The sequence below is a fragment of a genome, unplaced genomic scaffold (assembly GCF_019419815.1).
Source record: "Pyrus x bretschneideri cultivar Hongxiangsu unplaced genomic scaffold, Pyrus_bretschneideri_v1 Contig5, whole genome shotgun sequence".
Classification (NCBI taxonomy): Eukaryota; Viridiplantae; Streptophyta; class Magnoliopsida; order Rosales; family Rosaceae; genus Pyrus; species Pyrus x bretschneideri.
The window spans coordinates 11,040,499-11,101,446 of NW_025999787.1; the positions used below are offsets into that span (position 1 = coordinate 11,040,499).

The following is a 60,948-nucleotide window of genomic DNA, read 5'->3' on the forward strand; positions in this document are numbered from 1 at the left end:
CAAGATTTGTATATTGCTTGCTCACAAGGTCTAAACAAACTAATTCATGCCTACTATCATCATTCACAAAACTTTCAGTCAGTACCAACACTACATCACCACTCTTCCTAAACCATAATGGTTGGTACAAAGATTGTCCTTCTGGACCTGGTGGACATAGTGTTATCAATTTGGTCCATGACTCTTCCACGCCATACTCTTTCATCACCCATATATCAAGACGAGGCTCTATAATTTCAGTATAATAAGAGAGGGACAGAGCAATAGATTTCCCGTAACCTGAAATACACAAATGCTCGCTGTATAACTTTCTGAAATCCTTTGGTGTCACTATACTGCGAAATGAGTCGCTGCCCACATCAAATGCCAAAATGAAACATTCAGAACCACCATTTGTCAAACGGCGCCATCCATCCCGGTGAATAGCACCATTAACAAAAGCAGTGGGTTTGCGAATATTGTCAAGTCCTAATACGTGATCCAAAGAACAAGGATCACTCCATGAGCCTCCAGCCAGTGAATAAACCTCATAAAAAGTACTCGGATCCTGATCCTCCCTATGATCAATGGTAATTCTCACAACCTTGTAGTCATTGGTTACAGCGTCAAAACCAAAACCCATACAATAATAATAACCGGGATCTCCTTTGAAGGTATAATGAGGCTTAGGAAGGGTCACTGACTTTCTCATAGACGGGTTGCATAAAATGAAGGTGTTACCTGAACAAACTTTATTATCAGCAAGAAGCACCAGCCCATTACAAACCCCGACCACGTCTAAAACTTTATTGTGCAGTTCTTCCCTGGGAGCAATTGGAAATTCTAGTTTGCAGTACTCATCAAAAGCAAGGTTGTCAGAATACAAATTGCATTGCTCCTCCAATAACTCAAGGTCACCATGGCGGAATCTAGACCGTTTAACTATACGAGCACAGTACACAAGGCGGAGGTGGGTGCCAAACTGGTTATTAAGATCGATTGTACGGTTGAGGTGGGTGCGTATAAAGCTGGGATTTTTTATCATGGAGTTCCATGACTTGCACACTGAGGTGCACCTGATCAATGTTTTAGGAGGTAATCTAAACAGGATATCAAGTATGATTTCCTCAGGAAAATTGTGAACCATTGGTTCAAACTTTGAATTCCCAGGCTGCAATTTCCATCTGAACATTCGTATCAAGAACTAAAAAAATTTAAAACTTGCATATAAAATCAAAAACCCATCTGAAAAAAAAAACGAACACTAAACCCAAATCCTCATTTTTTTTATATAGGATAAATAATAAACCCCAGAAAAAAAGAAATTAAAAAAGCAAGGTTCAGGAACTCACAGCATTCGATGAGCCGACCGAAAACGCAGCTGAGGAAGCGAGTCTCGGTCGAGCGAGGGCTTTTGCTTGATTAGAAACAAAATCTGAAAGAGAGGGGAAGGGAGGGAGAGAGAAAAAGAGCAACGACACGACGTCGTTTTCGGCTATTTATTTAATTGCTAATTTAAAACTTGAATTATGGGCTCTGCTACATGACCCACTTTATGTTTTCAAAACTGGTCCGGCGCAGGACGAACCCACGCATAGTTCACATCGCACTATTCACATTTGCTTTGAATTCGCAATAGGTGTCAGCTTGTTCCTCTAAAGATAGCGGTAGAAATCTCTTACGATGTTGGCATGTGAGATCCCACATCGTCAAAGGAGAGAAGGTGATGTGCTTTATATGTATATATCCACCTTCCTATAAGACATGTTTTGGGTGGAAATCCAAGAACAAATCCGTGAGTGCATACTCCAAAGTAGACAATATCTTACTGTACGGATTGGATGTGATATGAATGCAATTAGCATACTTTTACGTGGCAAGTATTAGAAAGTGAACCTCAACACCTAGCATGTTAATGTAGCTACTTTATTACATCACTTGTGTGCCTTCGTTAGGTAATGAGCGTGGATTTTTCTTTGGCAGTGATTTGAGACTAAGGTTGAGATATTTCGTAGTAGAATCCTATATCGTTTGACTCATTTGTATTGCAGGGTACCTTATTATTGATTATTATCTTATTTTTTTGGGTCATCTTGAAGGTTTATATTTTACGCGCAAGGTACTCCAATCTTAAATTCATATGAGTTCTTTACGTATCGTTGAAGTACTAAATATGTGGACATCTAACAACTATAGACAAATAGCAAATAATCTCTGCTCGAGATCATTTTAAATTGGTTAACCATAGACTAGTTGGTCATGATATTGTCCCCTTTGCATGTTGCATTGTTGAAAAATGGTTACAAACCCGACAAATCATTAGAAGAATATTCAGACAAGAGATGTCATTGTTACAGTATCCTAAATTGATCACGCACTCCCAATCATCTCCTACCAAACAGAAAAGTGCAAATTCATCAAAGATTACAAGTCTTCGTAAACTTCTGAAGAAAAGGTACCAAAATCCCAAACGATCTCCTAGCAAACAGAAAGGTACGGTTTCATGAAAGATTGAAAATCTTGATACACTTTGGAACAATTTAACATCAGGAGCAGCAAGGCTAGCACTACGCAGCTACAGAGAAGGCATCGTAATGAAGGTTATCTGCCCCATTTTCTACCCGCATGGAGGACGAATGAATGATGTTAACAATTACATGGTACCTCCAAGCAAGTGTATTACATGGTCTGCACCTTGAAAGGCAACAACGTAGAATGATGAGTTGCTCGTGATTTCACGGGCAAATAACATTTACTAGAGTTATCACTACTCGTATGTCCTGCTTTCATTAATTCTCCCACATTGGTGGTTTTTGAAGAATCATCAATCACCACTTCGGTTCAATGTCCATTTCATGAATGTGAAATAAACAACCAATTACAGGGCCATAATTAATAATTCAGGCAACAAATCCATAACAAACTTTGTTCCGACGCCAGAATCTTACGGTCATATCAAGTCAGTCAGTTGGGACCTTAGAGGTATATGCATAAGAATAAGAAAATGAAAACCAAAGAAAAATCAATGCTATCACCTTACCTGTTCTTCTCAGTAAGAAACTGCATCGGTCTTGTCAAGTAAGATGAGGCTCTCAACATAAGATTCGGCATAGTAATATCTATATCCATGAATTCCAAGATTTTTAGATTGCATGCTCACAAGGTCTAGACAAATTAATTCATGCCTACCAGTATAACCATCAGTCGGTACCAACACTAGATCACCACTCTTCCTAATACATAATGGCCTGTAGCAAAGTCCTGTTTGCGGACCTTTTGGACGTAGAGTTGTCAATTTGGTCCATGACTCTTCCATGCCACACTCTTTCATCAACCATATATCAACACAATGCTCTCCAATATTAGTATAATAAAGCTTGGACAGAGCAATAGATTTCCCGTAACCTGAAATATAAAAGTCCTCGCCGCTTGAGCTTCTAAAATTCTCTGGAGTCATTATCCTGCGAAATGTGTCACTGCCCACGTCAAATGCCAAAATGAAATATTTAGAATCACTATTTGTCGAACGGTGGTATGCCTTCCAGTGAATAGCACCATTAACAAAAACGGGCATGCAAGTTCTTTTAAGTCCGTTTACGTGATCCAAAGAACAAGGATCACTCCATGAGCCTCCAGCCAGTGAATAAACCTCATAAAAAGCACTCGGATTGGGCCATTGTTCAAAGGTAATTCTCACAACCTTATAGTCAGTAGTCACAGGGTCAAAACCAAAACCAATACAATCATAATAACCGCGAACTCCTTTGAAGGTATAATGAGGCTTGGGAAGGGTCACTGACTTTCTCGTAGACGGGTTGCATAACATGACGGTGTTACCTGAAAAATATATACAATCCGTAAGAAGCACCAGCCCATTACAAACGCCGACCACCTTTAAAACTTTATTGCCCGCTTCTTCCTTGGGAACAATTGGAAATTCTAGTTTGCAGTACTCATCAAAAGCAAGGTTATCATAATGCAAATTGCAATGCTCCAATAACTCAAGGTCACCATGGCAGAATCCAGACTGTTTATCTATACGAGTACAGCACACAAGGAGGAGGTGGGTGCCAAACTGGTTGTTAAGATCGATTGTACGGTTGAGGTGGGTGCGTATAAAGCTCGGATTTTTTATCATGGAGTTCCATGGCTTGCACACCGAGGTGCATAGGATCAAAAGATTTCAGCGGTAGTCTATATAGTATATCTTGCATGATTTGCTCAGGCAAATTGTCAGCCATTGTTTCAAAATTTGAATTCCCAGGCTGCAGATTCGATAGAGATCGAGTGAGTGAGGAAATATATATAATTACAAACAATAACCTAGCTATATAATTGAGAAGAAGAAACTAAAATTCAGGGGAACTGTTGCTATAACAAAAACTAAAACAGAAGAGAACAAACAAAATCCTGCTCTCGAAAAAGAAGACGACGATAAAAGATATTAAGAACTCACAAGATTTGATCGATGAGCCAAAAATTGGAGTTGAGAAAACGGAGTCTCGCTCTTGTGTTGCGTTAGAGAAGAAAGCGTGTTGGATGCTAGGGTTTGATTGCGTTGGATGAGCTTCATGCATCATCTATTTATAGGTTCGCTTTTGAAATTATTACCTCTCCTCAAGTAAAAGTACCAGAGTCGCATTCTAACGAGGACATCCCTTCTTTTGTTACTCTTTCTTGCTTAAATGTTACGTTAAATATTAAGTAATATTGTTTTTTAAAACATTATTATTGTTGTGGCCTATATTTAATTGACAAGGAGAGGGGGCCGGCCGGCCAGGAGGGAAAATAGATGTGTTTGTAGGGTTGTGTAGAGGAATGTGTGTGTTATCTCCTGCGCAGTGCCTTTATTTGTAGTAATAAGATGGAAGAAATCCTTCATCCCAAAGGAATACAAGTCCATATAGGAAAGGATAATTAGAATCAAATATAATATAGGATTTATACAATTACACTTAAACAAGAAGTTTACAACAATTATACTGATTAGGGACTAATTTAATCTCATGTTGCGAATTCAATACCAAATTAGGTTGCCCATTATGTGGCTTGGCCAAACTCTCCCCTCCCCTTAGTGATATTGTTGTACTAAAAAAAACATTTGTTTAGCTTTATGGATAAGCACAAGAAAGGTAATTCTTGGAGAAGATAATTAATCAAAACTTTAGGGCTAATTACACCCTTCATATTTATGGTGATTTTTAAAACAGGTCACAAACTTTTAATTTTTTGCACACCAAGGTTTTGAAATCCTATCAATTTAATTTTATCGTCTATTAAACCTTCTAGGCCTCCAGTAGATTGATGGTCAAGCAGATGTAAACGTCTATCATCTCTATGCGAATTTTGACCTTAGCTTTGTGTTTTGATTGGTATTAGCAAAAGCTCGCTCTACTTAATAATAACTGTATTACTCAACATGCTTACTAGCTGTAGTTCTTACTAATATATAAATTTAGTTCATTTAGAGTTTTAAACTGAGTACACTAGGAGAACAGTAGTTTCCTCTTTTCTCCTTTTTACGAACACATAATGATCAGCATTGCTTCTCAAGAAACCCTCGATTTTGACAGAATGCTTTGCATAGCCACACTTGGACCATTGTGACCAAAGTGTGCAACCGTTTGCCGTTCCGAGAGAACTTGAAGATTCGTAATGACTATTTTTGGTCCATGTGGTGCAAATTACTTCCACATCGATCCATAAACAGGTCTCGTGGTTGTCAAGTCATCAATTTAACGAAGAAACCGAAGGTCAAACATCAATAAGGCATAAACAAGTACAGAAGGAGGAGATGGGTGTCAAACTGGTTATTAGGATCGATTGTACGGCTGAGGTGGGTGCGTATAAAACTGGGATTTTTGATCATGGAGTTCCATGGCTTGCACACTGAGGTGCATCTGATCAATGATTTAGGAGGTAATCTAAACAGGATATCATGTATGATTTCGTCAGGAAAATTGTGAGCCATTGCTTCAAACTTTGAATTCCCAGGCTGCAATTTCCATCTGATCAAAGCAACTGTTTTAACAGCAGAGCAACATTCATATCAAAAAAATAAAAAACCCATCTGAAAAAACGAACACTAAATCCAAATCCTCAATTGTTATAGGACAAATTATTAAGATAATTTAATATCAGAGCAATTTCCATCTCATCGAAGCAACTGTTTTAACAGCAGAGCAACATTCATATCAAAAACTAAAAAAATTGCAGATGAAACCAAACATCTCCACTCTATATACGAGAAAAATCAAAACCCATCTGAAAAAACTAAAACTAAATCCAAATCCTCCATTTTTACAGGATAAATTATCTTAAAAACCCCCCAAAAAGGAAAATTTTAAATGAAAAAAAAATTCAGGAACTCACAAAATTCGATGAGCAGAAAAATGGAGCCGAGGAGCGAGTCACGTTGTTGTGCTCCGTTGGCGGACGCTTTCAAGGTTCTATGGCATCGATTTCTGTCGGTAATTGTTATTGTGGTGAGAGAAAGGCATCGGCAAAAACCCTAATGGTTCAGGACTCCATTTATATGGCCGTTGCATATTAAATTTAAAAAGCTTCATCTCGGGTTTAAACAGGGTTTATTGATTTCATTTTGGGGGCTATAACTAATTTATAATTGACACCTCATTTTGGAGAGCAACTTAGATGGATCGGCAAACTATCAATATGGCGTCTCAGTATAGCAACAGAACGAGCTGTACATAAATTAATTTTACTTTATATAACATTGTGTTAATAAATCAGAACGTCATCGTAGCGGTGTATCCAATTCATCTAAGTTATGCTCTTCTCTTTGTCTCGTAAGACTTTCATAAAAGTTTTCGACCCAAAAGACTAATACATTGTGATAATTGGAGGTGAACGACAATCCACCAAATTGTCCAAACCAATTGATTCGTTTGAACTGGCTTAAAAAGAATTACGTTGACAACTTTTTCTTCTTATACAATCGATATTATTATTTTAATTTAGACTAGAAAAATAGGAGAATCTTTGAGGTTGAGAGGCAGTGGCTGAAAGAAGAAGCCCTAAAATAACTGAAGATGTTAGATTTGAAGTTTGAGAGAATTTTTAAGTTACTAAATTATATTGTCTTAGAAAGGGAAAATTGAGTGGAAGCTTATGGATTTATTATTATTTTTTTTTTTTTAAGAAATGAACAGAAAAAAATCAAATTTACCCATTTCAATTGCTAAAACAATCCATGTTCAATTAGCAATCGATATTTCATCGTTATGTTGTCAATATAAAAGTGATACGTCATTATATTTTGAATATATGATCGAATCAATACATCACAGTCAATTTTGAGTCAATTATTTTCAACTTACTTTGGACGCTCTTGAAAGTGGTTTGTTGAAACATAAATTGCTAAAAGGACCAAGTCGATATTATTGTAATTGGTTTGATTGCGGTTTTGGTGTATAACTAATCTAATCGGGGCATGCCAACCTCTATTCGAAACTCAAAAGTAGAAGCAATACATTTAGGATGAACAAAGCAGCAGATCCCTGGTACAATAGATGTCTGAAACTCAAAAGTACAAGCAATACATTTGGGATATTCATCACAGGGTAGAAAATCCCGAGTACGAGCGATGTCGAAACTCGAAACTACAGAATCCTCGTCCGATATAAAAGAAATGTTAAAAAGAGAGGAGAGAGAAAGATGAAAAGAGTAAGGACATGCAAGTTTATATTTTAAACTACTTTACCTGCAAGTTTTTAAATTTTTTTTCCCTTCATTATAATCTATTAACCTCTCGCCACCTGCTAAGACGAGTGATAATTAATTTTTTTATATTTTTTTATACCAAAAAAAAAAAATCAGTAATTAATATTTCAAAACACTCAAAAAGAAGAAGCGACAACTTCTACGTCATTCTTTTCCACAATTCTTTTTCATTTCTAATTACTTTACGAATTTGCTCTTATTTAATTAAATTGTTATTTTTAAAAGTTGTAAGAGATTTTTTATGAGCTAGTTGGGCCTTTGTTAAAATATGACAAAATTATTTTTCAAATAGCAATTTTCCCACTCCCCAATTATTCTTTTTGCTCTTCTAATTGTTTTTTCTTCATTGGTTATGATCTGATAAGAAATGTTACAAGACTCCCTTAAAGTGAAACTTTTCATGAACTATTTGGCACTTTATGTTTTTTCTACAATATTTATATGTTGACACAAAAATTAATGTTAAAATGTATGGTGACAGAGAGTATAAAAAAACCCACTTTAGAAAAAATCTCTCATCATCTCTTTTATGATTTGATTTGTTCAATTCCAAGTCTAGAAAGAGAGGGGGTGTGGAAGAGTAGAGGAGAGAACGAGTTATTTTCTTAATGAAAAATACTTCTTCCATTTTCTTCATGAAAAATACAAGTTCTTATGAAAAAGTATTTAGAAGTACTCTCCCAAAAGTACTAAAAAGCGATTTTATAATCCATAATCACTTTCTAGTTTTCTGTCAAACGTTACCTAAAACATTGTGTTATCCTTCTTCTCTCAACCCTCCTTTACTCTCTATTTCAAATCAAATATCAATGGAAAATCAAGCATTTTAAGTAGATAACTTGAATTTCCTACAAAAATCAACGAAAATTACGGATAATATTGGCAAAAAGGCTTAAAACAGAGTGGATGGTGTAGCGAGTGAGACCAGTTAGGCCATGATATCGTCCCATTTGCATATTGCATTGTTGAAAAATGGTTACAAACCCGACTAATCATTAGAACGACTTTGAGGCAAGAGATGACATTGTTGCAGTATCCTAAACCAATCACGCATGCATTGCCAATAGCAAACGTCAAAAGCAGATTGGCTTGGGATAATGCCACCGTCAAGTAAATTTCTCCCGCAAACGACGGGCTAGAGGGCATGTTCATTTGCACAAATAAAACTGAGCGCAAAATTGGAATCACCTTCTCGCCTTCAAATAAATTAAAATCCAAAAGAAACCATCTGGAATTACATATACATATTCCTAGGCTTATTACCAAACATTCAGGTCAAAGAAAGTGAAGAAAACTGACTAATCTAAATAGAGATCTAATATAAACACCAAAAAGAACAGATTTTCCATCCACATCCATCTGTACCGACTCCCAATTATCCGACACGTTAAGAATCCGCAAAAGAATTTCTACAATTTCAATCCATTGTCACCGAGGAGCTTACCGGCCTCCGGTAAGATAATGGTTTCGGAATTCTTTACAAAATCCATCATTCGATTTCTCCAAAAGTTGCTGTAATTCTGGAAGCTAAAATTCAGAACCGGTTCTTTCATCTGCGCGAAGAATGGGGGAGAATTAGAGTGAAAATCACAAATTAAATTGAGTTGATTTTGGAAAAGATTAGCAAAGGGATTCGAAACAAGGAAAGAAAAAGGATGTCGAACTGACATGTACATGCTAACTATACCACCGATGACTGGAACGCTGAGGAAACAATATCTGCTGAGATTCTTTTCTGTCAACCAAAGCCAAATCCTTCACTAGCTTCATGAATAGCAAGTAACAATCGTTCATGAAGCTGTTCTTTGGTGGTGTACTCGGGAAGGTCTAGCTGGTTAAAGCTGGAAAAGACATAGGAACACATTAGACACATCGAGCTTGACGAGAATGTGACGGGGACAAAGAAATGAACATTTTTTGTAAGGTAAGACGGAACCAAAGCAAATTATGTTTACACTAACCATGTATGAGCGGAGGGCAGCCTGTCAGGAGCTCCATAAGCCTTGTGAATCTGAAATTTCTGAGCACCAGATATACCTTGCAACGCCCTGAAACCTTCCAATGGAACCTGAAAATCGCAAACATTTAAATCATCAGCTACACAAGCCATTTCCAATCATTATACAATGGCAAATTTCAATGAGACAATATGCGCATTGTCAAAAACCATGTTCACAGGAAATGAAAATGATCTATGGAGTCTATAGACAACTGATATCAAGGTTAAATGCACAGGGTAAAAACAATGCAAGTCACCCTTTCAACGGAACTTGTGAAAAATGTTATGAACATTATAAAGGGCAGGGTTGGTTTGTTGGAAAAAGGGGATCGGCCAAGGGAAAAGGGGGGTCGTACATTATCAGAAAGTACAAAAGCCCATATAATATCCCTTTTAGTAGTGAACCAGCAGATATGGAGAAGTATATACACTATTTCATATTTCTTTTGTAGTACAAACAGTTACCTTTGATGTTCCAGTCACAAATTGCAGCAGTCTCGCCATGTCCTCCTTGTCGAAACTTTCAACCACGTCCCAGAACCATTTAACAACATCAGATGCTGATGTGTAGCCAGTGTACTCGGTGTTGGCCTTCAAATCAGCCACTGCAACGACAATGTTACCATTCAGATACCACAACAGAAGCAAAATATCATATCTATTAAATTATAAGCTCATTTAAAATGCAACTCACAATCAATCTCTGGAAGACCACTGATGAGTAGCTCAAGCTCCTTGTCATTGAAAATAGAGATAAGCTCTCTCGGGACCAATTCCTTAAACCCATCCATGAAGGAAGTAATTTGAGGACGGATAGCATTTGTCAAGATATGTTCAGCTACAAGGTCAACGTACTCGTGCTTCGTTTCTTCTGTAACCCGAATATTTCTTCCTCCAGGTTTCAGCTCATAATCAGTAACCTTTTCAAGAAGGAAGAAAGAAGGGACAACACAACAAACAAGTACAACATTAGTCAAACCCATGAGCTCAATTTAATGTTATAGCACTGAATGAAACTCTGATAGCATCTAAGGAAGACTATAATAACACTACGTGAAAAACCATAAGCTTTCAAAAAGAAAAAACAGAAATAAAAAGTTACATATAAATCAGAAGTTGACATTCAAACACCTGGTTTTTCTCATAAAGGATATGCTTTTCTTCATCCGCATCCATGCTAAACGTCAGGTCAGGAATGTCACTCACGTCATTCTGGACACGAGAGAAAAAAAATTAGAATTAAAAGAAACGTACACAATAAAGGAACTGAGAGTCTTAATCCATGCAGAAACAGAAGTTTAGAATACCACTACATCTTAGATCAGTTAACAAGATATGAACCTACAACGAAACCCATTCCAATCCAACCTTGGAACTCTTAAAAATCAGTGTGTGATCAAAAGCACACTAACCTCTAACATCCACTTTAAATTCTTGTAGTAATCAGGATCCACAGCCTCTATATCATGGTAAGTCACCTTTACACCAAGTATATGCTTGTAGAAGGATCGAGTGAAATAAACATCCAAAAGTTGCCCATCAAAAAGTGCCTTTGCAACCTGAATGAATTATCAGAGCAGCAAATGTTAAAGAGAAATTTAATACAGAATTATAAAGCCGGTTTCAAAAAGTCAATAGTCCAGAAGAATTACCACACGGCCCACAAATTTAAAATATGACAGATGTTCTGTCTGGTAGACAGAATTAGGGTTTGGCTGGAAAGTTGCATTGTTTCCTACAGTGGTGAAAAGCAATGCCCCCTTGTCAAATATGACCCTCGACAGTAATTGATACCACTCTCGTGTCAGACCTCCAGCATCAATACCCTCTTCCCCCTGGAATTGGACATTTAATCGTCCCTTCATGTCATGAGTAGGCCGCATGCGCAACTGATTATAAGAATCCTCCAAAACATAAGCCCGCCGAACACTTATTCTCAGAGGACCAGAGAGATGTTGCTCATGCTGTTGCCTAATTCTTGACCGGAAATGCGCTCTCTTGTTGTCAAAATCAATTAGCCTTGGTGCCTTCAGCATCATAGTAAGGGATTTCTCCAACAAACCTGGATTCTGTCTGATAAAAGCATTTAAAAGCCGGCGGTGCTTCTCAGCGAACTTTGTAAATGTAATAGCACCATCAAGCTTTCTCTGAGAATCCCCATAACTGTGGCACTTAGTAGTTGAAGGATCTGAGTTTCCAGAGGACTCTTTGACTTCTCTTGCAGTTATATTCGCCTGATCTTGCAGCATTGTAGAGTGGTTCTCTTGTAGCTTTTCACATAAAACAAAAAATGCCTCCATAAAAGGCAGGAGCCTCTGAGTTCCAGGGGGGAGAGGAGATGAAGAACCCTGTGCATGGTCTCCAACATTTACTATAGACATGGTTCGACAGAAAGAACTCTGACCCAGAGCTGTTTCAGTCGCACTTATACAGTTGCTTAATTCTTGCCACAGTGGCTCAAGTGCAACATTTAGCTTCCACATGATGGTATGCTCCTGCTCCGCATCATTCTCCAGTCCTGAATTCTCACTAGCCCTAGGTGAAGTGAGGGAGCAAAGTGCTTGTAATACACGTAAGATTGCTGACCCAGCCATTGATCCAGCACTTAAACCCAACATATGTGTGTTCCGGAGAGTGACAAGCTCCCCAACAGCTGAGGCACTCAAACCATGAGCTAGTTCTGACAGCGCTGAGACAAAAAGTTTTCGATGGGGCGCTGCAACTGAGGCCAACTTCTTCAAGACCTCACCAGCAAGCACATAAAGTTTATCTGAAAGCCTAATCAAGTAAATGGACTCAGATTAGACACTCATAAAAACATAGTTCATATACTGTAGCACAAACAAATGATGTGGCGGGTCTAATACGTTGGCAGAGGACATGCAAATAAAAAGGGAGCAACTACTCGTATAAAGTCACAACGTTTAATCTACAAAAATACTGCACATACGTTCAAAGAATAAAATTGTAAGAATTAGAGAGCTAATAATACCCCTCACGACCAATAAGGCTGCAAAGATTGTGCAGATCAGATTCTGGCAGCTTCAAGAAAACATTATATATATCCGTACTCCTCTTTCGATCTGAAGTTGATGATTCACCACTAACAGGCTTATCTCCCTGACCAGATTCTGATTCCAAAGGAGGACCCTTTTGACCATCTCCTGATGCTTCACCCACAGGCTTATCTGCCCCCTCAGATTGAGACTGGCCCTCTAATGTTGAAGCTGAAGTATACACAACAACCTGAAGCAGGCCCATGACCTGTAGCACCCAAAAAAAGAAACATGAGATGGTGTTGAACTATAAATTTTTTTAGAAGGAATCGGATCATGATGTAGGACATGATTTAGCAAGTAAAATAATCAGGATTATGACTCCACATGTACAACAAGAGATATGGCACGCAGTACGCAGTTCTCTACCATATACCTAGTTATTTTCTAAATTTTTAAGAAGAGAAAAAGTTATGAGCAGGTACTAGGTTTTGTCCAGAATGGTTGACAAGTCGGACATTACAAACAATTGAATTACTCCAATCTTAAATTCAGATAAGGTCTCACGTATCGTTGAAGATATGTGGATATCTAACAACTAACAAGGGACTTTACACTTTTAATTAAATATACAAATAGAAAATAATCTCTGCTCGAGGTCATTTTAAACTGGTTAACCATAGAGTAGGTTGTACCTGCTCAAGATGAGCAGTGCTGTGTACAAAATGAGGTCGGTTCAGGAGCTTCAGGAACAATATCAGGGGAATGTCAGCATCCTGGGTGTTTCCAGAAGTTTTTGAAGATCCTGCTTCTCCAATTTTCTCCTTGCCTTTGTCCTTCTTGGTTTCCACATGCATAGGGCTTAATGACTCAGGAACACCAGAGAAATCAAAGAAGAATAACATATTTGCCACAGCAGAATGATTTGTGGCCAAATAAGTCAAGATCTCAAGAATTCGACGCAGCACCAAGGGAGGAAGACCTATTGAAAATGAAGAAAAAGCAAACAAATTGTTAGTTCATAAATCGAAGAAACAAATATACTGCAGATAACTGTTGGCATGTCAGATGACTTACCATCTAACAACTGTGATCGACCATAAACAACATTTGAATTGCAACCGTAAAGCCTTTGGGAATTAATAGCTGCTAATCCACCGATTAAGCCCTCAGCCTTGGGTTTGATCATATCGAGCAAAAGACGAACTAAGATTGCTCGTGTAACACTGTGGGTACATAAGTTCAACAAGAGCCTCTGCAAGAGTCCTTTACCAAGGGGCTAACCACACCCAAAAAAAAAAAAAAAAAAGCTTCATGTTAGCAGAAGATAGTCATTTAATGAATGATTGTATGAGACTCTATGTAGTACATGCATGTATACATGTGATTTTCAAATAATGTGTTATATTTGAGGTCTTTCAAAGCAAAAATTGAGAAAATATATCCCACTCACTTTTCTACTCTTCAACAAACCGAAATTTTTTCATGTGAGGTCCTTTACAGAATATTATTCCCATCAACAAAAGCTTCACACTTGAATAGTAAACATAAATTCTTTTAAAGAAAATCTAAAATTCATATTTCAACTAATATATAAACATAAAACTTTCATAACCAGTTATAAGCATTCCAATTACCCATAATTGGAATATGGATTTACCTGCGCCAATCGTAATAGCCTAATTAAGGCTTTCAATGCATCAGCATCCAGGAGCGGCTCTCCTTCAATTTCCTTAACCCTTAAGCTGTCTGCAAGAGCAGAAACTGCCCTCCGGCCAATAGTGACTCCAACACCTCTGTCCATCACTGTCTGCCGGTCAAAACCCAATCCATTTCTCCGGTTATTTAGCCTGTGGCTCGTCCCAAAAAGGCTGCGAGCCTGATAATGACTCATTGCTTGGTCTCTTAGCATTTGGGCTTCAGCGAGCAATGGAGAAGGCAATCCAGACAGAACTGCTTCTGAAGAAGTTAAAAGCACCTGGACCGAGAAAAATTACATATGTAAGACAAATAATCATTACAACCAAGGTCATGAAAGATGCAGTTCCAGATGAAAACCTCTTCACGTAAATCAGCTGGAAAAGTAGCAATTATTGAAGCGTTGTCCATGTCAACCGGTTGTCCCTCAGCCTGCTGTGCAACCCGTTGTGCTCTTTGTTGATCCAAAACTTCTGCTTGGATATCTGGAGGAAGGGCTGCTAAAAACTCAGGATCAATGTCATCTGCAGAAGGTGACACATAAGATGGAGGTTGAACGGGCTGAACTTGCTGTGAAGCAAGAACTTCGGCCCTCAAATCTTCAGGTAGAGCTTCCAAGAAGGTTGGATCAATTGCGTTAGCACCATTAGCCTCATTATGCAAATCTTGTTCAGCCAGATTAGCTTCTTGAGCAACAGTTGTGTTTTCCCTTGATGGTTCATCTGTACGATTTTCAAAAGCAGGCACTGGGATGGCCAATTTCATTTATTTCACCAATGTAATTCATATCAACATCAATATTTGTTGGCACCAAAAAAGTATGAGAATCACCTGGAGTCGGCACATTACCAACCTGCCCCTCTGTTCTTGAGGATCTATCACAACCCACAGCCTCCACTGTAACATCATGGGCATTAGAAGGCACAGCAGAAAACCCTTCACATTGTAAACCAGCACTTATTTCTGCAGACGAGTTGACAGAACCTGGCATTGACCCTACTTGCTCACCAGCAGCACCATTCCCATCACCAATGTCCATGCTATCGCTTGGTGTACTGCTGGTTGAAGGTGGCATAATTGACATTGGTTCAGGTACCTGTAAGAACTCCCCTGCACCTTCAACTACAGATTCTGGATTGACTTGTTCTTGACAGGGAGCAGCATCAGAAATTGAGTTAACTTGATGTGTTGTTTCATCAACCCCAACTTGATGCTGATCTTCATTTCTTTCATGGCTGTCATCACGCTCCACTGCTACTTGACTATCACTTAAAGGAGGGAGATCTGGCTGTTTCTCCTGCACTCCTGAGTTCTGGGACTGCCGTTCAGCAGGGATATCAGCTGGAGCAAGACTGCGTAACTGTGATATAAACTGTTCCTCCACTGCTTGTGCAATAGCAGCGGCTTGAGGACCTGCTTGAGGCTGGCCATCATCGGTCCATCGACCATCACCTGGCCCTCTTCGCCCCGATAACTGCAATGAATCCATACCTACAGAATAATCAGTCAACGGTGGGGGTGCTGCAGCACCCAAGCGGTCACCAAAAATATTGCCTGGTACATGATCAAAAGGTAGAACAGGAGCATCAAACATGTAGAAATGAGCTACATCAAAGCTCCCTGATGACAGGGCTTCTAAATCCCTGGATGAATTTCCACCTGCTGACCACATTGAGACCAAATCCCCAGACTGCGATGGTCTTAAGAGGAGAGGATGTTGAAATCCATTTGTTTCTGTAACAGATCGCTCAAAGGAAGACCTACTTGTCTGACGCCGGCGGTCAAAACCCAACGGCCTTCTTAGACCAAACAAGTCATCCACATTAACACCTTCAAAAGGTTCAGCAGCAACATCAATGAGACCACTTGCAGCTCCCGGTTGTCCAAGTACCTGCAAATGGTCAAGCCCATCAAGGGCTTCCCTCCATCTCACTTCTATGACACGATTCTCATGAAAATCGTCATCATCTTCATCAATCATTTCATCATTGTAATCATCACCCAAGCCGGTACCATCATGGTCTTCCACATCAGTATCAGCGAGAGACATCATGCCACCACCGTCCTCTGCTATATCCTCATCCTCATCCTCTCCCTCGTCATCATCCTCATCATCCTCGCCATCATCACCCATGTCATTTTCTAAATCAGCCATGTCATCATCTGCCCTATTCTCAACACGAAAAGTCATCTCAATTTGATCAGTGTTGTGCAGTACATTACCTTCATCCATCCCCTCACGCATGAAATCCATCCCAAGCTCCATAGGTGGATTAGAAGCTAGCGGTCCTTCAACTTCTATCCTCATATCTTGTTCCACCAACTGGTTTGGATTTCCATCAGGATTAGCTTCACTTTGAGAAGTTCCTTGATCCCCTTGAACAACCTGTACAATATCTCCCACACCCTGCTCACTGCTTACATTCTGATTATCCCCCACAGTTGTATCAGCTGATGGGGCAGTTACCTGATCATCAGATCTTCCATTCAACCCTGTGGATTTTTTCTTGCTGGTCTCATCAGATTTAAAGTATTGCTCACTAGCATTAGCAGCTCTTGTTAGGCTTTCTAACACCTTGAGTATCAAATTCACAGTTTTGGGAGCATCAGGATGGTCTAAGTCAATCACCCGAAGGATACCAGTCAGACACTGAATCATTCCCCCATCTATCATGCTTTTTGCTATGTCTGGTGAAAATCCAGAACCAGGTAAGTTGCTGGATGATGAATTTTTTGACAGAATTGAATACACCAAATCAACAAACGCATAAACCCTTTTATCAGGTAATAAGGTGGAAGTAATATCCAAGTTCGAAACCAAGGATAAAGCCTTTACAAGTTCAATAATTACTCGTCTGCGCCCTTCACTGGAACGACCACACAGAACTACCAGGAACCAAGAAGCTTTTTCGGACAACTTGTCTCTCCATTCATCGGGTCCAGCAGATTTATCAATGGTGAGTGGAAGCAATCGATGAATTACATGGTGCAGTATACCACCATGTCCAAGACCATCTGGTTGATTAGATCCCCGCAATTGAGTCATTTCTAAATCCCGTTTAAGTATAACCCCAACTGCATGTACATACATAAGAAGAATATCACTCAGTAATTTGAGAACAAAGGTAACTTTAGCCAACCCTGCAGATCTTTCAGATTCAGACTCCACTTTCCGTATCTCTTCAACCTTTGATTTACCCTTCACCTTCATAGTGGGCTCATCTACCTCCATTGCGGATGGGTTATTCGCAGAGTCTTCCTGGCTATTTGGGAAATGGTATTTGAAGACTATTTCAAGAAGCTGATCTACCACTTGAGTGAGATTGGGAGGGATCTTCTTGTGACTTTTTGAGCATTTACCAGATCCATCGTGTATCTTATTTTCAGAAATGCGCACACACTCATTGGAAGATAATCCAGCCTCATCACCTGCTGCTTTAGACTTTTCCTTTTCCTTCTCTTTTTCCTTCAATAACAGAACAAAGGTCCTACCTCCTGATGTCTCCAACTGGCAAACTGCAGAAGCAGCTTTCATAAAAACCACTGGATCTCTGGAGATTACAGGTGCCATTGATGTCAAGAATGTTCGTGCAGAAGTGCGCCCACCGTGCCTGTTTCCACTCAGGGCTTGGCGAATCTCCAATTCCATTGCTGTTTGCAGTGTTTGTGGATCTTCAAGGAGATGGCGAACGATAGCAGATGCAATAGTATCATATCCAGGGAAAAAACAACTTCTTGGAAGGCCAAATAGAGCTGCCAGGCCTCCATTTTCAAGGAATTGTAATGCTAGAGCATGAGTTTTTGTCAAGCGAGCACATAATTGTAAAACAGCCTGCATGATCATTGCTGGGACATGCTGCTTTATCAAATCACAAGCAACTGCTAGCACCTTATGACTCTCTTCCATAGTCAAATAACCAGTAGATTTCCCCAATATTTTCTCAAATGCCGCGGCAGAATCTCTTTCATGGGCATCCATAGGCTGTTTTTTCTCATGTATCTGATGCAGGGATTGACGCAAGCTCTCCAGATAATTCAGGTAAAGGCCCCGTTTGAGTATCTTCAACCTTTTCAGAAATTCTGGACCTTGATTGCAACATGTTATCCAAAATAAGCAGAAGAGCACTGATACATTTTGGGACAAGAAACTCATTGCCTGACTCATCTTTGCCCTTAAAGTTCATCAAGATATCTGTTGCAGTAGACACAATACCATACCTTGCAGCGATTTCCCTTGTGCTTCCATCCTCGGAAAGAAGTAATGCAATAACATGTGAAACCATACTCAATGCACTGGTATCATTAGAAAAATCCAATGGACAATTCTTTAGCTGTTGAGTAAGATAAGATACAACTCTTGGACGGTCTTCACCTTTGTTCCGGTTGCTAAGCGTCACAAGCAAATCTGTCAATGGGAATGCCATGGTATCATTACTTTGAAGCAATTTGACCGTCGCTGCAAGGACATCATCAACAGGAGGAGCTTTCACACAACCCTCTTCTGCCAGCACATCAACAGACTTTTCAACACTATCAGCTTTGGATGCATCTGATGAATTTCCTAGTGAAAGAGCAAGTGCCCGAGCCAGTTCATCATCATCCTGCACAGGATCCTCAGGATGACTAAAGAGCCACTCCATGGCCATTTCAACGCTATTTGTTTCCACCCGCCTAAGAGCTTCCTCTGCTCTAGCTCTTGGAAAACCCATCTCAACAATGGTGGTAATAGTATTTTCATCAAGTGGTGGGGGTATCAATCGCTGGTTTGTATTTCCAGCAATGCCACTGCGATTCTGCTTCACATCTCCAACACCAGAATATACATGCATGACAAGCGAGACAATAGAAGCAATGAAACTTGGACTACAATTTGGAAACAAAGGGTGGTTCCAGACTGGAAGTATCACATCAAGAACTTGAGATTGCAACATACGAACAAAAACTTCTGGGTCCCTTGGCACAGGGAAAAGCCCGATTGACAAACCAACTGCAACTGGCTGAACAAGCAACTGCGCCTGAGATGCAGAGGTTGTGGATAAGAGTAAAGAAGAATTAACAAAATACTCGAGCAGACGGCAATAGCTCTGTAAAGTATCAAGCAGCCATGAACCGTGGGACAGCTTACTTCCTTCACCTGTCTTTTCAGGATCAATACCTGATGTTGACACAGAGTATGGTAGTGTCCACAACAACTGACTAGTAGCTTCAAATGTTGTAAGCAGCTCCTTAAAAGTACCATGCACATAGAAATTATTTACTGTTGCAGTATAACAAGTTCGCCGCCTGCTGTCGAATGTAAGTGATACCATATCATCGACAACTTTGCCAAGATATCGACACTTGACTGACAGGTGAAGTATCAAGCCCAGCTGATGTAGAATGCCCAGAGAAACTAAGAGACTCGAGAAATATTTTAGCTAGGGCAGTTCCAAGAGTCTTGGAAACCAAACTCAATGACCCAGAGTCACCTCTACGCCGATTTGGTGATGTGAATCCCTTGACAAGAGCTGTGAAGAAGGAACGCAGTGTTGAAGCCAGCTTGTTGAGGATTTCTATCACAAGAACATCAGGACTTTTCTTTTTCAAATCCTGGGAAGTAGATGTCTCCGATATTGTTGATGAAGATTCAGAATCAACATTTAAAGCCTCCAAATGCCGGCTTGTCCTTCCACCCCTTATGCGTGTAAACCCATGACGACTACGACGGTGCAAACCTTCACCAGAGCGAACAACTGAAAGAAACTCGCGTTCTCCACCCCACAAGGGCTGATTCCTGATAGAAACTGGGTTCATATATCTCACCATTGGTATATTAGCATCATCATCACTCTCCCTTCCAGACGCATTAGTCAGACCTTGCCTCAGCACTCTCTGGTTCTTGTTCAGCATTGATCTTCTCATCTAACTTGACATCATTGCACAGAGAGATTTGCCAAATTATTTCCCTATATGTGCTCCCGAGATCTTTCAATACATCTGCATCTGCTGCACCCAGTTCAGACACAACAGTAGTGGTCCCTTTCATCAGAACATTAGACAGAGATAGAATAGCTTCAAGACTGGAAAGATGTCTCAAAACTTGAGTTTGCTTCGCAGATTCCACCAAAGCAAGTTGAGTCCCTCCAACTGAAACTAAGAGTTCATTTGTTGATTTCATATGCTCTCTCAAGAATGAACAAACTGCCTGAGCCAAAGAAGCAGAATGTTGTGGTGAGAAGTTCTTAAATGCAACAGAAATACTCTGGCCAACTGAAACAGAAAGAGGCATCAAAGGCAAGGTAAATAACTGCAGGACAGCTTCAACCCCCTTCTTCTCCACAAATATACGACATGTGTCACCATTCTGAAGTATTGTTTCAAGAAGACGTGCAGCATTGCTCACACAATCAGGAAGAAATAATTCAACATTCCCCACTGACGAATCAGAAGGTGGTTCCACAATCTGCTCTGAACTCTCCATTTTGGATGATTCCCCGTTATCAGACAGGACCAAATTCCTCTCTTCTCCATCTGTTTCCATGGGAACAGGAGTAGAAGAGCCCAAAGGATCAATTGACATGTAAGGAGCATCAACCCCATGTCCAATTTTTGAAATGGTATTTAAGATCTCAATCAGCATATCCACTCCAGGCCCACGCAATGAGGAAGCATGGCGCATTAATTCATCCAATCCACTAGATAACGAGCCTGGTGTGTCACTGGTCAGGGCACGCAGATAAGTTCTTGAAGTAAATATCTTCACAAAACACCTCAAAGCATTGCGATCTTTCATGGCCTGAAGACCAGCAGTATTTAAACATAGGGCATCCAGACATTGTGGTATGCATGTAATGGCTTCCGCAGAGCAAATAACACCATCCATTATAGCATCCAAGAAGGCAGAAGGAAGGCCTGCTGCATCTAAGACTGGAAAACAGGTAGGATCTTTGTGTATTAAATCACTCATGACAGTTGCAGCCAGTGAGAATACCCCGCCACCAAAATCCTTTGCCCTTTTAAATATAATGCATAAGCATTGCGGCAATAGACTCTCCTCTGAGCCATAAACACGGGCAGTATTTCCAGGGGCATAAGTCCCCAGGGATATAGCACGCAATAAAGCTTTCATAAGCAGTCGTCTGTGATATGAAACCAGTGGTTCTGAATACAAAGGCTGCATGTTGTCTAACTCTGTGGAAGTTCCTGCAACTACTTGTGCACTACTCCCAATGATATCAGAATCCTCATCTTGATGCTTTGAGCCATTTTCTACATGAGACACTTCCACCTGTAGGCGAGAGATTGTATCATCTAAACCACCCAAATCCCGAAACAATGCAGCAGCAGGATTACTGTAATCCATAAAAGCTTCTAAAATGTGCACAGATGTGCTGACCAAATGAAGGTGTTGTGGGTTTGTATCTTTAAGCAAAGGCAGAAGGGTGGGGATAAAACCAGCTTCACGCATGGCTGAACAACCTGATGATGATGACACCAAAACTGTGACAAGAGATAATAGAGCCTCAGCAAAAACAACAGACCACTTTGATGTATCTTTGGTGACAAAATCAATGGCCTTCTGCATGAGACTGGATAGGATTCCACGATGACCACCAGATGTGACAGCAGTCAAAACAGTAGGCTGCCGGGATCGATCTTGACAAAGAGCAACCAGTGAAAGAAGACATAGAATTCGAATTTTCTCAGGAACCACATCCTCAAAGCTCAACAATGACACTAATTCATTGATAAACTCAGGTTCAGTGTTGAAGAAAGAAACAAGATCATCTGCATCACTATTTGCTTGAACAAGAACGATGAAGGCATATAAGCGGATGCATGCATACTGCTGCCGAGTAGCTACAGAACCAAAAGCCCTTGCAAACCGCAATCTTGTCAATAAAGAAAATCTTAAGCTTGAGGGTACTTTGTACTCAGCAATTAACTTACGCAAAAGCTCAAGATCTGTTTCTGGATGAGTATTGATGTTAGGTAAGTGAATGATTTGTAATCCTTGGTTAGCAGGGATGTCACCTGTTGAATCATTGGATGCATAGAACTCAAAATGAAGGGTGGAACCTAACTCATAGGCAACAGGGTCACAACCACTCTGTACTGCACAAGCAATTAATCCAAGACCCTCTTCTTTTCCCCCCCAACCTTGTGCAAGAGCGAATAACTTTGAATTTAGTGCAGCATCTCTAATGGAATACTTTCCGACTGTTTTCTTTACAAAAGCAGCCAAAGTCTGCAGGCAACCCTCAACCACATCCGCATCAGTGCAAGCAAGCAGAGATGAAAGATGCTGCTGCAATAACATATGAAACAAAGAAATAAAATTAATGAATGGGAGAAGGAGGAATTGATAACAAATGAAATTGACTCATGCATATAATAAAGAATAACACAATGAAATGCACAATAATCAGAGTTGTTAATCATCACAAATTCACAACCCAGCTAAAATAAGGCCTTCATCTCATATACAATACCCCAAAAAGCAATAATGGTATAATTATATATCTAGGTGGAATAATTACGCACCAATGACGGAGAGGTGAATGATGGAAATTTTACCTCATAAGAACTGTAGAAATGCTTATTTGTGCAGTTCTCCAAAATTATCCTTATTACACGGAGAACTTGAAGAACAGCTTCTCTCGGAAAAGGAGGATCACTTTCTAGAAAATTATCATCAAGCTGCAAATCCTTCCTGGATTTTACGTGCTTCTCAAAAAATGAATCAAAATGGTTGAAAAGATCAACCCAATGATGGAAATCTCCCTGCACCAGAAATAAAAGCATATAAATCATATTGCATGTAAATAACTGTATCAATGCAACAGTTAAAGTTTATAAAATCACCTTATCAAACTCCCAGATGAAACCTTTCAGAGGTTCCTCTATAATCTCAAAGGGAACAGCAGTAACACTATTGATGAAGGATCTAATTTTTGGAGGCTGAAACAAAACAAGACCAAACAAAAAGTACAAATACTTGTTAGCACTTTACAGACTCGCCAAATTGCTTTTATATAAAATTAGTACCCAACTATAGCAGAGACATAACAAATACACCAGAAAGAGATGAATCATTTGTAAACAATAAGGTCTTCAGGTGCAATGAGGAAGGGATGTACAATGCGTGCAAACAATGAGAAGGGCACATACATCGTAGTGCAAATAATGAGAAGGGCACATACAACGTAGTGCAAACAAGATCACATCCTAGAGAAATTTGTTTTAACCCACATTACCCCCCATGACTTTGTTATAAATCTCCGTACTACTTGCAGGAAATAAGCAACACTGAAACTAATGTAAAAAAAACTGAGGCACTGGAAAAGTTTGTTGTTAATAGTGCCACACTTGTGTGGTACCTTTAAAGAATGGATAAAAGTGGCTTGGATTGACCTTAATGAACCTCAACATAATATGGTTAAGTTCACTGAATATAGTTTATTTACTGAAAATCTTAAGAGCGCCATCTTCAAAGAGATGCTTCTAAGGAATTAAGATCATTCACGCACTCACAATTTCATCTCACACTTTTAGCTAAACGCAGTATCTGTTAGAGCAAAATTTTATTGTGTGATGTGAATGTACTAGATTTATAACTTCAAAACAATTCATGAATCTAAGTCTCACATATTTCAATGCATAGCAAAAGTCTCACAGAAAACAACGAACTCCTAACTTCACACATATTTTAATTTAATGCATAGCGAAAATCTTAAAGAAAATGATTAGCTCCTAACTTCACCTTGCGGTAACAATTATCCAGTTTCCACATATTTTCTACACACCATTAAAGCATAAATGTCAAAACCAATCAATCTTATTCCATTTAGATATTGCCTTCGTATAAAAAGATTAAAACTTCTTTTTCGCAATAACAATCTGTCATGTATGTATGACATGTGCTCCATGACCGTTAACACACTGAGAGAGACTGACGGACCGACCAAACACCACCCCCCCCCCCAACAATTCAATATTAGCAACTTCAACAAAAACAAATAAAATTCAGATGGATATTCGATGCAGAAGATCACTAAAACAATAATCAAACTAATATAGTCAACTGGATTGGTCATGAATAATCATCTCTAAAATCTTCCTAGTATTGATTGCAATTGTCATGCAAGAATAGAAATCTCACTTAATAGGCTGAATATTTTTACATTCTCGTACTCCGAATTGTGTATACAATTCAATAAGAAGAGCAAAAAATTCAAACTTTCTTATCTTGTATCAATCCCTAGTTAAACAGCCAACGAAAACAAAAAATTGATAGACACCCAATACCAACCAAATAAGCAATTGCAACAAAAGCGCCACTCACTGAGAATTGAGAAAACATCATAATTTAAACAACCAAGAGAAATAAATCAAAAGAAAGGGGAAAAAGAACATAACCCAAAACCATCAACTTCTCGAAATCAAAATATAGCGAAAACCCAGTACTTTATTCTTGTACACATACAAATCATGCGCATATATGCATAAAACAATCAAATCGATTCCATAGGTGAAATATACTGACCACTTCAACCGCCCTCCTTCTTTTTAACTTCATATTGGAACTGAAAGCATTGCACAATTGAGAAACTCTTTGAAATGGAACCCGATCAATCCCTGAAAACCAAGAATTGATCGAAGAGCAGAGGCTGAATTGGGGAAATTAAAATTCTGCGGAAACTAAACTTGAAGTGAGCAAGGTTTTGTATGGGCGGTTTGACGATGATCGGATCGTCGAGCTTCGAATTTTAGAGAGTAATCAGAGGGAATTTGAGCTTTTTGGCGATCAAAATTAGGGTTTTGATGGGATCGCACAGAGAGAGAAAGGGGAAGCAGAGAATTGGAGAAGAAATAGATTATTCAGAAAGAAGCTAAAAGGGTGGTATATATAGAGGGGGCAGGAAATTACAGAAAAATTTGGTAAATATAAAAGCCAAAAGGAGATAAAAATAAAATACTTTTTTGTATAATAAAATAAAAGGAGAAAATTAAAAATTAAATATACTATATCTCGCTCCCCATTTACAATATCAAGTTACGTCAGCTGATTATAGAATATCATTAATACGGGACATCAAGGCGACAATGTACTTGTGTCATGAAAACTCTCCTACTATTACGAGTAAGATAATTTGAATAGATATAACAAAGCAACACAATAATGTAGATAACTCATTAAATACATGCCTCTATTATGAAAGTTCATCTTTTATGAGTAAGATAATTTGAGTTGAATGCAACAAAACACTACAATACTATAGATAATTGGCCTAACGCACCTCTTTATGATGAAATCCACACACGACTAAGATAATTTGAATTAGACGCGACAAATAGGCACGATATCATAGATAACTGACCAAATGCATATTTGTATTATGAAAGTTTTTCCATTATGAATAAGATAATTTGAATTAAATGTTACAGAGCGGCACAGTACTCTAGATAAATAGCCTAATGTCTCTATTATTTAACTTGCTCGATATTTTTTATTGTTGGAAACTTGTTCCATGTTCAAAAAGTATAATTGTGATTTTGTTCGGCTTGTTAGGTAACTTACTTGTTATCAACCGAACAAATGAATTATAAACAGTTGAATCATGGAAATATAATATGAAGTGGACCTTGTAATATTTTGCCTTCAATCCTAATCATATAACTATATGGTGTCAATCAAGTTTTGCATTGGTGAAAATAGGCTATCATACGTCATATATACCGGGAAGAAAAGAAAAGTTGTGTTTCCTTGGTAAAATCGGAGGTTGGTGTGTAGTAGAGTGACATGTTTTGATTTAATGTTCATAACGCGTTGCAATACATTATATGTTATTACATAAATAAAAAGATTTTTTTTTTATCCTTAAATGTCGATTTACTTATACAATAACATATATTAATGTGTCTGTATTTCAGACACACTTAAAGATCTCTTATCTTTTTGGGGCTTTCTTAATACCGAAGGAAAAGAGCTTTGGACTTTGGAGGTCGACAACTTTATTCCTAGAGCAACCAAAACATTGAAAACAAATATGCTTTTTTTTTTCTTTTTCATTTTTTGTTATCAGAAAATATGCTCTCTTTTTTTTTTTCATTTCGGTGAAAGAAAAATAAGTAAACTTGGAAACATGGACAAAATTTGGCCTTGATAAGTGGTGACATTTGGAGGGTTATCGTGTGGGGCTTTGTTGAATGACGACCAATTACAGACAGATGAGATATAGTAAAGAGATTATCTCAAAAGTAAAAATTTTCATGAACTTTTTGTCGTCTCATTTTTTTTCATAATATTTTATAATGTTAGCTTGAAAATTGACGTTAAATTATAAGGTGATAGATAATCCATGAACAATGCCACTTTGAGATAGTTCCCCCTTAGCATTTCTCATGTATAGGTTATAAAAATATTGATAGTGCTAACGAATTACTGCTGCAAGTGGTGATTGATTTAGTGGTAAAGACTTTTATCTTTCAATCTATTGTGTTTCGAGTTCGAACTGTTTTCTTTTTGTTGTATATTAATGTAAAATATCACTTAACGAATTACGAGTTTTTATCAAAAGACAAGGAAATTAAACAAAAGACGGCAGATTAAGAATAGGTGCCGTACCACTTAATTATGAGTTTATTTTCATGTTAAATTACGCTATGATAGAAATACATTAACAAAAATAGTTGGCCTTAAAAGAATTGTATAGTTTTTTCACAACCCAACCACAAGTTTCTTTTTTAACTTTGAGGAAAGATATTCCCAGAACATCTTTTCTCTTCGTCATAGGAAATATTTTTGTTCACGACCCTCACGTAATGGTAACGTTCATCACTCTATTTAAAATTATTAGATGAGTTTAAATTTCGAGACTTTTATAGTAGATAGATACAAATCTCAAAATTTAAACTTATGCAACGATAATAAATAGAATGATGAGCAAAAATGCGCGGTTCATCACAATGAAAAAAGTGAGAACAGAAAAGGATAATGCCATTAAAGTAGGTTATTCCTATCATATACAATATATTAACCTCAAAACCTATGGACTTGCTCTAGCTCTGCCTTGTTCTTGGCTTTTATCCGTAACGGAATAAAGCAATGTTATTTTGACAAAGAGAATCGATTCATTTGCTAACACAATTTTTAATAAGGCAACTAGTGAGTCATACTTAGATCGTGTGTCAATAAATAAAATGGGCCCAAACCATGTTTTAACTTTTTTTTTTCATACAATATCATGTGATTAATTTGAAATACCGTCATTTTAACATCTTTAATTTATGTAAACCTCTCTCTTGGACTTAGTACCTTGTTCCAATTTGCTATCGAACTTTCAATTTGATTTTGAGCTTTCCAATTTAAAATTTTGGGCCACTTTACACCAAATTGTTGAATTTATGTTTTATTAGTCACTTTTATTTATTTATTTATTTTCTAACTCACAATATAACAAGATAATAAACAAATTTGGCAAAAGGTCATGTTTTTAAAGATGGATAATACTTCTCTCATTCTCTGTTTCGAGTAAGATCCTTCTTTTTCGTTAACGTAACATCATTTTATTGTATAAATATTATAATTGAAAATGTTTATTCTCTTTATCATCATTTAACGATAATCAATAATACTTCGTTTTATCTGAGACCGTTTAGTCATTCATATAAATAAAAAAATTGATGGGTCATCATGAGCATTCTCCTTGTTACTATAATTGTCAATATATTCGACATATACATGTAACTAAATTGTCTCTATAAATTTAGTGAAATTTTTAAAGATAATTTTTAGAAGATGACAGAAAAATGTACAATTTCGATTACGATGTGTTGTATAAATAAAAGATGGTAGTGTTATTCACACAATCATTTCACTTCTCATACACCTTTTAATTTTTAATCGTCGAATCGAATGAATTGAAAAAGATGAATTATCAAAAATCAATAAAGGTGCGTGAGTTATAAAAATAAATGTTAGAATAACATTTTCCTAAAATATTAGGGGAAGAACTACAGAGTATAGGGAGTAGAGGGGCGGAAGTGGAACTAAATTAAGTTTATTTTTTATTTCGAACAAATCAAATTTTATCCAGTTGCTTTACAGCAGAGGGAAACAGGGAGTTGCGACTCAGCAGACAGCGCCAACCAACCATGGCGGTCGTACTCTCTCTCCGGCTGCTTCTCTCTGCAGACACCAAAAGACCTTCTTCTTCTTCTTCCCCCAAGTCACTCAAGTTTGATAAGAGAACAAAAACATCCGTTTCTACTCCTAGAAAAGGTGAAACTTTCTGTTTGTTTCCCTAGAAAATGTTCAGAAAAGAAAATTTCTGGATAATCATATGAGATTCTGGTTCAGACGACAGGGCCTACATTTGTGGAGCTTCATTGGCATTAAAAATTTGCAGTCTTTGGTGAAAAAGACAGTTTGGGAGTGTGTAATTTTAGCAGGAGTCCGAATTTTCTTCCAATTTTACTGTCACTAAAAGAAGTTGTAATCTTTATTGGTAATTAGTGACAAAACAGTTTGGGAGTGTGTAAGTTTGATCGCTGCAAAAGTTGTAATCTTTGTTGGAAAATTAGTGAACTCCTGTTTTGGGAGTGTGTAAATTTAGTTGGGAGTGTGAATTTGGTTCCAAATTGATGCTGGAGTGAGTTACTTGTTACTGTCACTAAAAGTTGTGTGATTCTGTAGGTAATTTCAATCCCTCACACAAAACCCAGAAGGTGAATTTGGAGATTTCTCCTCACAGAGCTGGTAAGTTTGGATTATGATGTTTGCTTTATGTGCATTAGTGGCTGGTTTTACTTTTACTGTGATTAAATTTTCACACAAGAGGAAGACAGGAGCTGCATTTTCTTGTAAATGTTAATTCGTAATGTGGGTTTGCTTTTGCTTGCTCAGTTTCGGCGGTGAGATTGATGAGAATAGAGATGGGAGGTGCTTTTGCTGATCTTCTCAATGAGAAAGGGAAAGGTTCTGGTGAAAATGAGATGGGATATGTTGGAAGAACTCTTGGGTTTCGTACACGGGATTTAGAGGATCGTGATCTTAGATTGGTTATCTCTCTCTTCCTAGTTCCTACTGTCTTGTTTGTTGGAAGTTATCTTGGACTGAAGTCTTAGTTGAATATTTCTCTCTTTTATGTTGGCATTTTCTATTAATTTCAACTTTATAGGTCACTGATATTGTTGGCGGCACTATCCGTTGGAAGAGATATCTTGATCATTTGATAAGTTCACTGTGCAATGATGGAAACACATTTGCTAGGATGGAACCACTTCTTTTACAGGTATTTTACTCTCACATGTTTATTACATGCTATTTTGCACCTGCCTCAATTTAAGAGCAACTCCACCCCTATCCACTTTGCGCCAGCACCCAGCGCATTTATCCACTTAATTGAACAGTAATAGACCCAATGAACAGTAATAGGCCAAAGCATCTCCACCCCTAAAAAAATGTGCTGGCACCCAGTCTAAAAAATGCGCTGGCACAAACGATCTCCACCCCTACAAAATGCGCTGGCACCCAGTCCATTTAAAATATTAAATAATTTTTTTATAAAATAAAAAAAAATAGTTTTAATTTCGGATAGGATTTTTAACCAATCTCGTCACGCCACGTGTCATTATCCGAACGTACTATTTTTTGAATAGATTTCCGCTAAGATTTTCAACCAATCCCGACAACCCACGTGTCACTTCCTGTTTACAATAATTTAGGCAAGATGTCGATAAGATTTTTAACCAATCTCGTCACGGCACGTGTCATTATCTGAACGTACTATTTTTTTAATAGATTTCCGCTAAGATCTTCAATGAGCTTCCACGAAGTCATTTTTTTCTCTCAAAGTGTACAAAATATTCAAATGTAGAAAGTGTAAAAAATATTGAAATGTGGTGTAAGGTGGAAGATGAGGGTTAGGTATTTATAGAAAAAAAAATTATTTTTTTAAAATTTTTCTGTATTTTTTAAAATTTTTTTGACATTTTCTAATTAATTTTTAATAAATTTTAATGTTGTAATTAATCTGGACCGTTGGATTTGAAAAATAATCAAATCCAACAGCCAACACGCTGCCACGTGGCCAACGGTCAAATTTCTGACCGTTGGGCCTTTTTTTTTTTTTAATTTTTGATCAAATAAACGTGGACCGTTGATCTGTGATCGGACGGTCCAATTTAAAACTTAAATTTAAATTTTTTTTACCGTTGGAAATCCAACGGTCTACAAAAAATAGCCGTTGGAAATCCAACGGCTCTGAGGAGGGCCACGTAGCCCTTTGACAGACACAGCCACTTGCCCTGCACCGCGGGCCCCACTGCCTGCAGTAGCTGTCGGCTACTCGCCATCTCCCCCGCGTGTTGTGCACGTGCCAACAAACAGACCGGCCTCTGGGTCTGTCCATTTTGGGCTGGGCTGCTGCCTGGCGTGGGCTGGGTGCCGGGCTGTTTCACGGGCTGGAGGGTGTGGACTGGGTGCTGGGCTGGTAATTTGACTGGGTGCTGGGCAATTTTCTGTGGGGTGGATCTGCTCTAACTTTCAACCGTTAAGTCCCATTCTTTTATTTAAATATCTAGAATCTCTTGCACCTGCCGCAATGCGTTGGAAGACAGATCCTATGTAGGTCCATTGGAATGTCCTTCAGTTATGTGGATAGTTTGATGCAATTCAATGATGGATGGACATATTTGCAATTGCACCAATGGTTAGAACTGCAGCAATAGGAATTGCAATTAATTATCTAGTTACTTTAAATGGTTGGAAATTGTGACTGTGACTTTACTTTCCTTGCAACCAAGTAGCTAAGTTTAGTGCTCTCAACCTGCGCAGATTCTTCGAATTGGTTTCTATGAGATTGTTAAGCTGGATATGCCACCATATGCTGTTGTAGATGAGGTAAATTTCTCTCTTTTTAATTTATCCTATTTTACCTCAACCATCTGTGGTAGCTGGAGAGTTTTCTAAACGACTCGATCATCATCTCGATCTGACCATTCTGATTTTGGCCTGCCATTGATGATTCATCACAACTAGGTTCAGATATTTTTGTTGTTCAAAATTTTTATAGTAAATTCCTACAAACATTTTCAACATTTTGTGTAATCGAGTTATTTTTCTAAATGCCATATTTGTTCCATAAACTGCAGAATGTGAGGCTTGCAAAAGTTGCCCTTAGACATGGTGCTGGCAACTTGGTTAATGCGATTCTCCGGAAGCTTGTTCTTCTCATGGTATGCCATTTTTTTATTTTTATGTTATAATCATGTAATTATACCGAGGTATTCGTCTAATGTTTTCAAATATGGGTTTGCAGGAAACCGATTCTCTTCCTCTACCCAAATTGGAGGGCGATGACCGCGCACAAGCACGCGCTCTTGCCACTTTGCACTCTCATCCTGTTGTAAGATTATAATTGTAATGATGTTCATACTTTTGTTGAATACTGGGATAGGATAATCTGGGACCCCCATGGAGCTAAAAACATATAGCTAACATCTATTGATTTGACGAACTATTGTCGATAACATATGTTTTACCACCAGAATCCACTCCTAAGCATTCAATACTGCTAAGTAATTGTAGATTTCCATGAAATTTTAACATTTCTACCTCTGAGGAATCAAAACTCGAGTAACAAAACCTTGTATGCCTGGCCTTAATACTTTGCTTTGATGTTTCCCCCCTCCTTATTAAAAGTAAATTCAAATTTTTAGTGGATGGTGAGGCGATGGACAAAGCATCTTGGACAAGAAGAAGCAATTAGATTGATGATGTGGAATAACAGTGATCCTAGTTTCAGCTTAAGGTTTCAAGTGTCTTTCCTTTTTGTTGTCCTTCTAGTATAGAATGTGAATATCTTGTTTACTTTTTTCTGGTGCTAATGTCAGGGCAAACAGCGGGAAAGGTCTCTCGAGAGCTGACCTTGTGACCAAGCTTAATGTCTTAAAGGTGCTTGATTAGTCTTTTCAGTTTTTAATTTGGCAACGTCGATTTTTCTTTAAAATGTAGACTTCCTATAATCTACGGGCCAAGCCTCTATGATCATGGCTACTTGCTCAGTTTATTGATTTCTTTTCTTGAACTTCAGGTTCCACATGAGCTCTCTTCGCATTTGAATGATTTTGTCCGTATGAAAACAGGGTTGCAGGTATAAGTTAACCATGTAGTTCATTTCTATGAGCCCATTGTTCATGTATGGAGTACCATCCTATTCTTTCTATATTTTCTAATTTCTACAGAAAATACTGACGGGAGATGTCATTTTGTAGTTTCGAGTTTTTCTTAAAACAAATTAAAATGCGAATATAGATGCCTTGTCCTAGTTTTATGAACATTCGATGTGGGCTATTCTGTACTTGTTAGAGAACTGCAAAAGGTCCTTAACTACCTAAATTTTGTTGATTCAGTTGGTCATACAAGCGGGTCTATTGAAAGAAGGTTTATGTTCAGTTCAGGATGAAAGTGCAGGTCAAATTCCTCTTGATTTTAGTATGGTATCGTTTCTATTTTCTAATCACATGCCAGATGCCTATTAGATGATGTTTTTTTGTACAATCACATTTGTCCATGGTTTCATGTGTGCCTACGAAAATTGAAACATTCCGCTGGAGCTTGATTCTGTTTTTCCTGTACTCAGCATACGGAATTTCGATCTAGTTGTCCACTTTAAATTTAGACCTTTATTTTAGCATCTCCTCAAATTGTATGGTGCAATCTTGTTGCAGGTCTAGTAGTTTCAGTTGTAGATCCTCAACCGGGTGAAAGCATTATTGATTGTTGTGCTGCTCCTGGAGGAAAGACACTTTACATGGCATCCCTTTTGAGTGGCCAAGGTATACGTTATCTCGGATTATATATTTGTGTAAGAATATCTAGAAGTCTTATTATTGTACAGATAAATTGGACGAAGTGATGATGATGTTAGACGCTCTAATCTTCTTATATCGTCAATTTTGTGAAACTATAAATAACAGGAGAGATTTACCATTGGGTTTCAGGTATGGTATATGCAGTTGACATAAATGAAGGCCGGTTGAGAATCCTTAAAGAGACGGCTAAGTTGCACCAAGTAGATGGTGTGATCACTAATGTGCATTCGGACATCCGTACTTTTTCTGTAAGTCATCAACCCTGTACAACATTGTTATCTGGGACACAAAATGCCTTATGTGTTCATCATCATTTTCTCCAGGATAACAATAGTACGGAGTGTGATAAAGTTCTGTTGGATGCTCCATGTTCTGGACTGGGCGTTCTCTCGAAGGTGATTGTATAAGATGACATGTGTTGTTTTTATTTGTTCCTGAAAAATCGTTTTGTTATTTGATGCTATTTTTCTTTTAACTTTTGAAGAGAGCAGACTTGCGTTGGAACAGGAAATTAGAGGATATGGAGCAGCTGAAAAGTTTGCAGGATGAGCTTCTCGATGCAGCTTCTCTGTAAATACTAAAACACCACTCTCTTGCTCTCTTTCTTTTTGACGACATGAAACTTTTTTCCAGGAAGAGATAAATTCATTGGTCAACTGTATTTTCCCGTTAATTTTACCACAAGTCTGACCTTAACGTACATTTACAGATTGGTCAAGCCTGGTGGTGTTTTGGTATACAGTACCTGCTCTATAGATCCTGAAGAGAATGAAGAGAGGATAGCTGCATTTCTTCTCAGGCATCCGGTAAGGAGTCTAAAGACTAACCTGAATTTTATTTAACGCTTTATTCCATTTCGTTTTTCAGTACATGCTCTTTCGATGGTAAAGAACTGCTTAAAAGTTTTTGCTCACCAGAAAGAACGGACTGTTTCATGTTTTTAAATTGCAAATGGGAACTATTGAACTTACCGGCATATTATTTTTTGAGCTCCGGTCTACAAAATCCGGTGCTTGCACCTTACCAAGTAGGAAATAAATGTGCTGTTAAAATGTTAATCACGTTCTTAGAAAAACGAAATCCAAAGTTCTGCAGGTCTTTGGTTCTACTTGGTGAAACTGTAGATCAGTGTGTGTGTGCGGTGTTATATGCAGATTTGTAAACGTATTCTTCTGCATCCATCTTACCTTTGTTTTCGATATTATTTCTGGTCTTTCAGGAATTTCAAATAGATCCTGTTGGCAGATACGTTCCACCTGAATTTGTAACAGAACAGGGTTTCTATTTCTCCAACCCCGTAAAGCATTCCCTCGATGGGGCATTTGCTGCTCGTTTAACTCGAGCTTTATAAATGTAAGTAAAGCAATCTTTTAGTTTTAATTGGCTACTGCATCTGGAAGTCCTCTCCAATGAAGCCAGTAACTGTGTAAATCTTTGCAGGTTTATTTGAGAGAATTTCTTCGGAGCTAGAAATCCTGCGAATTTAGTTCGAGTTCTTTGTTTCCTGAACTGGAGTCAGGTTCTGGAAATATGTTGATGCAAATTTTACATTTTTCGCGGGGAGTTGCGATTGGGAGGGTACAATTTTGCTTCAGTGGGAACTGAACTCACCGGAAAGGTTATTTGCGTGGCGGAAAACGTTCCGATATGCTTAAGAGAGAATGAAGTCATAGTTTCTGCGCTGGTGGTTGAAGAATGTTAATGCTAATCTAAACATTTGATGCATGACGCAAAACCGAGCGCAGTAGCGTTTTAAGATTCATACAACAGATTCCACTTTGTGAGAGAAGTCTTGATTGTTGTTGTTGTAAACATTTGATGCATGTAAGGTGAGCATTTGAAATTGTTACATGGTTACCAAATTCGGAGAAGGCACAATTTTCTTGTAGTTATAACTAATAATGTTGACAATAATAATTATTTATAATTCATCAAATTCCATTGTGGAGGATGCTTTTTGTTCTTGAACTCAAAACAACACATAACAAATCACAATATTCGTGACATGTTTACTTATTTGTAATCGGAATTAAAATAAAGAATTCACTTCTAGTTACAGACAAAATAAAACAAAAGTACACAAAATATACAATATTTTGAATGAAGGTGTGACAAAAAAAAGAGAGAATGGCGTGTAGAAATCATTTTCCGAGATAGAAGAAGAAACTTATAGCTTTCAAAATGGGCTTTCCCGACCCGATTCTACCAGGAAAGGATTATTGAAAACTTGCAGAAACGACGTCGTGAGCGATATCATTTCATCTCCCACCTTGTGTCGAAAACTCACTCTCTGCATAAACCCCGAAGGCCGAAAGCTCAGGCGAATGCTCAGACAATGAACACTCACCGCCCGGCGAGGGCGCTGTCACGTGCTATATCACGTGCCACATCCCACTCCTGCTTCTCCTCTCCTCCTCCTACTCCTCCTCGTCATTACAACAGCAATCCTCGACCTTTCCTCTGAAAAACGTGACCAAATCGAACTTCGAGCCGGCTCTGGCCGACCTGCGCCGTCATGTCGCCGCCGCAGACTTCGTGGCCATCGATCTCGAGATGACCGGAATCACCAGCGCGCCGTGGCGCGACTCTCTGGAGTTCGACCGCGCAGACGTTTGCTACCTTAAGGTCAAGGACTCGGCCGAGAAGTTCGCCGTGCTTCAGTTTGGCGTTTGCCCCTTCCGATGGGACTCCTCCAAGCGCTCCTTCATTGCTCATCCGTACGTGCCTTTGCTTTTTTATTTCTTTTTTTAGTTTGTGTACTGTTTGGCTGCCTAGAAAGTTGAAGAAATAAAATAACAGAAGTTAGGGATTGACATGATTTTCTTGCTAATGGGACATTGCAATTTGCTTTTGTTACACTTACGTGTTTGGTTGCTGAGAAATTTTGGGAGAAGAAAATGTAAAGTTTGAGTCTTTTGCTTTGATCATGGTATTTGGATTGAAAAGCTTTATCTCTGGATTTTTCTGATAAATGTAGGCTAAATTGAACTTTAAAAAAGAAAAATGAAGATTTGTTTTGCTTAAAATTGGTTACTTTCCCGGGTTTATAAGTTATATTATACATGTGTTTGCTGGCTAGGATAGTTTGAAGCTAATGCAAAGGCGCACAATTTCTGAGATTGAATAAGTTTGTGTAACTAAGGCGTTTCGTTTTGAACTTTTTATATGGTTTTTGTTGTGTAAAAATATGGGTGTGCTGACAGGCACAATTTCTACATTTTTCCACGTCAAGAACTTCCACTTGCAGGCCCTCCATATGAGTTTCTATGCCAGACTACATCGATCGATTTCTTAGCTAAATACCAGTTTGATTTTAATGTCTGCATACATGAAGGTAGTGCATTTGTTTGATTGCCTTTTGAATTAATGGTTAAGATTTCGTAAATGGTGGGAATGTTACCTTCATCTAGCTTTTTTATATGATGCTTTCAGTTGTAAAGTTAAACTGTTGTATTATCTCAGGAATATCTTATTTATCCAGAGAGCAGGAAAGTGAGGCGCTGAGACGTTTGAGTTTGGCATATGATGATGAGTTATTGGCTAGATGTTCAAACTTGAAGGAACCAATACACATGCCAGTGGTCAAGATGGCTGACACTCTCTTCGCTGAACGGATGAAGAACTCATTCACTGAATGGCGTGATGGTTTGTTAAGAAGTAGTAAGGGAGGATTCCAGTTTCAGGGAGACTCAAATGACTCCCAACAGTTACAAACCATTTTCTTCAAGTTGCGTCCAGCTCTTAGTCTGAGGGGATTCACTTCTCATCAGCTTAAGTTGATTCAAATGGTAATTTTGGTTTTTTACATTTTGATCTTATACAATAAGATTCTTACTTATGACTGGTTAATTTTGGATATATGGTCAGACACGATCATTACGTAGTCTTTGGTAATTGCGTCAAATAATCAAATTTAATCGATTCACCTTGGGTTTGCTGGTTCAAGGAAGTTTAACTTGAAACCTGGTTTCAATTTTTTTGTTCTTGTATTATGTTTTACTTTTATAATTATATGCTGATATGGATTTATAAATTGATGTAAAGATTTATTTTTCTTCTCGCTCATGACTTTGTGACGCTGAATATGAAAATGAATGCATGCAGGTCATTACAAGGCATTTCCAAGATCTCTTTTATGTTCGGATAAATGGTGAAAAGTCCTGTCAACAGCAACTAGTTGTGCGGACAGAGTCCAAGGATGACAGAGAGTTACTTCTGGTAAGTACTTTGTTTCCTCCAGTATATATGATGTGAAATTTCCAAACGCTTGAATGTGAAAGTCTACTTGGTATGTTACCTTGTTATATGGTTTTGCTGTCTTTCAGTAATTAGAATTTTAGTTGATTTTGTTTGAAAAAAAAAAAAAATTACTTCCTAAAGGTTAATAAACAAACAGCAATGTTTATTATAATTACTCTTAGGGCATAATTTTGCGTAATGCTGTAGGTGCATTAGGGAGAACAGAAATTTTCACAAAAGGAAGTCAATGTATTTGTTATTATGTGATGTTTATCTCCACCTCAGGAGGAATTAAATTTTTATGTATGAAATCATTTGTAGAAAGAGGTGAAGGATGAACATCGTAGGAAGCAGAGGTGAAAGTTCAAGCTGCAGTTGGGTTTCGTCATGTTATTGACCTTCTTTCCTCAGAACAAAAGTTGATTGTTGGTCACAATTGCTTTCTTGGTACAAATATTGGTGTTAGTTTCATATAAAGGTCAATTTGATTTTATTACTAATATGTCTTCTTCTTGTCATACAGATATTGCCCATGTATATAGCAAATTCCTCGGCCCTCTTCCTTCGACTGCTGAAGAATTTGTCTCTACTGTTAACAAGTACTTTCCACACGTCATTGACACCAAAGTACTATTAAACACGGATAATGTGCTTCAACAACGGATGAAGAAATCCCAAACATCACTTTCGTCAGCATTTGCCTTGTTATGCCCACAAATTGCTCTTGGGAAGAAAAGCACTGATTCGGAAGTCCAAATGTGTGTCAAAGTGGAAGTTCAGGTGGATGATTTGAGGTTTGCTTCTTCCATTCCTATCCATAATGATATCTCGGTTGTGCTTTATTCATTTAATTGGTCCCAATGGTTTCTATTGTCACATTTCAATGAAAAAGGATATAGTGGAAACCCAACAGATGAAGGAGAACATTTCAATTAATTTTCATCAATGGCATAGGCCGTTTAGAGATCTGTCTGAATACAACTAGGCTAGCATGACATTTGTTGACGGGGGTTAATTACGCATGACATTCTTTAGAGGCAACCAACTTTAGAAATCTGTTGGAGAACAAGTTCATAAAAGTTTGCCCTTTTGTTTCTATTTCTACTTGTCTTACGAGATGTATATACTTGTGCATACCATATGGATCTCTCTTATAGAAACTATTACATATGGAGAAAGATAATTTAAGTAATGTAACTAAAAGTGTCTGTTTAATATACAAATGAAAGGCAAGGTGAAGGGATTAAGTTTTTTCATATTAAGATTATCTATTTGCAGGTCCTCCAACTGGAATTCTGGAGCCAAACATGAAGCGGGATATGATGCTTTTATGACAGGCTGCGTCTTTGCTCAGACATGCAGTCATATCGGAATTGATTTTCAGGCCTGTTCGTCATCTGAAAAGTTGGCCCACAATGAGAAGCTCCAGAAGCTGATCAACCATCTATACCTCAGTTGGAGTAATGGAGACATTATTGATTTAACCACTGGTAAGAAGAATGCAATGTCTTCGGGGTCTAATAACCACAAAAAGAGGTACTCGCAGATTATGTCTGAGAACGTTGCTTTAATCTGGGGATTCCCATCAAAACTCAAGGCACGAGACATCAGGGAGTGCATTTCGAAAGTCTTTGGCTCAACCTCTGTTACGTCTGTCTTCCACTTGGATGAAACCTGCGGTATTCGTTCAGTTTAGCAAGGAAAAATTTGTCTCTGAATTTCTGGCTTTGAAGGAAACATTAGAGAGAAGTGATGGTCCAGTCTCAGTTTTGCATCCCACTCGCGGGACTTTTGCAGGGTGGAAGCACCCGAGCTGCTAATTATGAAACTTACAAGGAAATCTGCAGTTCACCCAGCGCAAAGGCTTTTTAGCGGATCAGGCCTGAGGCAGTTGGTATTAAATGGAAAACTAAATTGGTTGAATCCAAGGAAGCATCAGAGACCCTAAAACGAGAGAGCTTCGATGAAAATAGTGAAGTGAATCCTGCTTCAAAGACCGAAAAATTGAGAAGAAGTACCACAGACACCGCAGAAAATGATCCGTTCTGTGGGCAGTCGCGCACAATACAAGATCATAGATACCTTAATTGCTTCTGAAGGCGATCAAATGAGAACTAATTAGTGCCCGGATTTGGGGTTTTGCTGACTTAGTGATTGAAGCTAATTCATACAGCTTCTTCTTATTGAGACAATGGCTTGAAGCAATCTGTAGATTCTCTACACTAAGATTTTATTACAGAGTTAGGAACCAAGATTAGGAAGAAAATGGAATTGTATCAGAAAAGCCATTTTTTCTTCTTCTGTATTGGCACATGAACTGCACTTAAGATTCATACAGTCGACACTATTTAGTGGAATAAGGCTTTAATGTTGTTAGGAATGTAAGACTAGTACGAACTTGGAGCTATTATATTGTTAGTACTTGGTTGGATAAGATTACATTATATTGTTACGAACGTAATGTAGCTAACAAAAGACTTGGTGCAAAATCGAGTGCATTAGCATTCTAGAATTTATACATACAACTCCACTTAGTGAGATAAGATTTTGTCGTCTGAAAATTTGATTTGAATAAGACCTGTTCCAGTTTTATCTACAAGAATATGAACTATTGAGAATTGACCAATCAGAGGTGCTCACATTCCTCAGATAGTATATTAATCTCTAGCTGGTAGACAACCTACCTCCCCTGCATGTCCTCCACGTGTCAGCATTCAACGGACAAGATATTCTCCACAGTCACGAAAACAATGCTTAGGGTTTTGGGTATCACGGGTGATGTCAGGTGAGAGAATCAAAGTCAGACCCTTTCTTTCTTGGATCCACCTGACCTGAAATAGCCGGTCAACATCCTCCCTACCATTTTTGGTTACCCATTTATGAGGTTGCTCTTGTTAATTACGTTAATTAGGACTGACATCAAAATTTCTCTCAAGGAAAGATATTTCAATGAGTTTGGAACAATGAACGGTACGTTATATGTTATCATATAATTAATAAAAGTTTTTTTTTTAATTTCAAATGTCTATTCTAAGTTTTGTACAAACTAAAAAATCTCGACTAAAGAGATGTCATAATGACTGACTCTTAGTTTTATAGTTGTCTTTTTCAACAACAAATAAAATTAATTCTATTGTTTAAAGTGTCAAGTCCATAATTAAGAATATGTTATAACTTTTAACTATTTTAAATTGTATTTTTCTCAAGTGGCCATCTATTATATTGATGAAGATGAATGTTGCTCTTATATCAATGCGTGAGTCAACTGCATCGGCTCTTTATGTAACATTTAATCTAATAAATTTATCGTTTGAAAAAAAAATATATATATTTCTCGTACACACTGTAGTAGTATGGAACAATATATAATAAAATAATAATTTAAAACACTCTCTAAAATGAAAGAACTTTTAATTTTGACAATTTGTATTTGACATTTCCACTTGGGATGCTCCAACGACTATGAGTCCTTGACAATGAAGGGTATTTAATCAGGTTTGACAAGATTGTTACAACAGACTGATGTAAAAATAATGTGTTAAAACTATTATTCCACCCGTCACTTAGCATTACGGTTTAGTGGTATTCAATTTCACTTATAAGTGAGAGATTTTATATTCGATTTTTACCAAAGACGAATTTGAACCACATTATTGCTAATCGGCCCACTCCCTTCTCTTTAGTGTAAATATTTTTTGTTCAAAAGAAAAAATAAAACTACTATTCTACCCTCCCTAGCCGGTCATAGTGTACAAGTCACCGGTTATAGCCAGTGGCCAGGTCGCTATAAGACGAACGCTACGCATCAGCAACTGTTACATAATTGCATTTGAGGTAGAATTTATAGCTTATACGTATATCTCACTCTTAGACTTGGTCTCTGCTTCTAGCCATTTCTTTCTTTATTTATTTTTCATTTCCTCTTAAATTTTCATGGAAGGATAAGAGAAACCAGTAGTTTCTGCAGACTGCAGTGAAAGTTCATATTTGATCAGCAAGCTTTTAGTTCTAATATGGAAGCCAAAGTTGAAGAACCGTGGGGTAAAACTCTCTCTCAGTCTCTCTCTCTCTCTCTCTCTCTCTCTCTCTCTCTCTCTATTTTTAGCCTGTGATTTGATTAAAATGTCATGGTAAATTATATTTATTTCATCACAAATTACCCCTTCATCGTGATCATGGATTTTGATATTGACATCAGTTTGTTTTCATGGTCTGTACAATTTTATTGGTTTGGTGATTAAAATAGTTGGGTGATTAAAATAATCCCAGATCATGGTCAACTTTTGGCTATTGAGGCAATTTCTTATATATACTTATAACAATGAACTAAGGGATATGTAAATGCATATATCTATATAATATGGTGAGTATGGAATATATATATACACACATATATATATATATGAGTATGGAATATATATATATATATTATATTATATGCATATATATGTGAAGGGAATGTAGAGAAAATTACAGTACACAATTCTAATAGAAGGGTGTTAGCCACATATTTATTTTTACTTTTATTCTCAATTTTCGGTCAGATTCAATCTATTGCAAAAGATTAATGAACAAAAATTATAAAAATTTATCAAAGATACGTGGAAGGCAAAAAGAGTTGGAGAAACACAATTAATAAATAAATTACTTGTATTAATATTACAACACACAAGGTAAAAGAGACGGACACTTTTAGAAGCTGCCGACCTAACATAAGAACCCTCCATAATCTTGCTAGAATTGTCTAGCATAGTTAACATATATGCATGCACCGGCCACTTCCATTGCTTGCTAGAATTCTCTAGCAAAATCTCTGCATGTTTGAACTAGAAAAATCTATCGTTCCTGCACCATGGCCAAAATGCAGTCTATAGAAGCTACCGCCTATCACGCTTGCTGCTATACTTTGCTAGAGTTTTCTGGCAGAATCCATGCTCTGACTTTGGGCTGGCGTTAATCTTTCAACAGGGAAAACATGCTAATATGCATTTGTACACATTTTATGAGATTTATATGAGCCTGAATGCATTATCTCATTACATCTAAAGCCTATTAATTGATGGTTAACTTGCACTGCAGGGATAAATGCATGAGTTGTGGCATCGAGGGTGGATGTGATTGGGATGAGGTTAGAGACCATGTTGACAGAAGAGAGAGAGCACAACCCGCCATCGGCTAAAGAGAGTCTTTTCCGTTGTTGGGAGTGTGCTCTCTTTTCTTCTGTCATCATCTCTTACATTCCCGGCCCTCAGCACCGTCTGATCTCTGTCGATCTATAACTTCAAAGTATTTAAGGTATTCTCTCACCATGGGCATTGTTACATACAAATTTATAGTTCAACAATATATACAGCTAGTAAGGAAATCACTTAATTTGTGGATCTTGTGTGTTTGCGTGTGTAGTATTACTTGTATGCAAAACCGCGAAACTTTCTTACGCAGATGATTCTTGTAGCAGCGGTAATTAACCAGCTGAATTATTTTTTGGAGGAATAAATTTTACGAATTATTTTGCAGCTCTTGATCAAATATTTATTATAGTCAACTGATAAGCGACGCTGGTTTACTACTAATCTTGGTTTCTACTTGTACAACATTCAAATGTTCTTCAGAAACTTGAATGGTGTTGTAAACTGTGACTGCTTAGTGATCGACATAGTTTTCTTTTCTGCTTCGATGACTTGTTGAATAGAATGATACAGTTTTCTACTTTGTTTTGAGGGCTACTTGTCAAGTGCCATACTTCTTGCTCATCCTCGATGCAAAAGGAACAGGAAAAGCCTGCAACATGTTGCAAAACAAAGATCCGAAACCAGGATCGGTGAGGGAGATCACAAAAAGGGCTAATGACAATTCACTGAAACGTGGTAGGCGCCAGCAACAATCATAAAGCAGTGGAGCTACAAGCATGGTGCATGTCGTGATTGACAGACCATCTAACCAGCATGTAAATCTTACTTGCAGAATGTTCAGATTTGCATTTGCCTTGTACGCAGTTTTTATCTGTACATCACTTTTGGATACGGAGTTTATACCGTTCCATATCACGAAGAGGAATCTGTTTTCGATGTATAATATGTGCTCAAATGTGATCGACAAAATTGTCAAGTTTCGCAAAGCAGACATTTAAAGTTCTCTTCTTTCATACACACACACACACACACACACATACCTTATGAATGCTTCCTAGTTCTCCTCTCCCCTTGCCATGGCTACTCCAGCGTGAGGGAGAGAGAGGACGTGCCGAACAGATTTACGGGTGCAAAAAGAATTACTCTACACACAACGTACTGCTCACTATCTCACTATTAGGAATGTTTAAATCAGTCTACCCAGAAATAGATGATCGAATAGTATAGAAATCGTTCGTATGTAACATTCAACTCGTAAACCAGTCAGAAATCTTCTATTGCAATTGAAATATTCAAGCAAGAAGCGTTTTTTTTTTTGTGTCCTGGACAAAGCAGAGACCACACAGTTCAACAGAAAGCTTTGAACTCAGGCCAGCGAACTCTACGGTCTCTAATCTTCAAACTACAGGATAAAAAAATAAGCAGTGGTAAAACGTAAAAGAATCAAATAATTCAACCATCTGCAATCTACATATAATCTTCAGTGAATGATGATCTCACGCAGAGAGCTGGTGGGGCTGCCGCAATCCTCCTCATCACAATCCGAAACAATTTCATCAAGCGACATAGGCAATCTGCTAGAGAAACTCAGACTTGGCTTCACCCTTGGCACGGCTTGAACTTCTGCCTCGTTACTCAGAATCTGCAGAACTCTCCTCATCGTAGGCCTCTCCGCGCTATCAGGGTTAGCGCAACTTAACCCGACAAGTAGCAGCTTCCTCATTTCTTCCACGTTAAACTCCCCATTCAACCGCTTGTCAGCTGCCTCGATAATCTTCCCTTTGGAATGCAGCCCCCAAACCCAATCAACCAAATTCACTGCCTTCTCACTTCCTGGCTCTCTTTCTATTGGTCTCCTTCCACATGCCACTTCAAGGATCACCACACCATAGCTAAAAGCATCAGTCTTTTCGGTTGCTTTCCCGTATTGAAGATACTCAGGCGCAAGGTACCCCATTGTTCCTGCTGTCAGTGTGGAAACAGGGCTTTTATCGTGATCCATGAGCTTTGCCAACCCGAAATCACTGAGCTTCGCGTTTAAATTCCCGTCCAGCAAAACATTGCCAGTCTTTATGTCCCTGTGGATGACCTGCTGCTCACATTCCTGATGCAGATATGTCAAAACAGACGCCAATCCAACCGCAACATTCAGTCTCCGAGACCAATCTAACAAGGTACTTTGCCCGGGTTCTTGGTACAGTGCCTTTTCGAGGCTCCCATTAGGCATGAAATCGTAAACAAGAAGCAATTCACCCTTGTCAACACACCAGCCTTGAAGGTGAACTAAATTCTTGTGGCGCAAGCAAGCAATAATCGACAACTCAGAAAGAAATTCAGTTTTACCTTCATGGGAATGCTTGGATCTTTTCACCGCAGAAATGGTGCCCGAAGACACGAAAAACGCCTTGTAAACAGTCCCGAAAGCTCCATGCCCAAGAATCCTACTGGAATGAAACCTTCCTGTGGCAGATTTCAGCTCCTTGTAACTGAACTCTCTGGGCCCTGCCACAACCTCTGCTTTGAAGCTCTTCTGTCTTCTCACCTCCATCCATTTCGTCACAGAAACATACCCGAAAACCAACAGCGCCACGCAAAAGAACGCCGGCCCGGCAATACCAAGTCCTAAGCCGAGCCGCCTGTGGTGCTTATCCCCCGAACCGGACACTGGAATTCTCGGACTTACCACCACATAAGTATCAGACACATTGTGGGGCTGCAGCTTCGGCCTTTTCGCAACGAACCCGAATGTATGAAAGCTCCAATTCTCAACCAAATGCTTCTCCGTGCTCCCTTCCGTCGAGGCCGAAAAACCCACGAACATAACCTCCTTCAGATGCTCGGAGAGATCGATATCTACGCTCAAAACCGGCTTTTCGGGCTTGAAATTCGAGTAGCTTAGATACACTTTAAGTTTTTCTTGGTCATTCTTGTAATCAATCCAAGTAGTAATCGAACTGCCGCTCTTCAAATCGACACCCTGCAAGATTGGATCAGCGGTCTTAATCGAATTGAGGCTCTCGATGTCCAATCCAACGTGATGGTCATTTGGATCGTTGAAGTGCAAATCGAGCTTCGTGTCGAATTCGATGGCGACGAACTTGTTCTTGGTCACTTGGGAGGAATTGACGAGACCCAGATAGCCGCCGGGGCTGCCGAGCATCCGGTTGTCCGTCGAGAGGAAAAACGACATGCCGTCCCCGTAAGAGCTCGGATTGACGTTGGCGATGGAGAAAGTGAACTTCGTGGAGAAGGAAGCGGTGATGTTGGATTCCGGGTCAAAGAACCGAATTGGGTTGTTGTAGATGACGGCGCCGGCGCTGGAGGAGGGGACCGTGAGCTCACGGGTGAGGCCAACGACGCCGTTTCGGATGTGGGAGTCGCCGAGGAAGGTAAGGTTTCGGAAGTTGAAAGTGGGGAAGTAGAAGTTGACGTTCTCGGCGGAGCCACGGCGGAGGAAGAGGGCTATGAGGAAGAAGACGACGACCCAGAAAACAAGAAGCTTTCTTGGAGCCATGGATGCGGAGATTTCGAATTCAGATGGATGGAAACAAATGGGTTTTGGATTTTCTTTGCAAAAGCAGAGGACTTGCAGATTATGATTGAGAACATGTAGAGAGAGAGAGAGAGAGAGAGAGAGAGAGAGAGAGAGAGAGAGAGTTCTTGGAGGTTTAGAGAGAGGGAGGAGGGAGGCTGGGAGTGGGGTTTAAACGGTTGGAAAATGGGCGCGTGGGTCGGTTTGAAAGGAATATTTAGGCTGAGAGGGTTTGCAACGGTTATGAGGGACTTTTGGAGAACGACAGCGTATCATAGGGTGCATCAATATCATGGAATTCTATGGTGGATAATTTTGTGTAATTGTGTAGCACCAAATTCGATAATTTAACAATATAACTAAGTAATGTTGTTCGTACTATGCACATCAGATCCCACCTAAAATGATGTAGAAATATAGTATAAAAACATGGTAAGAATAACATTTTTTATATAACAAAGTAACTAGAGTGTTTTCTTAATTAGTTTTGTGCAAAAACATGTTAACCTTGACGCAAAATTGTCTAACCCAAGAAAATTAAAGATTAAGTAAGCCCTAAGAAAAAGGGGCATAATTGACACAGAAACTCATTCTTGCCGTATTCTTTTTGTGAGAGTCTCAAGGATTCGTGATTCATATCCGTATATCGTACATTGATCGTAAAAAATTATTTTAAATATTTTTATTTAAAATAAAATATAAATAGTACCTGATAAAAAATAATCGCATAATGTACGATAAATGAATACGATTTACGAATTTTCAATATTCTCATTAAAAATGATGCGGATAGGATCCTGTTTGGACTTTAGGGCCCCATGATTGGATTCATCATGAGTGCATGGCTGGTTCAAACCAAGTCCTACACATGAATGGGTCCCGTGAATGTTGAATATATAGGCAAATCAAGATAATGCAAGTCAGTAGCAAAATGAACGGTTCGGACGGAAAATACAAGATATAATAGTTGTGAACAAGGAAAAAGTACATTGAGACTAAGGTGGTCTTAAGATCACTTAGAATTTTGAAAATATATATGTCAAGGTTTTTCGAGAATTCTCTAAACATTTGGTATGAGTCTCTTTTATGTTTACCAAGTGTTTGATGTAATGTATGCTAGACATATCTCGACAGGTTGAATCAACAATACTTGACAAATTCTCTTAATGTTACTCATTATATTGCTTCAACATATATCGATATCTGTTGATATGTGCGTAACATAATTTGGCTGACGATAACAAGCCAACCAAGTGTGCAATGAAATGGCTCAGTCGATAAATTGAAATGTTGTTTGTGCACTTCGCGCTCTGTTTCTATCTAAAAAAACTTGTACTTTAACATTATGACCTTCCAAAATCCGAATTCTGAATGTGCCACTAATTATGAAGATCAAATCTAACAACTAATACATAACACTAAGTGCTACATAACACTAAAATCACGCCCGAAACTTTCTTACTTTTTTTATACACAAAGATGAAGATAGAGCATTTGGAATTAGAGTAGAATACATATGGTAGTACCAAGATGTGGTTTTGGAGATTTCAATCATGATAAGAGGATAGTGGAGGCCATGTGATCATGTCATATGGGTCAAAGATCCAAATGAAGCCGTTACAACGATTGGAAGGTACACAAAACACATTTCATTTATTTATTTATCAATTATCAAACCACATTAGTTTTTCTCTAATTTACCCCAATGTTTTCGATTCTTTTAAGTAAGACAAGGGAAATATGTTGAGATCCAAATATACTGCATGATTTTTATCAATACTTGCTTAGGCTATTGGCTTCAATAAAAATTATACTCGAAACATGTTTTTTCAAGAATTAACCGTTGAGATTTAACTAAATAAGATTTAGACAAATTCAACCGTTTTCTTTTATTGTTTTTGGGTTCTTGGTTTCATATCAACCACTCTATACTTCCAGCTCCCAAACTGTTTGTGTAGAAACTGGGCTCTTGTCGTGATCCTGGTGTAAGAATGTGTGTGGTAATTTAATCCATAACCAATATGAATTTTCCTCAAAGAAAATAAATAATAAATTAATGTTGGATGGTAACGTTTTCCAACCTCCACCAATTTCTACTCTATGTTTGCCGTGTGTGGTCCACTGCGTTATTGACCAAGAAAAAGATCACGTCGTCTCCCTCGTCATGAAGTAATCTTAACAGGCTTTGCCAAGAATAATTTTCAGTTTCTCAACTCCAAATACTTGATCAAAATTAGTCCTTCTGCCAAGAAGAGAAAATGGCTTTGGTTGGAGAGGCTTTGCTCTCCGGTTCGATCAAGGTGATGTGCGACAAGATTGCCTCCGGACAGTTCATGGACTTCTTCCGGGCAAGAAGACTCGACCATTCACTCGTGGACAGACTGAAGGTGAAGTTGATGACCCTCCATGCAGTGCTCAACGACGCAGAGGAGAAGCAGATTGTCAACCGTGCCGTCGGGATGTGGCTTGACGAGCTCAAACATGCTGTGTTCGATGCCGAGGACTTGGTGGATGAGATCGATGCTGAAGCTTTGCGTCGCAAAGCGAAAGATCAGAGTAAGAAAACTCAGGTGTGGGACATCCTTTCTACCTCTCTTAATCCTTTTCATTATAAAGTCTTGAATGGTAGAATAGAATATTTATTCAACAAGTTGGAACACCTTGCAAAACAAAAAGATAACCTCGGTCTTAGAGGAGGTGTTGGGGGCATTGTTTCACAACGAACTCCCACAACTTCTGTTGTTGAGGACGGATTTTGTACCTATGGTAGGGATGGCGATAAAGAAAAGTTAAAAGCTCTACTGCTGCTATCTGACAATCAAAGTAGCAGTAATTTTTCTGTAGTCCCTATAGTCGGTATGGGCGGGGTTGGTAAGACAACTCTTGCTCAATTCCTTTACAACGATGAACAAGTTAAAGTGCATTTTGATACGAATGCTTGGGTTTGTGTTTCCGAACAGTATGAGGCTTTGAGGGTTATTAAGGCCCTTATTGAGGAAATCACTAAAAAACCTTGTGACATTTTGGAGATGAATCCCCTTGAAGTTAAACTAAGGGAACAATTGAGGGGAAGAGATTTTTACTCGTCATGGATGACCTTTGGAATGAAAATTATGATGAGTGGGATCGTCTACGAATTCTTTTCACGTATGGAGCAAAGGGAAGCAAGGTCATTGTAACAACAAGGAGTAGACGTGTTGCATCCATCGTGCACAATACTATTCCAATTTATGACTTAGAAGAATTGTCAGATGAAGATTGTTGGTTGTTACTGGTAAAACATGCATTCAGAAATGAAAACCCCGGTGCACATCCAGACTTGGTTGAAATTGGTAAGCAAATTGCACGTAAGTGCAACGGTTTGCCTCTAGCTGCAAAAACGCTAGGGGGTCTCTTAAGTTGCAACCTAGACTACAAGGAATGGAATCACATATTGAATAGCAATCTTTGGGATCCACCACATGCTGATAGTGTTCTTCCTTCTCTAAGATTGAGCTACCACTATCTTCCAACTTACTTGAAACGATGCTTTGCTTATTGCTCAATTTTTCCAAAGGATTATGAATTTGAAAAGGAAAATGTAATTCTACTATGGGAGGCAGAAGGTTTAATTCCACAATCAGAGAGCGAGAAAGCAATGGAGGAGGTTGGTGAAAGATACTTTGATGAACTGTTATCGCGATCACTATTTCAAAGACCAAGATTGGATCAATCAAGTTTCACTATGCATGATCTCATCAATGACTTGGCTATGTTTGTGTCTAGAGAGTTTTGTTTTAGGATGGATCGGAAAAATTCACATGAAGTTCCTAAAAGAGTTCGTCACTTGTCGTATATGAGAGAAAATTTTGATACATCTCTCAAATTTAAGCCATTAAAAGAAGTCAAGTATTTGCGTACCTTCTTTCCAGTGTCTTTACCACCATATAATAGATGGGATCGTGGATTTGTAAGCAATAAGATTTTAGATGATTTATTGCCAGCACAAAAATGTTTACGGGCATTTTCATTGTCAAATTATGAAAATATCACTCACCTACCTGATTCTATTGGTAACCACGTACACTTGCGCTACATTAATCTCTCTTATACGGCAATTAAAAGGCTACCAGATACAGTGTGTACTCTCTACAATTTACAAACTCTGTTGTTGTTAGGTTGTTCTTCTCTTGTTGAATTGCCTGCAGACATGAGGAAATTGATCCATTTGCGTCATCTTGATATTAGTGGAACAAAAATAAAAGAGATGCCGATGCACATGAGTAGACTAAAAAGTTTGAGAACACTGACAGCTTTTGTGGTGGGGAAATCTACTGGGTCAAGTATTGCAGAATTGAGCGAGTTGTCGCACCTCCAAGGAAAAATTTCTATCTTTGATTTGCGGAATATAGTTGGTGCCATTGATGCCTTGCTGAAGGATAAGAATGATCTCAGTGAGGTAAGGTTGTCATGGGGTCGTGGGGTTTCCAATGATTCCGTAAAAGAGAGTCATGTACTCGAAAGACTACAACCTTCGGTAAATTTGGTGAACTTAATCATCTTGCGTTATGATGGAACCAGTTTCCCGAAATGGGTGGGAGACTCGTCCTTTTCCAACTTACAAGTGATGCGTCTCGATGGCTGTGGTAATTGCAGTTCATTGCCACCAGTTGGTCAGCTACCTGCTCTGAAAGAGCTCTACGTAGAAAGGATGAAAGTTGTTAAGAGTGTTGTTTTTGAGTTGTACGGGGGAAATCAACCATTCCAATCTTTAGAGAAGCTAGAGTTTAGGGAGATGCCAGAGTGGGAGGAATGGCTGTCAAATCCAAGTGGAGGTGAAAGTCCAGACTTTCCTTGTCTTAAGGAGCTGAGGTTATACGAATGTCCGAAGCTGAGAGGAAACTTGCCCACTCATCTTCCTTCCTTGAAAATACTTTGGGTCTATGGATGTAAGGTTCTACATGAAAACAGGGAGAGTAATACCCTGAACACGGACTCCTTACGACGATCTCTTGAAGAACTGACAATATATAAATGCCCGGGTCTCTCATTGTTACTGGAGTCGACGGAGACGCTGCCGTGGCTTCAGGGGCTTGAAATTCATTCGGTTGGTGGGACAGAGTGGTTGCCGCAAATGGTGCACAACAGCAATTGTCTTCAAAGTTTGACTCTTTCTAATTGTTACTCACTCTTGTCGTTCCCTACAAATGGTCTGCCCGCCACACTAACGTCACTCCGTATACACCACTGCAAGAAATTAGAATTCCTATCTCGTGAGATGATGGCCAAATTAACTTCCCTTCAGTCTCTGGATCTATACAGGAGCTGTGATTCTCTGAGGTCGTTCCCCTTGGGCATTTTCCCCAACCTTTCATCTCTTTTTATAAGTGGTTGTCAGAATCTGGAAGTTGGAAGAGGAGCAGATGAAAATCTCAGCCATCTCAACACCCTGTCGATTGGGCCATGTCCAAATCTCGTCTCTTTTCCTGACGGAGGATTGCCCACGCCTAACCTGACTTCCTTTTCAGTAGAGGGGTGCGTGAATTTGAAGTTGTTGCCGGACCGAATGCACACCCTCACCGCCCTTCAACGTTTGGAGATATTCTATCTTCCAGATGTGGCGTCATTTGCACAAGGGGGTTTGCCTCCCAACCTACAATCATTATCTGTCACTAACTGTGAGAGACTGAGGCCTTTAGTGGAATGGGGATTGCAAGGGCTTGTCTCTCTTCGACAATTTCAGTTCTCAGGAAGCAAGGATCTGCTGGAGACGTTGCTTAATGAACAGTTGCTCCCTGCCACTCTTCACACTCTCCAAATCTATAATGTATCGAATCTGAAATCTTTGGACGGAAAGGGACTTGAGCACCTCACTTCTCTTCAACACCTACAAATTGTAGGGTGCGAGAGTCTCGAATTTCTGCCAAAAGAGGGTTTTCCGGCATCTCTTTCTTATCTGAGCATCGAGGGTTGCCCTTCTTTGAACAAGAGGTATCGGCGCAAGAAGGGAAAAGATTGGAGAAACAAAGCTCGTATTCCTTGCATAAAGATAGATGACCAAGTGACCATCCTATGAGTTTTCATTTCACTCTCTCGGTCTCTCCAACTTTCAACTCTCAACCCTCAAAACAAAAGTCAGGTACTTTATTTATTTATTATTAAATTGATTGTCCTCAGTAATATTCCTCCTTAAATTCAAGTTTCGGAATCTAATTCCGATGAAATTACAGGAAAGTGCGAGGGGAGTGAATTATTAGTAGTCTGATACTTTGGAACTACTTGGGGTGGATATAAATGATTCTCGTGCATGAGAAGAGGTAAAACCCTGGATGATGGTTTCTCATACTTCTCTCGTTTGCGACATAACTGTAATCTTCTGGTAGGTGTGATGGGACTAACAGATATATCGGTTTCATTCATGCAGCGAGCAAGCAAGCCTGTAAAGATAGGATTATCAAATGGTGCTCTGATTTTCTGGACTGTCAACTTTGAAACTTTTTGGACGGAAATGGACTTTCAACACCTCCCACTCTCGCAATTCCTGCCGGGACATGGACTTCTAGACCTCAGCTCTCGTCAACAGCTATATAAAGATTGAATGTATGTGGGACTTGGTCGGTCCAGAGAGAAAACCATTGAACTGTAAAGAATGATAATTCTTACGTTGAGCCAAATGTTCCTGCAGCTGCATCTTTAAGGTCTGTACTTTACCATATTTTTTTTTTTCTCTCATGTGATTTTGCCGTCAATCTATTGTATATCTAAACTGTTACCAGCCAATAAGCACAAGAGCCTATTTCTGGGATGTTTCATGATTGAACTATCAAATTTTGTTTTAATCTGAAAAGGGGTGTATCGTGATGTAATTCATTGACAATCCCACGTAAATGATACTTGTGATATAGTGCGTTTGTTACCTGAGATATCTTTAACGCTTTGCCTTCATTTCGTTTTATTTTGATATCATCTTGGAGACACTGAAGTCCTTGTATATTGCCATAGGATGGGAAAAAGTCGGGGGCTAGCCCTCTGTCGAAGTACGTTGGAACTCTAGGTGAAGTAGTACAACAAAGAAATGCTTCATCGTCAGAAACCAGGTCTAAGACCACGTTGTCTATTGAGTTTATTGAGTTCATTTTGGAAGTATCATGTTTAGCGTTCCATTTTCTAACATGCTAATTGCTTCCAGTGTTCTTGTGGGCGAGTATTCATCTGTCTTTGGAAGTAAAGGACGAGAAAGCAATGAACAAGATGACACCATGGACGAGGAAGGCACTGCTGTCTTTAGTTCGTCCTCATCCAGGGAAGGATTCCAAGTATGGTCACTCACTCCCTCTCTCTAGATTTATTTACAATTTTACTTTTGGGATTTATATTGTAACATTGTTGCCTTTGCAGAGCTGAATCACTCAACGATGTGAAAAAGAAGAAAAGGAAGCGAAAGACTGAGCGCCAGGACCAAATAGCCATGGATGAACATATTGTTCAGGAGTTGGTACTCAGTTCTGATGAAACGACAGGTCTTTAAGCGACGCCTTTTCGGCTGAAGAAGATGAAGTGGAGAAACCAGCACCTTCGAAGCTGGAAAGCAAGAAGCCGAAACGCTCTACAAATAACTCGAAGAATTCTTGAAAAACCTCAAGCAAAAACGTCAGAGAAGAGAAAGACGGCTAACTGAAGAGACAGTTATCTCGTGCGCCTGCCCATCAGATAATCTCCTTTGTTTTGTCAATCCTTTTTCTTTTCAACAGTAGTTATGAGAATGGTGTATTGAACTTTCCTAAATTAAAAGACTAATTTATACAAGTTAGACGTTTATGTCCTAAGAAGACATGACGCAAAATCAAGTGGAGTGGTGTTCTAGTATCCGTGTAGCCGACCTTACTTAGTGGGAAAAAACTTAGTTGTTATTGTTATAGACATTCATGTCCCAATTAGTTATGTTTTGGATGCTCATATTATTATTATGACCTGACATCCGATCAAACTATTCACTTGTTGAATTTCAATCACATATCTTAGCAGAAACAAAGAAGATGAATTATTATTAGCACTCTGATGTAGTCATTTTACACCCACTCGTTCCTTAATTTCTTACATTATTTCACTACTACAATATAGGCTATCACCGGCGGACCAAAAACCGACAAGAAACCCCGATTTCTGTCGGAAATTTGGCAAAAATCCGACATAAAACACTGCAATGTCGGATTGGAATAGCGACGCCATTGCTACCGTCACTAAAGGGCTTCAGCGTCGCTTTGTTCGCTTAATCCGCCACTACGCAGCGTCGGTTTAAAGCGACGCTGATGTTAACGTCGGTTTAAAGCGACGCTAGTCAACAATTAACTAAATAAAATATGCAAACTAGTGACGGTTTAAAGCGACGTTAGAGAACAATTAAATAAATAAAATATGCAAACTAGTGACGATTTAAAGCGACACCACCTTTGATAATAATAATTTTAAAAAAAGTCGAAATCTGTTTCTGTATTCGTTCTCAAATAATTATAACTCAAAAAAATTATATAATCGAAATAATAAATTTCAATTTTAGGCCAAAACAAACAATAATAAAAATAATTCAAAAGAAAAATAGTGCCATAATATACAAATGTTTTACATCTAACATTCCATATAATTTACAAAAATTCATCCTCCATGCTTTCCTGTGCTTGCCTTTGTCGAAGACCACATATTTTGTAGCTCCATAGTACCATATATAATACTAGCAACTCCATGCTGCCATGCTTGCCATCAGATCAGTGCTCCAATACTTTACTACTTCAACATTAAGGCTCTAATCTCTATAGATTAAACTCAGGTTTTATACCTTTAAAAAATTATGGATCTGCGATTTCCAGTGTCCTTGCTCTTCAGATCCAACATGCATAAATACAAAAAAAACAATTAAAAACCAAGAAACAAAAACAAATTTTCAATTTAAGCATAAAACTATTTAGAATACAAAATAGAAACTAAAATTAATAATCATAATAATTTAAAAATGAACCACCTTCAAGCTCTTCCTCCTCGAATTGGAGTTCTTCAGAATGTTGATCTTCAAACTGGTGATCCAAAGCAAACGGGGAAGTAGTTGAGGAAAAAATGAAAAGGAGGAAGAAGGGGACGCACAGATGAAATGGGGAAGGAGAAGAAGAAAGTCTGAAATTGGGGGAGAAATGAAAGCACGGTTGAAATGGGAAAGAGAGGGGTTTAAATATGGGTACTTAGTTTGCGTCCGTTAAAACCGACGCAAACGTCTGACACTTTTTTTGAAATTCACATAGCGTCGCTTTAATGAAACTCGCGTCGCTTTAATGAAACTAGCGTCGCTTTAAACCGACACAAACTTCTGACACTTTTTGAAATTCACATAGCGTCGCTTTAATGAAACTTGCGTCGCTTTAATGAAACTAGCGTCGCTTTTAACCGACGCCAACTTCTGACACACTTTTTGAAATTCACATAGCGTCGCTTTAATGACACTAGCGTCGGTTAAAACCGACACTAAGTCTCTCCATCCATTCAAACAAGCGGGAAATTTCCCGCCTAATATTTCAAATACTATAATTTTATATATATTAATTTTAATACCCTAAAAAATACTATAATAATTATATATATTAATGTAACAATTTTATACCCCTAAAAACTATAATAATTATATATATATATATATATATTAAATTAAATTTTAAAAATTGGTGACCGTTGGATCAGTTTCAATATACATACCATTCAATTTCTTTAAGTGTTATACATACAAAATAAATAAATTTAAATCTACTTAATAAATATATATATATATACACACACCATTGAACTTGATGAGATACAAATTCTATGGAACTTTTCGATGGTTATAAAACGAAAAACTAATTTAAATCAATATGTCGCTTAAAAGCGACACTGGGTTTCAAAATATTAAAAAAACTAATTTAAAGCGACATTGGATTTCAAAATATTTAAAAAAATAATTTAGTGTCGGTTATAAGCGACACTCATATAAGGGTAGGTTTTTGGGTGTGCAAAGCACCATTTTTGCACAAGTCAAACCACCTGGTTTTTTCTTTTAAAAAAGAAAACATATATTCCGTATAATACCTCCTGGTCCCAAAATAAGATCTCTTCAATTAATTGGAAGGATACTTCTGAGAATTTGTATTACACAAGAGCAAAAAAATAATAAAAGTTGAGGGCCATATTTGTGCGCTATACAACACACACACTCCACACTCTGTCCATCAATTGATAGTGAAATTAGTTTGACGGTTGAGATCGTTGAAATTAGTTTCGGAGAATTCATATCCCATCAAAACAATAGATTGACTAACACTTAGAGTTTATTTATACTTTCATTAAGTATAACATAAGATTTTGTGGTATCCACTTGTGTAAATATTTTAATTTGAAGATCGAATTCATTCATTCTATTCATAAAGGGTTAATGAGTGTAGCTGTAAAAAATCATCAAAATCGGAGTTAAAATAACCGTTAAATCATGATTTTTCGTTTATAACCGTCGAAAAGCTTTGTCCCGTTACTTGATCTCTGAATGTTTGTTTTTTGTGACTTTTTGCTGATGTGATCTCGAAGCATATGCAAACAAGTTTGACGGTTGGGATCGTTGAAATTAGTTTCGGAGAATTCGTATCCCATCAAAACAATAGATTGACTAACACTTAGAGTTTATTTATACTTTCATTAAGTATAACATAAGATTTTGTGGTATCCACTTGTGTAAATATTTTAAATTAAAGATCGAATTCATTCATTCTATTCATATAGGGTCAAGGAATGTAGCTGTGAAAAATCATCAAAATCGGAGTTAAAATAACCGTTCAATCGTGATTTTTCGTTTATAACCGTCGAAAAGCTTTGTCTCGTTACTTGATCTCTGAATGTTTGTTTTTTGTGATTTTTTGCTGATGTGATCTTGAAGCATATGCAAACAAGTTTGACGGTTGGGATCGTTGAAATTAGTTTCGGAGAATTCGTATCCCATCAAAACAATAGATTGACTAATACTTAGAGTTTATTTATACTTTCATTAAGTATAACATAAGATTTTGTGGTATCTACTTGTGTAAATATTTTAATTTGAAGATCGAATTCATTCATTGTATTCATATAGGGTCAATGAGTGTAGCTGTAAAAAATCATAAAAATCGGAGTTAAAATAACCGTTAAATCATGATTTTTCGTTTATAACCGTCGAAAAGCTTTGTCCCGTTACTTGATCTCTGAATGTTTGTTTTTTGTGATTTTTTGCTGACGTGATCTCGAAGCATATGCAAACAAGTTTGACGGCTGGGATCGTTGAAATTAGTTTCGGAGAATTCGTATCCCATCAAAACAATAGATTGAATAACACTTAGAGTTTATTTATACTTTCATTAAGTATAACATAAGATTTTGTGGTATCCACTTGTGTAAATATTTTAAATTGAAGATCGAATTCATTCATTCTATTCATATAGCGTCAAGAAATGTAGCTGTAAAAAATCATCAAAATCGGAGTTAAAATAACTGTTAAATCGTGATTTTTCGTTTATAACCGTCAAAAAGCTTTGTCCCGTTACTTGATCTCTGAATGTTTGTTTTTTGTGATTTTTTGCTGATGTGATCTCGAAGCATATGCAAACAAGTTTGACGGTTGGGATCGTTGAAATTAGTTTCGGAGAATTCGTATCCCATCAAAACAATAGATTGACTAACACTTAGAGTTTATTTATACTTTCATTAAGTATAACATAAGATTTTGTGGTATCCACTTGTGTAAATATTTTAATTTGAAGATCGAATCCATTCATTGTATTCATATAGGGTCAGGAGTGTAGCTGTAAAAAATCATCAAAATCGGAGTTAAAATAACCGTTAAATCGTGATTTTTCGTTTATAACTGTCGAAATTAGTTTCATAGAATTCGTATCCAATCAAGTTCAATGGTGTGTGTGTATATATATATATTAAGTAGATTTAAATTTATTTATTTTGTATGTATAACACTTAAGAAATTGAATCGTATGTATATTTAAGCCAATCCAATGATCACCAATTTTTTAAAATTTAATTTAATATATATATATATATAATTATTATAGTTTTTAGGGATATAAAATTTAATTTAATATATATATATATATATATATAATTTAATATATATATATATATATATATATATATACACACACTTTATGTCACTTAAAAGCGACACTAGTATTTAAAAATTATTAAAATAATGTTTACGTCGGTTTAAAAGCGACACTAGTATTTAAAAATTATTAAAATATATGTTTACGTCGGTTTAAAAGCGACATAAACATTTAATAACGCTTATAAGCGACAGTAAATCCGACGTCATGTTCAGTTAGTGTCGCAACTGCCTAATCCGCTACTATATTAGATTAAAGCGACACCACCCTCCGACACTATAGCCCCCTTTTGTAGTAGTGTTTAGAGAAAAATGAATGATAATTATATTTTGACTGTGTGTTCCAATAACAACACCCAATTATTATTGTTTTGGTAAAGCCTAGAGCCAAACCAAGCAATGAGTAGATATCTAGTTCTAATAGTTTACTATGATTTGCGTGTGGTGTGAGTTAAACAAGGAGTTATGTGTAAAAATTATAATTTAAGGTGTGAGAACTTTTATTATCTTGGATCTATCTTGCAAAAAAATGAAGAATTGAATAGAGATTTCAACCATAGAATATAAGCTGAATGAATGAAGTGGAAGAGTGCATGAGCATGTTGTGCGTTTGACGTATGCCACTGAAGCTCAAGAGAAAATTTTATAAAATGACAATGTTGTGCGGTCAACGTTAACATATCAAGTGGATGAAAACCTAATATGCACTACTTTTAATTGTCACACGGCCAAGTCACCGATGTGGCGCAAAGGTCCTATGGGTCCTAAGGTATGTTCACACCACACTGTCAAGTTTTTTCTTTAATTATTACACTATGAATTGGAATCATTAATCATTTGTCCTAAGGTATGTTCACACCACCCTATGAGTCCGTTTTGTGCTTATCAAGTGTTTGATGTAATGTATGCTAGTCATTCTCGATAGCCTGAGTCGACAACACTCGACAAATGCTCTCGATGTTACTCATCGTATTGCTTCAACATATGTTGATATTTGTTAACATATGCGCAACATGGTTTGGCTGACGACAACAAGCCTACCAACTGTTCAACAAAATGGCTCAGTTGATAGATTGAGTATAGTTTCCTGAAATTATACTCAATCGTTTTAGAACCCTTTTTAAGGTAATTCGATGTCCTGAATCCTTTTTTGACGTCCGTTTCCTGAAATTCAATCGTTTGAGTATAGTTTGTTAATTGTACTTTTTATGTGCTTAGGTGCAATTACTAGCGGCGATCCCATTGATCCTATTTCATACTGCTCTACTACGACAGAGTATTTGTGAGTGGACCCCTTCTAAAATGCATGTTTTACTAGTAGAAAAGCATACATGAAAAGCATAATTTATTGAATACGTTTTGTGAACGTTTTATGAGAAATTGATTATCATGTTATACTGAGCTTATTTTGGAATACCATATTTTCTATCGAACCCATGTTCTTGTAGGGTATATGATGGATGACGATATACTATTTAGAACATGTTTTTACACACTTTTTTATAGTATAGATGATGGATGACTTTATACTATGAAGTTGATTTTGAGATATATGTACCTATGTTTGGAAAGACTATGTTCAATGTTTTGTGCGTATCTAGTGGTCACTATTCCGCCAGGGGCGAGGATCTGGTGTTGGCATGTGGGTCGGGAGAAATAATCCTTGGCTTCGGGTCGAGGGACATGGAGCTGGCAAGGGGCCTGGAGAAATAATCTCTGGCTACTGGTCGAGAGACATGGAGCTGGCAATAGGCGGGAGATATTATATTATTGATACCACTATTTAGTACACTATATACGAGATATGTTTTATGAGATGTTTTATGGCATACTAGGGTTTTTGGAAAACCTGTCACTTATTATGCTATTAGTTTTCATAAAATTTTGGGAGTTAGTATGTTAATAAATGTTTCAATATATATATATATATATATCAACTTGATCCGCTCATGTTTGTTTTGCGCTCCCTCAAGATTTAGATTTAAGGCGTACGATCCCGGCATCAAGGCACTCCCACATTGGCATCTTCAAGTCTTCTCGGTGTAGGACTCATTCTTTTATTCATTTAATTTTATACCATTTCTTTTTAGTGTTCTAATTAGTTGTATGCCCTGAAGTTACCGACGAATATATATGATTCTCCTGCATGAGAATAGGTAAACCCTGGATGATTGTTTTCTCATACTTTGTCTCGTTTGCGGCATAACTTTCTCATCTTTCACTATAACTCTAATCTTCAGGTACGTGCATAGGTTCTCTGTGGCATTGCCTCAAGCGGATGAAAACCTAATATGCACTACTTTTAATTGTCACGCTTCCAAGTCACCGATGTGGTGCAAAGGTCCTATGGGTCCTAAGGTATGTTCACACCACACTATCAAGTTTTTTCTTTAATTATTAGATTGTGAATTGGAATCATTAATCTATTTTATAATTCAACTCATAAATATCATATAATACGCATGACAACATGTCGAATAAGGGAAAAAGAACTCTATAGATATGACACCACAAAATGAATATGAAAGAGGAGATAGAAAAAAAGGTAAAGAGAGCAGCTGAGATAAAAGCCTTGTTGGGTACATGCATCAATAAGCCTTAAGCATTTGGATTTGGGTTAAGAATAATGGAGATCT

At 38.0% G+C, this 60,948-nt stretch overlaps 5 protein-coding genes and 2 pseudogenes across 7 annotated transcripts in view; 3 read left to right on the forward strand and 4 right to left on the reverse strand.

Moving 5' to 3' along the window:
* Positions 1-1,454, reverse strand: part of LOC103939674 (F-box protein CPR1-like) — a 2,210-nt gene extending 756 nt beyond the window's left edge. The window contains exons 1-2 of one of the 2 annotated variants that reach the window (XM_009349784.2): positions 1,332-1,454; positions 1-1,163 (exon numbers count right to left, since the gene is read on the reverse strand). The exon at positions 1-1,163 is cut by the window's left edge and continues 98 nt beyond it. In XM_009349784.2, the coding sequence (XP_009348059.2) occupies positions 1-1,163; positions 1,332-1,336 (1,168 nt within the window). In that variant the 5' untranslated portion in view covers positions 1,337-1,454. Of the gene's footprint in view, positions 1,254-1,331 lie in introns of those variants that run through there. The other variant, XM_048569428.1, reaches the window with a different exon arrangement.
* A 1,574-nt stretch (positions 1,455-3,028) lies between these two features.
* LOC103939676 (F-box/kelch-repeat protein At3g06240-like) lies at positions 3,029-6,000 on the reverse strand. Its single transcript, XM_048569611.1, has 2 exons — positions 5,881-6,000; positions 3,029-4,149 (listed from the first exon to the last, which is right to left on the reverse strand). The coding sequence occupies exons 1-2, from the start codon at positions 5,948-5,950 to the stop codon at positions 3,029-3,031; spliced, it is 1,191 nt and encodes a 396-aa protein (XP_048425568.1). The 5' UTR covers positions 5,951-6,000.
* Positions 6,001-8,900: 2,900 nt separating this feature from the next.
* On the reverse strand, positions 8,901-25,267 carry LOC103939673 (E3 ubiquitin-protein ligase UPL1-like). The gene is given in 20 exon segments (XM_018645600.2): positions 8,901-9,275; positions 9,391-9,563; positions 9,684-9,790; positions 10,187-10,326; positions 10,416-10,641; positions 10,853-10,933; positions 11,134-11,280; positions 11,374-12,499; positions 12,714-12,985; positions 13,413-13,699; positions 13,795-13,996; positions 14,378-14,695; positions 14,776-15,166; positions 15,168-18,212; positions 18,451-19,766; positions 19,768-20,265; positions 20,267-22,702; positions 22,972-23,178; positions 23,260-23,355; positions 24,941-25,267. Coding segments are annotated over 19 exon segments (11,031 nt in total). The 5' UTR covers positions 24,974-25,267; the 3' UTR covers positions 8,901-9,275; positions 9,391-9,460.
* A 3,198-nt stretch (positions 25,268-28,465) lies between these two features.
* On the forward strand, positions 28,466-35,224 carry LOC103939669 (probable ribosomal RNA small subunit methyltransferase B). Of its 2 annotated transcripts, XM_009349779.3 has the most exons (18): positions 28,468-28,678; positions 29,093-29,155; positions 29,303-29,457; positions 29,577-29,690; positions 31,235-31,300; positions 31,552-31,635; positions 31,719-31,805; positions 32,119-32,210; positions 32,293-32,353; positions 32,493-32,552; positions 32,812-32,872; positions 33,130-33,237; positions 33,403-33,521; positions 33,597-33,668; positions 33,758-33,843; positions 33,983-34,079; positions 34,493-34,626; positions 34,714-35,224. In XM_009349779.3, exons 1-17 carry the CDS (start codon positions 28,552-28,554, stop codon positions 34,622-34,624), a joined length of 1,584 nt encoding a protein of 527 aa, XP_009348054.2. In that variant the 5' UTR covers positions 28,468-28,551; the 3' UTR covers positions 34,625-34,626; positions 34,714-35,224. The 2 variants fall into 2 exon arrangements, 1 of the variants encoding a protein (XP_009348054.2); XR_666170.3 differs by lacking the exons at positions 34,493-34,626; positions 34,714-35,224 and having other exon boundaries at positions 28,466-28,678; positions 33,765-33,843.
* Positions 35,225-35,400: 176 nt separating this feature from the next.
* LOC103939679 lies at positions 35,401-40,018 on the forward strand (annotated as a pseudogene).
* Positions 40,019-43,866: 3,848 nt separating this feature from the next.
* Positions 43,867-46,306, reverse strand: LOC103939666 (probable L-type lectin-domain containing receptor kinase S.7). The gene has a single exon (XM_009349775.3). It carries the CDS (start codon positions 46,156-46,158, stop codon positions 44,125-44,127), a length of 2,034 nt encoding a protein of 677 aa, XP_009348050.2. The 5' UTR covers positions 46,159-46,306; the 3' UTR covers positions 43,867-44,124.
* A 1,952-nt stretch (positions 46,307-48,258) lies between these two features.
* LOC125470239 lies at positions 48,259-54,115 on the forward strand (annotated as a pseudogene).
* The last annotated feature ends 6,833 nt before the right edge of the window (positions 54,116-60,948 follow it).

Excerpts from the sequence above, each read along its gene's own strand:
- LOC103939676 (XM_048569611.1), bottom strand. The coding sequence starts at position 5,950 with ATGGCTCACAATTTTCCTGACGAAATCATACATGATATCCTGTTTAGA. Across the intron at positions 4,150-5,880 it reads ACCTCCTAAATCATTGATCA|TATGCACCTCGGTGTGCAAG; the intron begins GATGCACCTCAG and ends ATCTTTTGATCC.
- LOC103939669 (XM_009349779.3), top strand. The coding sequence starts at position 28,552 with ATGGCGGTCGTACTCTCTCTCCGGCTGCTTCTCTCTGCAGACACCAAA. Across the intron at positions 33,522-33,596 it reads CGGACATCCGTACTTTTTCT|GATAACAATAGTACGGAGTG; the intron begins GTAAGTCATCAA and ends CATTTTCTCCAG. Across the intron at positions 33,844-33,982 it reads CTTCTCGATGCAGCTTCTCT|ATTGGTCAAGCCTGGTGGTG; the intron begins GTAAATACTAAA and ends GTACATTTACAG.
- LOC103939666 (XM_009349775.3), bottom strand. The coding sequence starts at position 46,158 with ATGGCTCCAAGAAAGCTTCTTGTTTTCTGGGTCGTCGTCTTCTTCCTC.